Source organism: Vicugna pacos, chromosome X, assembly GCF_048564905.1.
Source record: "Vicugna pacos chromosome X, VicPac4, whole genome shotgun sequence".
Taxonomy (NCBI): domain Eukaryota; kingdom Metazoa; phylum Chordata; class Mammalia; order Artiodactyla; family Camelidae; genus Vicugna; species Vicugna pacos.
In genome coordinates this window covers 60041814-60113902 of record NC_133023.1, presented here as the reverse complement: position 1 = coordinate 60113902, position 72089 = coordinate 60041814, and the positions used below count along the sequence as shown (strand labels likewise).

General features: G+C 35.7%; 1 protein-coding gene and 1 non-coding gene across 2 annotated transcripts; both read right to left on the bottom strand.

Annotated features, from left to right (window-relative positions):
- Window positions 1–34262: 34262 nt before the first annotated feature.
- On the bottom strand, window positions 34263–35550 carry GPR174 (G protein-coupled receptor 174). Its single transcript, XM_072956661.1, has one exon. The coding sequence runs from the start codon at window positions 35522–35524 to the stop codon at window positions 34523–34525; it is 1002 nt and encodes a 333-aa protein (XP_072812762.1). The 5' UTR covers window positions 35525–35550; the 3' UTR covers window positions 34263–34522.
- A 232-nt stretch (window positions 35551–35782) lies between these two features.
- On the bottom strand, window positions 35783–63939 carry LOC102539230 (uncharacterized). The gene is made up of 3 exons (XR_012067603.1): window positions 63818–63939; window positions 51139–51235; window positions 35783–36071 (listed from the first exon to the last, which is right to left on the bottom strand). It is a non-coding gene; the product is annotated as an uncharacterized protein (transcript).
- Window positions 63940–72089: the final 8150 nt, after the last annotated feature.

Below are 72089 nucleotides of genomic sequence, written 5' to 3'. Positions count from 1 at the left end.
ATCCTAGTTCTCCCCTTCACTAGCATTTCTTCAATGATTAATGAATATTTACTTACAAGATTCCAGAAATAGTGATGCCTTCATATTATCACCTCTGATACTACATTCTGGTTACCCTAGACCATACAGAACTTGGATAACACGTTGTTTTGTTCTTGGCATGATATATTATCAGAGAGAAGTCTGAGATTGAATGATCTTCATATCATTTGATAATTAAGCTCTGGGAATCTCAAAGGAATTAGAAAATTTGTGGTGCTTTTCTTGGTTGCTTTTTAACATCATTTTAGCTTTTCTCTGTAGCATTTCCTCACAAGCATTGTTAGGTAACAGTTTCAAAGACCCTGAAATTAATCTACAATATCATAACTTTCTACAGTCTGTGAAGTGAGGCTTGAAGACTTCACCTTTTATTTTTTCTTTGTTTGTTTATAATATAATTTTGCACAAGCCAGAATTAGCTGGATGTGTGTGTGTGTGTGAGATTATGTTTCAGTGTTTAACTTAAATGGATCTTCAGTTACTCAAAACTCCTGAAAAGCTTCACCTATCATCCTCATGATTACTCACAGATCCTTACATAGTGTTTTGCTGTCAACACTCTAGACCTAGGCATCACTTGCCACTATTTCCTATGGTGAATGATGCCATCATTTCTTCACCAATCTTTTGCAGCTCACCAGCAGAGGGGGCCAGTAGCTGTATTCTATGGTTCTTCAGAAAGCCCAGGATCTATAGAGGGTTTTTTTGTTTGTCTGTTTTTGCTTAAAATATCTGTCATTGTGTCATGCTTATGGAGTGCTTCCTTAGAGGTCACTGCAATTATTGTCATTCATAGGGAGTTACCTAACATAAAACCTATCCACATATTCTTGAGCAGCTACAAAGACATGTTGGCAATTCTTCTGAGAATGGGATTGTTTTCCAGTCTCCAAGAAGATATTTTATTTCCTTCTGGAAAATATTTCTGGCCCAGGGAAAATAAACACCTTTCATTTTCAATGGAGATAGCATCTGGAATGTTGGGGTAGTAATGACTGAGTTAAGTCCACTCTCTCTCCCCCACTACACACATACACACACCTATGGGGAACTTTCTATGAAAAAAACTTATTTAAACTGCCAAAACTTTACTCATTTCTCAGAAAGTGTGGTCACTAATAATGTCTTGCCCTTGGATGCTGATTTTGATGTCTTTCTAACACACACACATGCTTGTTCACAGACAGGCACACTGTTTCAATAACAAAAAAGGACAAGTATTATTTAAATGATCTTACACCAGGGGAAACTAAAATCAAAACAAGTTTGGAAAATTGTTTAAGATCATACAGATCGTAGTTGAAGAAATAGAAATAGATCAATTAGGGTGAGAATAATTTCTATGTCAAGCCTCAACTCAATGTCTTATTTAACCTTAAAGTTTATAAATGGAAGCCCTTAGTGACTTAAGGCATAGATTGGGTGGGAGAATCAAGTGAATAGGAAAAGGAAAACAAACACAGAAAGAAAAAGAGGCATATGCATTAAAGGGTTATAAAACAATGGCCATGGCATCACAGCTCTCTCCCTGGCATTCAGATGCATATTTCACCTTGGTCATAGGCTAACCTACTAACAAAGATTTTTCGCAGACCTAAAATTCCTTATAGATGTATTTTTTTCCATAGCAAGAAACTTCTTCAGCATATTTTCTATCCCATAAAGTAAACAAAAATTAACCTCAGTTCAATCTCTTCAGTGATGGGGAACTTCTACTTTAATAAACAATCTGTCCTACTGTATAAGAACTGCTAGTAAGTTCTATATTATAAATGGAAATCCACCTCCACCTAACTTCTATTTATAGGGCCTATATATTTCTTCTATTATATTAAAGGATTAGCTTCCTCACTCTTACACTTAACAGTCATTTTTCTACATAAAGACAGCAAACATGCTTTTCCCTCCACTTCTCTAACATCAAAGTTTTCACTTCCCCAGGATATTCATCGTTAGTTTAATCATATATTCTTCATTATCCAAGTTTTCAGCCTCTCAATGAGACAGGGAGGAAGGGGGTAGAGCCCAGCCATTCAAGGAATGATAGAGTAATTAACATCAAAATAGTGGAAGATTCAACTTCCAGTAGGCCTTGAGGCTCAAGATGGAGGGAGATTTGACTTCTAGTAGACCTTGAGCTTCATTACACGCCCATTATAATATATTAGCATGGTGAATAACGTGCCCCCAGGCGACATGACAGTTCCAAGGCTAATCATAAAAAGTCAAAGAGTGGACAGTGGCCAACCTCCTGGGAATCCCAGCCCCTTCCTCAAGGTAGTTAAAATGGTCCTCCCACTTGTTAGCTTAATAAAGCTACTGAGCCCATAAAAACTGGCAACATGGCGCCTCATGGCCGCCCTTTTTGCTCCTTTGTCTTCAGACATGGCCAGCACTCTGTCTACGGAGTGTGTATCTGCTTTTACTCTAGCCTGAGCACCCAACCCCCACACCTCATGGCCTTTCTCTCGCCTTCTGAAACAGCCTACACTCTATGGAGTATGTCTCCCTCTAAATAAATCTGTCTTTACTCAACTGTGGTTCACTCTTGAATTCTTTCCTGCACAAAGCCAAGGACCCACACTTAATGAGGCACGTCCCAGGGACTCAGCCAAGGTCTAGGACACGGCCCTCCTCAGGCCCCACATACATTTTTCCAGTATCATTAATATGTTGGTCTCCTTCCTCTGGGTACTTGAATTTATTTAAGTCTGTCATAAAATTTGACATCCAAATCTCATCTTACTAGTGTAGATTTGAACAAGAATGGCACCATCCTAATTCTGAGAAATGTATATATCTTAATGTATTAAAGGATTTTGCTAGATTATAGATAACAACATTATACTGTGAGGTTTTCACACTTAAAGTTATGTCTTAAATAGGAATTGTTATCATGTCAGATCTTTTCATATTGTTGAACCTAAATGCTGTATTTATATTAGATACAATTTATACATTTTTTGTTTTATCTAGTGTTTTACAACATTTAAATAATTCTAAACCATTGATTCCTATTTTACAAATACTTCTAACAAGCATTGTCATTACAGAATATTAGAAACATTAGATTAGAATAGGGAAAGGAGTGTCAATACTAACACAGGATCAAAAAATTACAGCTAACAAAAAAAGAAGGGACAGAAATACTCTAAAAAAAAACACGAGAATTAAAGAAGCAGTGTTAGTTCAGAAACACTCAGTATAGAGGCAAACAGCTCTACATACCTTAAGAGAATTTCACTGTATATATATACTACCAGTAAAGGACCTGAACTATTAGAACACTCTTATGTTAACCATCTTCTATCTAATAAGGCAGACACATAACAATCTTTACAAATAGCCCTGCTGAAAATATTTTGATATTTGTAATGGATTTAATGGTGGTCCTTAAAAACAAATGTCTATACCCTAATTCCCAGAACCTATGAGTATTACTTCTTTTGGAAAATGAGGTATTGTACATGTAATTAAGTTAAGGATTTTGAGATGAAGATGTCATCCTGGATTATCTAGATGGACCCTAAATCCAACGATAAGTATCCTTAAAAGATAGAAGAGGGTAAGATATAGACACAGAGGAGAAGGCAAGATGAAGATAGAGGCAGAGATTGGAGTAATGTACAGAAATGCCAAGAATTGCTGGCAGCCACCAGAAGCTAGGAGAGAGGCAAGGAATAGATTCTCCCCAGATCCCTGGAAGAAAATGAGGCAGCCCTGCCAACACTGATTTTGAGCTTGTGAGCCCCATACTGTGAGAAAATAAATTTCTGTTGTTTTAAGCCATTCAGCTTATGGTAATTTGTACTTCAAGCATAGAAAACTAATACAGTGCTTTATGTGCTAGGTAATGATACTTCCTACTTCCAAGTTTATTTATATGGAAATTGTAAAAACTGTATAAATGAGGTATTTGTGGGTAAAAATAAAACAGTATAAAATAATATGAACTATAGAACCTGAACAATATAGTATAATTATTAATGTTTTAAGCCTTAAATTGTATTTACACAATATATACTAAAATATTTATTCACCCATTCACTTATCTATCCATCCTCCCATCCATTTATCCATCCATCGTATCCATTTGGCCTACCAGTAAACCAACATTTATCTAACAATTACTGAGTTCAACCTTAAGCTAACACCACAGCATGAGTTCAATCATCAGTGTTGTTAACCACAGGCACATTCAATAGATTGTGATAATCTCAAACACCCAGGTATTTGTAGTAATCCAGATATTGAGGATCATGAAGTTTAGTCATCTGAATTATGAACTAAAATGTTTTCATTTTATACAGATGTGTTGATATCTTGTAAATGTAACCATAATGTAAAATGGCCCAAAATGCAATTGAGAAGGAAGCAGATGTAATCATGTTTTAGGTATAGCATACAAGATAAGCATGTGTATTGAAATTCTCAACTATTATGAAGTCTGCAGGGAGTGGGAAGAAGCATACTTTATGCCTAATTGGTAGCAATTTCTTCTTTTAGTTTATGATGTTTTATATATGAAGTTTGCTTCACTAAAAATATGCTTTTTTAAAATCTGCAAACAAGTGTGATATTTGACAAAAACAAGATGAATGAATTGGAGAAGATGTGAACATTATCGCTACCTGAGTTCAGGATGACATTGGAAATAAAAGAGCTTGATTCATTATTCTATCAATGAAATACATGGCTAATCTTCCTCAAACACAAAACTAGCTCTCTTAGCTCTCTTCTAGAAGTAGTTGGCAGGTAACTGCCCATGAGGAAGATTTTATCAATCTAATGCAAAATGAGAAAATCAGGACAATGTGGCAAGTGCTTTATAAAATTAAAAGCATTTAATTTAAAGACTTATTCTTTCTTCTCTGTTTATGTTTATCCTAATTTTTGGTGTTAGTTGAAAATAACTTATTCTTATTTATTAACCTCAACTTGAAAAAATAAAATATGAGCAAGCCTATGTCAATATCCACTTTTTTGAATATACTAGTTTATGAAATAAAAAAGGAGTTACTGGTATAGAGAAAAAAATAAATGATGATTTTGGAATTAAAAACCTGGATGAGTGCCAGCTCTGCTACATGCTAGTAAAGTCACAACCTTAGCTCAGTTGCTTAGCTTCTCAGAGCCTTAATTTCATCATGTGAATGGAATAATCACTATTATGCTGACTACATAGAACTTTTTTCTTTTTTGAGGCTTATGTGAGAAAATATCTAAGAATATATTTTGTGAATTGTAAAGTGCTAAACAAAAGGGGATTCATTTCATGTAACAAAATTAATGAAGGAAACTCTTTGATGTAGTCAAGTGCTTTGATAAAGTTACAGGAAGATGTTCCTGTTTTCTGAATGCTAGATGAGCCTGTACTCTGAAAAGGCCACCCAACTGTTAATTCTTCCTGTAGCTGTCTTGGCCAGGAAATCTGTGGCTTATTATACCAACCAAAAATCAACCTAGTAGATAAGACCTTGTGTCAATAAGCAGTACCTACTGCAGAGCATCATAGGAATTTGTGTGGATGCTCAAATCCAACTAAAGCCAACATTCTCAAGGTCTAGTACATTGTCAGATATTTAGTAGATGTTCACAAAATATTTATGCAGTAAATGAATGTGAGGGAGAGCCAGAGTTCAGTGACTCTGATAAAAAATCAAATATTTTATAAGTAACACTACAGTTTACAATTTTACATTTACATTTTAGTGGTTTTTAGTATAGTGCCAAAGTTTTCAAAAATCACCACTATCTAATCCCAGAAATTTTTCATTACCACAAAAAGAAACTCCATATCAGTTAGCATTCATTCCCCATTTCCTCATATTCCCAGGCCCTAGAAACCACTAATGTGATTTTTGTCTCATTTGAGTGCCTATTCTGAATATTTTGTATAACTGGACTCATATAATATGAGGCATTTTAGTCTGACATTTTACTAGGCACACTTTTCTTGAAATTCATCTGTGCCATAGCATATATCTGTATTTCATTCCTTTTAATGGTCAAATAGTTATTCCATTGTATGTATATAACATTGAATTGTTTCTACTTTTTGACTATTATGAATAATGTGAAATGAAAATTCATGTACAAATATTTGTGTGGGCATATTTTTCAGTTCTCTTTGGTAGATATCTAAGTGTAGAATCCCTTGTTTGGATATATATATCCCTTGTTAACTCTATATGCAACTTTTTTGAGGAACTGTCAAATTATTTTCCAAAGTAGCTGTAGCATTTTACATTCCCACCAGCAATGCATGAAGGTTCTGATGTCTTCACTGCCTTTCAACACTTGCTATTATCTCTTTTTTTTTCTGTAGCCATTTTAGTGGGGGTAAAGTAGTATCTTACTGTGATGTTGATTTACACTTCCAAGTGACTGGTGATCCTGAGTATTTTTTCATATGCTTACTGACCCTTTGTATATGATCTTTGGAGAAATGTCTGCTCAAATAATTTTCCCATTTTAAGTGTGTTATTAAATGTTTTATTGTTGAGTTGTAAGAGTAAGAGTTATTTAAACATTTGGGATACAAATCCTTTCTCAGATATATGATTTGCAAATATTTTCCCCATTATTTGGACTGTACTTTTACTTTCTTGACACTGTCCTTCAAAGTAAAAATAGTTTTAATTTTGATGAAGTATAATTTATCTTTTTTTTTTTTGCTTCTTGTGTTTTGGCTATCATATTAAAGAAACTATTCCTTGAAGCTCAGAGAATGGATGCCTAGGGAGCAGGGCTATGGACAAAGAAGACTCTTTTCTTGAAAAAAATGAATTAAAAATATAAAACCAACAGTAAAATTCAGATGTAAAAATATAAGAGATACACAAGTTGGCTTAAGAGCCCACAATTTTCAGGGGATTGGTCAAGGTGATGGAGTAGAAAGACTCTGAGCTCACCTGCTTTCACAGGCACACCAAAATCACAACTATTTGCAAAACCACCATTGATGAAAAAGAAAGGAACTTACCAGAATAGATCTCATACAACTAAAGATGTAAAGAAGGAACCACACTGAGATTGGTGGAGGAGGGAGGAGAAGTCATGATATAGTCAAGTCCCATACCCCTGGATGTGTGACTCAGAAATTGGAGAATAAATAGGAGTGAGAAGTCTGAGACCCACATCAGGCTCCCCAGCCCACTGTTCCTGCATTGGGAAGATGGGCTTCTAGAGCATTTGGCTTTGAAGGGCAGTGGAGTTTATTTCAGGAGTCACAGATGCCTGGAGAAGTAGGAACTTCACTCTTAAAGGGCATACAAAATATCTCACAAACTCCAGGACCCAGGGTAGAAGTAGTAATTTGATAGAAGCCTGGCTCAGAGATATCTGATGATTTTGGAGAGTCTCCCAGAGAGGCAGAAGGCAACTGTAGCTCACCTTGGGGACATAGTCACTGGCAGCAACAATTTTTGGAAGCTCCTTCTACCACATAGACACTGGTGCTGGCAAGAACCATTTTAGAATCCTCCTTCTAGTTTATTAATCCAGGGGCCAAGACCCACCCTGTTCCAACAGCTGATAGGAACCAGTACTGGGATGCCTCAGGCCAAACAACTAAGTGGTCTTGGGCACAGCCCCACCCATCAGCAGAAAAGCTGCCTTAAGATCCCCTGAGCCCACTGAGGTCCTTGGACACAACTCTGCCCACTGGAAAGAAGGCATCAGACCCAGAATTCCCTGGACCCCAGCGCTGCACACCAGTGAGCCAACCCTAATCTCCAACACAGCCTCACCCACCACTCTTAAGGAAACCATGGCTCCATATCTTGCAGACCTGGCTCATACATTAGCAGACTAGATCATGCCCTGGGCCAAGACAGACCCTGGCTCTGCCAACTAGCTACCCAACACAAGCTTCCGGACACTCTGGAGACCACAGCCAACTGCGACAGGAACTGACCCCACCCACGAATGATCCAACACTAGCTCTGGGACCCAGGGTCCCCAAAGACAGATCCTGGGACCCAGCTTGGTCTGCTAGTAAGCAGGCATTAGCCCCAGGACATGGCTTCACCAGTCAGTGAGTGAGAACAATCCTAGGGTCTCATGGACCCTGACTCCACCCAAAAGTAAGTCAGCATTAGCCTGGGGCCTCCACACTCCTGAAGTTAGCCACTTCCCATCCAGCTGTCAGCAGCATCTATACAGGGCAGACCCTGGCAACCAACTGAACTGGGGTCCTACCAAGCCTACCAGACCACCCACCTAGCCCAGCACAACAGAAAGATCAACACAGCCCTCATAGTGGGCACACCTATAGTACATACTTCTGGTGATGAAAGGGAAGTGCACTGTTGGGATGCATAGGATATCTCCTATAAAAGGCCATTTCTTCAAGGTTGGGAAACATAATCAACCTACCAGGTACATAAATATGAAAACAGCAACTTAGGCAAAATGAGGCACAGAAGAACATGTTCCAAATGGAGGAATAAGGTAAAACCACAGACGAACTAAGTGAAGGAGAGATAGGCAGTTTACCTGAGAATGAGTTGGGACTAGTGATCATAAAGATGGTCAAAGAACTTGGGGGAAGAATGGATGCATAGAAAAAGAAGTTATAAAATTTTAACAAAGAATTAGAATATATAAAGAACAACCAAGTAGAGATAAAGATCTGTGAGCTGGAAGACAAAGTAATGGAAATCACGGATGCTGAACAGATAAAAGAAAAAAAAAGAATGAAAAGAAATGAGGACGGTTTAAGAGACTTCTGGGACAACAGCAAGCACATTAATATTCATATTATAGGCATCCCAGAAGGAGAAGAGATAAATAAAGGAGTTGAGAACATAAATGAAGACATTATAGCTGAAAACTTCCCTAATCTGGAACAAAACAGACGTCCAAGTCCAAGGTTTGCAGAGAGTCCCATATAGGATCAACCAAAAGAGAAACGTGCCAAGACACATAGCAATAAAAATGGCAAAATTTAAGATAAAGAGAGAATGTTAAAAGCAATAAAGAAAAAGCAACACATTACATAGAAGGGAACTCCCGTAAGGCTATCAGCTGACTTTTCAAGAGAAACTCTGTGTGGCAGAAGGGAGTGTAATGATGTATTTAAAGTGATGAAAGGGAAAAATCTACAATCAACAATACTATACCTGGCAAGGCTCTTGCTCAGATTTAATGGAAAGATCGAAAGATTTACAGACAAGCATAAGATAAGGGTTCAACACTACCACACCAACTTTAGAGGCAATGTCAAACTTTTCTAAGTGAAAAAAAGGCCAAAACTAGAAACATGAAAATTATGAAATGCAAATTTAATTGGTAAAAATTATACAGTAAGGGTAAAAAATTATCCATACACAGAGCTAGTAGGAAGGTTAAATGAGAAAAGTAGAAAATCATCTACAACCACAATAAGAAGTAAAGAGGGACACAAAATAATTATATGTAAAGTCTGACATTAAAAACAGTAATTGTGAGGGGGAGGAGAGTACAAATGCAGGGTTGTTAAAATATATTTGAAATTAAGAGATCAACAAACTAAACTATCATGATAAATATATCATGGTGACAACAAACCAAAACTTTATAAAAGATACAGACACAAAAGAAAGATGAATCCAAGCAAAGCACTAAACACAGTCATAAAATCACAAGACAAAACAACAAAAGAAGAGAGGGGGAAAATCTACAAAAACAACACCAAAACAATTAACAAAATGCAATTTATATACATATATAAATAATTAATTTAAATGTAAATAGATTAAATGCTCTAATCAAAAGACATAGAGTGGCTGAATGATTTATCAAATGGAAATTAAAAGAAAGCCAGAGTAGCAATATTTAGATAAAATAGACATTAAAATAAAGACTGTTACAGAGACAAATAAGGACATCACTTAGTGATCAAGGAATGAATCCAAGAGGAAGACATAAAATTGTAAATATATATGCACCTAACATAGGAGCACAAAACACATAAAACAAACCTTAAAAGACATAATGGGAAAAATTGAAAGTAACACTTTAACAATGCATTTACATCAATGGACTGATCTTCCAGACAGAAAACCAATAAGGAAACACTAACCTTAAATGACACATTAATTCAAATGGTCCCCCCTTCTTTTCCTCTCTCTCTCTCCCCCACTCTCTCTCTATCTATCTATATATAAAACATTCCATCCAAAAGCAGTAGAATACATATTTTTTCAAGAGCACATGGAACATTCTCCAAGATGGATAACATTCTAGGTTACAAAACAAACCTTGGAAAAGTTAAGAAAATTGAAATCATATGAAGCATCTTTTCTAATCACAACATTACGAGACTAGAAATCAATTACAAGAAAAAACTACACACACACACACACACACACACACACACACACACAAAACATATGGGAAACCACCTAAATGTCCATCAGCAGATGACTGGATAAAGAATCTGTGGTATATTTATACAATGGAATACTACTCAATCATAAAAAATAATAAAACAATGCCAATTGCAGCAATGCGGATGGACCTGGAGAATGTCATTCTAAGTGAAGTAAGTCAGAAAAAGAAAGAAAAATAACATATGATATCATTTATATGTGGAACCTAGAAAAAAAGGCAAATGAACTTATTTACAAAACAGAAAAACTCACAGACATAGAAAACAAACTTATTGTTACTGGAGGGGAGGAAGGCGGGAAAGGATAAATTGGGATTTCAAGATTTGCAGATACTAACATATATATATATATATATATATATATATATATATATATAATAGATAAAGAAGTTTATACTATACAGCACAGAGAACTATATTCAATATCTTGTAGTGATCTATAATGAAAAATAATATGAAAAGGAATATATGTATGTATATGCATGACTGAAATATTATGCTGTATACCAGAAATTGACAAAACATTGTAAATTGACTCTACTTATTTAAAAAAAATACATGTGGAAGCTAAACAATATGCTACTAAACTACCAATGGATCACTGAAGAAATCAAAAAGTACTTGGAGACAAATCAAAATGAAAGCACAATGATCCAGAATCTATTTGATGCAACAAAAGCATTTCTAAGATGGACATTTATAGTTATACAAGCTTACCTCAGGACACAAGAAAAATATCAAATAAGAACCCAACCTTACACCTAAAGGAGCTAGAAAAAGAAGAAACATAAGCCAAAGTTAATAAAAAAATCACAAAAATCAAAGCAGAAATAAATGAATCAGACTAAAAAAATAGTAGAAAAGATCAAAGACACTAACAGCTTGTTCTTTGAAAAAAAATTTTAATGATAAACATTTAGCCAGATTCATCAAGAAAAAAAAAGAGACAGTCCAAATTATTAAAATCAGAAATGAAAAAGAAGAGGTACTGTAGCCCCCCGACTGTGGGAACAAAGGAATGAGCCTTGGGCTGGAATAGTAAACACGTTATAAAAAGCTGCAGACTCAGAGATGAGAAGGCTGGTTAGCCAATGACGGGTAAGATCCCCAGAGGTGGGCAACCTAAGACAGGCACAGCTGCCCGAGTCCAAGAAGAATATTGTTAAGCAGCTGTTTCTCATACATTCTGCCCTGATAAGCTGTAAGGCTCGCTGGTGCCAACACGAACGTGATTTACCAAAACATAAAGGGTCTTCTGACCTTGAGCCAGACACTGCCTGTTAACCATTTCCCTTGTCGTTCTTCTTTGTTATATAAGGCTGTGTAACTTAATAAAGTTTCAGAGTAGCCATCAGCTCTCTCTGCACATGGTGTGTATGTGTACATGATATCACGACACCAACATTTGGTGACCCCAATGTAATATCAGTGTGGCAACTACATGTAAGTAAGGGGAAAAATTTACATCAGGGATTTTCAGACTATCAGGTGTGCTGCAAACTAACCATGGGACAGCAGCTGACAGTACAACAGAGGATTTACTTAAAGGCTATTTCAAAGTGGAGCACACTCCCAGGTGCCCCTCAAAAACAAATATAGGAAATCACTGTCAGCCAAAGTCCCATCCCACCACTTCTGACCTCATCTCAGCTTCTCCCGGGAGCACAAGTTTAGATACTATTGATAATGAGTTGATAAGTGACAGTAATAAAACCTATTTAATCTCTACTAAAGTTTGGGGACCTTTATCTTCTGGGTATTTTGGATTGCTAATAGGGAGATCATCTATGGGCTTAAAAGGCTTAACAGTTTTACCTGGTGTTATTGATAATGATTATACTGGAGAAATTAAAATTATTGTTCATGTCTCTTCTTATTGTATTATTCCTAAGCAATCTCAAATTGCTCAAATTATTTTAACATCTTATTTACCAGCTCAAAAATTTGCTAAAAATAATAGAGGAGATAAGGGCTTCGGACAGGACAGCAAGCTTTTTGGATACATTCATTAACTGATAACAGATCTATATTAACAGTTTCAATACAAGAAAAACAATTTACAGGGTTATTAGACACAGAAATGGATAAAACTATTATTTCTAGTTTTCATTGGTCTTCTGATTGGCAAAAACACAAATCTGATGTTATTATCGAGGAGTTTATAGACTAATTGCACCTAAAATAAGTTCTCACCCACTAAAGGTCCAAAGGCCTAAAAATAAAATGGCCTTTGTAACTCCTTTTATATTACTAATACCCTGCACTCTATTGGGCAAGGACCTTCTTGCTCAGTAAAACCTAACCTTAAAGATTGATCCTTTTTAATAGGAGCTACTGCTACTATCCCAAATATTATTCCCATTGCTCTAACATGGACCAAACAGCAACCTGTTTGGGTGGAGCAATGGCCCCTTCCTAAAGAGAAACTACAAGCATTACAAAAATTGGCTACAGGACAACTAAAGCTGGGTCATTTGAAACTTTCTACTAGTCCTTAAAACACAACTCTTTTTGTAATTGAAAAATCAGAAAAATGGAGGTTATTGCAAGATTTGCGTGCTATAAATGCTATAATGCAACTTATGGGACCCTTACAAAAGGGGCTACCCAATCTTTCACTTATTCCTGACTCTTGGTCCTTTATTGTTATTGACATAAAGGATTGTTTTTTCTCATTACCTTTACACAAAGCTGTTTTCATTATATGGATGACATTTTGCTACCTAATCTCCTTCTATTATTTCAAAAAACTGTTACATTTTTACAAACTAAGGGCCTTTTATTGCTCAAGATAAAGTACAAGAAATGCAACCTTGAAATTTCTTAGGATAACTATTAACACAAAAACTATTAGACCACACCATATAAAATTAAATATCAAGCCTTGTATAACATTAGTTCAATTGCAACAATTGCTAGGACATATTAACTGGATCAGACCTTTTTAAGGAATACCTACAGTCCAATTACACCATTTATTTCAATTGTTAAAAGGAGATTAAAAAACCTGCCTCATTACGTACATTAACCCATGGAGCTATCAACAAATTTAAAAAGGTTAATAAAGCTTTAAATTGTCAATTTTTACAACCTAAGTTACCTATTATTCTTATTGTTTTAAATACACCTCAAATACCTACAGGGGTACTTACACAAAAAAGAGACATTTTACTATTATGAGAGTGGGTTTATTTGTCTCACTCATTAACTCGGTCCTTGACCACTACTTATCATGTCTATGCTGATATCATAAATAAAGCTGGACATCACTATTTACAATTAATAAAACAAGATCCTCAAAAATACATTTACAATATTTTTTAAATATTAAAAATTTGCTACACAATAGATAATATTCCTATTTTATTGCTCATATGCGATCTCATAGTAATTTACCAGGATCATTGTCAAAAGGCAACAATTTTGTTGATAAAATAGCATCTAATTATGTTCAAACCCAACCTGCTATTAGTAAATTTAAAAAGGCTAAACAATTTCATGCCTTACACCACTGCAGTGTTCAGGCCTTAAGAGATATTTATGATATAACTAAAAGACAAGCAAAACAAATCATACAGGCATACTCACAATGTAATCAATTTACAATTGCTAAACCGAATTATAATTTAGAGGGCATTAATCCAAAAGGTATTCAAAATAATCAAATTTGGCAAACAGACACCATCTTGTTTCCCTTCTTCAGACATTTAAAACATATCATAGTTTCTGTGGACATTTTTTCTAATTTTATATATGTCACATTACATATTAAATGTAATGCCCACAATGTCATTTGACATTGATTATCTGCTTTCAGTGTTTTAGACAAACCCCACAAGATTAAAACTAACAATGGCCCTAAGTTTTCTGCAAAAATTATTTCACAGTTTTGTCAAAATTAAAAAATTGATCATACTACTGGTATTCCTTATAATTCCACTCGTCAAGCTATTGTTAAACAATGCCATCAAACACTAAAATCTTATTTGCATAAATTAAAAGGTGGGAACAATTATAGAATACAAAAAAGCCATAATATATTATATCATGCACTTTTTACACTTAATTTTTTAAATTGAGAACTAGATAGATTAACACCAGCTAGAAAGTTTATAAACCCACCTTTAGATGTAAAAGGAGTTAAGGTGTAAATAAAAAAAAATTAATGATATTTGGGAAGGGCCTTTTGATGTAAAATTTTGGGAGAGGGGGTCTTTATGTATTGATACAAGTGCTGGATTAAAGTGGGTACCCCAGAAGAATGTTAAGAAGTTCATTGAAAAGAACAGCTGAAGATGAGTAAAGTATGGTTCTGTACCCTTATACTTACTTCTTTCTTCTTTGCATGTTTGCATGCTGAGCTTAATCTATCTTATTGGGCTTATATTCTGAACCCTCCTTTATTCACACCTTTAACTTGGTAGCATGCAGATCCCCCTCTTGCCCCTAATGATTCTGAGTGAACAGATGAAACATGGATCCCACTGGTGACCAGTACTGGAAATTATCTGCACAGCAATGATTTTTTGATCCTGTACTCTTATAATCCTCCTATATGCATCCAATCTAATAACACAAGTAATTCTCCTTGCATACAATTATAAGCTCAATTGTATTTATATTACCAACCTAAAAAGGGAAACACTACAACAAACCTTACATTTATTACTGTCATATCCACATCCTCTAAAACATTTGTGAATGCCTCTCAAGTTCCTCCTATACCCATTTGCCAACCAAAACCGGACTGGAAGTATAAGTTCTACTCATTAAAATGGACTCCTTGTCAAATTCCTCAACCTAAGAAAAGCTCCATTTTTAACGTGACTCTACTAAATTGGGAACCTCACAGACATTTAAGCAGTAATAACATCACCATACAATTCAATCCGAATTCCACAGCGCCCATCACATGGAGTAAACACAGTCTATCTAGGCCTATTCTATAACTCTTGGATGGAAATACAATTTTTAGTCCTATGCATAAAACAATTTGGAGAGTAAGGTTGCCTTTTATTAACAGGGTTCTTTATCATGGCCACTATAACAACCATTCTGGTAAATATAAAACTAAAACAAAATGTTTCCAATTCTGTTATGATATGTATTACACATCCATGTATCTTGGTGTGGGGGCCTAACAGGCCTATATTACTGTTAATCTATTATATATGGTTAATTTACCCTCACCTTTTTAATACTCTGACTGTTTATCCAACGCTAATGTAACCTCTAAAAATGTGTCCTTTGTTATGGTATTAAAAAAAAAAAAGCTCATGTCTGGTTGCCTGTAGCACTTAACAAAACCTGGTCTAATGAACAGAGTTTATATGTACTTTTAGAGTGAGCAAATGCAAAATGGCTTATATTGGCTCAAACCAAAAAATTGGTTCTCAGGACTAAATCTTTCTCAATGTAAGGCTTTTTTGCCTCCTCAGCATTGCTATCCCATGCATGTTGCAGTGTATATATTGGTTGCATAAACAACAGCAGGCTCAAATCAAACATTGGCTATGATGGGGCTTCTAGCCTCTACACAACATGATTGTTTCATTGCTTTAAAACAAAATAAAAAACAGGGATATGTAGCCCCCTGACTGTAGGAACAAAGGAATGAGCCTTGGGCTGGAATAGTAAACACGTTATAAAAAGCTGCAGACTCAGAAGTGAGAATGCTGGTTAGCCAATGACGGGTAAGATCCCCAGAGGTGGGCAACCTAAGACAGGCACAGCTGCCCGAGTCCAAGAAGAATATTGTTAAGCAGCTGTTTCTCATACATTCTGCCCTGATAAGCTGTAAGGCTCGCTGGTGCCAACACGAACATGATTTACCAAAACATAAAGGGTCTTCTGACCTTGAGCCAGACACTGCCTGTTAACAATTTCCCTTGTTGTTCTTCTTTGCTATATAAGACTATGTAACTTAATAAAGCTACAGAGTAGCCATCATCTCTCTTTGCATATGGTGTGTATGTGTACATGATATCATGACACCAACAAGGTACAAGTGAAAACACAGAAGTACAAAGGATAATAAGAGATTACCCTTAATAACTAAATGCTAATAAAATGTATAAGCTAGAAGAAATTAAAAAGTTTCTAGAAATATTCAATCTCCAAAGAGTAAACCAGGAAGAAGTAGAAAGTATGAACAGACCAAATAACAGTATTGAAATTGAATCAGTAAAATCCAAAATGAAACAAACGAAAACATCCCAACAAACAGAAATCCAGGATTAAATGGCTTCACAGATGAATTCTGACAAATATTTAGAGAAGAGTTAATACCTATTCTTATCAAAATATTCCAAAAAGTTGCAGAGAAATAAATGCTTCCAAACTCATTCTATAAGGCCAGAATCGCCCTGATAACAAAACCAGAAGATATCACAAAAAAGTCCAATATTACCAATGGATATAGTTGTAAAAGTTCTCAGCAAAATATTATCAAACAATATCCAACAGTACATAAAAAGGATCATATACCATGATCACCTGAGATTCATCCCAGTGATGCAAGTGTGGTTCAATATTGGCAAATCTATTAATGTAAAAATCATATTAACAAATTGAAGAATAAAAACCACATGATTATTTAAATACATACAGAAAACTTTTTTGACAAACTTCAACATCCATTTTTTTATTAAAAAAAAACTTTCTAGAAATGGATATACAGAGAATATATCTCAACATAATGAAGGACATATATGACAAGCCCACAGCAAAAATTATATTCAGTGGTGAAAAGTCACTTTTCTTCTAAGTTCAGGGACAAGTATGCCCACTCTTACCACTTTTCAACATAGTATTAGAAGTCCTAGCCACAGCAATCAGACAAGAAAAAAAGAAATAAAAATAATCCAAATTGGAAGCAAAGAGTTGTAACTGCCACTGTTTGCAGATGATAGGATACATACAAAATTATATAGATGCCACCAAATAACTACTAAATTTCATTTATAATTTTGGTAAAATTGCAAGATACAATATTAATATGCAGAATTTTTTTGCATTTCTATACACTAACAACAAACTAATAGAAAGAAAAGTTAAGGAAACAATCCCATTTATATTTTCATAAAGAAGAATAAAATGCCCAGGAATAAATCTAAGGTGGTAAAAGACCTGTATTCAGAAAACTGTAAGACACTGATGAGAGAAATTGAAGATGACACAAACAAAAAGAAAATTATACCATGTTAATGGGTTGGATGAATTATTATTGTTAAAATGATCATATTACTCAAGACTCAATGCACTCTCTATCAAAATACCAGGGCATTTTTCACACAATTAGAACAAATAACTTTAATATTTGCAAGGAAACATAGAAGACCCCAAATAGCCAAGAAAATCTTGAGAAAGAAGAATGGAACTGAAGGAATCATGCTTCCTGATTTCAGACTATACTACGAAGCTACAGTAATCAAAGCAGTACGGTACTGACACAAAAAGAGACACATAGCTCAATGGAATAGGATAGAAATCCCAGAAATAAACCCAATGACTTATGGTTAATTAATCAGTGACAAATGAGAGAACATAAAATAGAGAAAAGACAGTCTTTTCAATAAATTGTGCTGGGAAAACTGGACAGCTACATGTAGAAGAATGAAATTAGAACATCCTCTAGCATCATGTTCTACAGTAAACTAAAAATGGATTCAAGACCTAAATGTGAAACCAGAAACTATAAAACTCCTAGAGTAAAGCATAGGCAGAATCCTGATGTAAAATGTAGCAATATATTTTTGGATCTGTCTCCTAAAACAAAGGAAATAAAAGAAAAAAATTTAATTGGGGCCTAATTAATCTTAAAAGGTTTTGCACAACAAAGGAAACCATTGACAAAATATAAAGACAACCAACTGAATGGGAGAAGATATTTATAAATGATATGGCTGATAAAGGATTAATATCCACAATATGTAAACAGCTCATATGACTCAACATCAAAAAAAAAAAACAATTAAAAATGGCAGAAGAACTAAGCAGACACTTTTCCCAAGAAGACACAGACGGCCATTAGGTACATTAAAAGGTGCTCTACTTCATTAAACATCAGAAAAATGCAAATTAAAACCACAATGAGCTATTACCTCACAGCTGTAAGAATGGATATCATAAAAAAGAACAAAAATAGCAAATTTGGCAAAGATGTGGAGAAAATGGAGCCATCATACACTGTTGGTGGGAATGTACACTGGTCTAACCACTGTGGGAAACAGTATGGAGATTTCTCAATAAACAAAAGAGTTATCATATGACCCAAAAATTCCACTTCTGTGTATACATCAGGAATAATCAAAAACATTAATTCAAAAAGATACATGCACCCCGATGTTTGTAGAAACATTATTTACAGTTGCCCAGTTATGGAAGCAACCCAAGTATCCATCAATAGATTAATGGATAAAGAAGATATGGCATATACACAGAATGGAATACTACTCAGTCATAAAAGTAATGAAATATTGTTCCAGCAACAATATGGATGGACTTGAAGGGTATTATGCTAAGTGAAATAAGTCAGACAAAGACAAATACTAAATATATCACTTATATGTGAAATATAATAAGACAAACTAGTCAATATATCCAAAAAGAAACATACTCACAGATATAGAGAGCAGTCTAATGATTAATAGCATGGTGTAGAAAGAGGCAAAGGGAAGCTAAGGATAAAGAATTAATAGTTACAAAATACTATGTATACAATTAGTAAGCTACAAGAATATACTGTACAACACAGGGAATATAGCCAGTATGTTATAATAACTACAAATGGAACATGACCTTTAAAAATTGTGAATCCTTATGCTATACCTGAAACTCATATAATATTTTACATCAACTTACCTCAATAAAACACACAAACTAAACACACAAACACACAAGCTGTTTCCTAATGCAGTATGAAAAATATTTACTTCTAAGTTTTATTAAAAGAACTTTATAAATTCAGGCTCTAACAAATAAGTGTTCAATTCATTTTAAATTAGGGCTTTAATTTTTCTATTGTAAGTTATATGTTTAACTATATTTTTCTGAATGCAATACACACTTGTCTCAGCACCATTTTTTGAAGAAAATGATATTTTCCTCTATTGAATTGTCTTCTCACATGTTAAAAAAATTAACTGACCACAGATGTGTAGGGTTCTATCCTCAATATCAATCCATTGTTTTATGTATCTATCTATCTTCATACCTGCATCATTCAGTCTTTATTACTATAGGTGTACATTAAATTTTGAAATCAGAAAATATAAGACTTTCACCTTGTTATGCTTTTTCAAGACTTTCAGATACTGTGGGAAACTAGCTTTTAAAAATTCATTTTAGGATAAATTTATTTTCTAAAAAACAAAAGGGAACTGGGATATTGATAAGAATTGTGCTGAATTTGTAGATTAATTTTGGGAGTACTGCCATCTTGACATTATTAAACTTTCCAATTCAAGATCATGGAATATGTTTCCACTTATTTAGGTATTATTTAATTTCTGTCAATATTTTTTAGATATTGGTTCACAAATCTTACAATTCTTTCACTAAATGTATCCCTGAATATTTCTTCTTTTTTAACATTTTTTATTGATTTATAATCATTTTACAAAGTTGTGTCAAATTCCAGTGTTAGCACAATTTTTCAGTCATTCATGGACATATACACATTCATTGTCACATGTTTTTCTCTGTGATTTATCATAAAATTTTGTGTATATTTCTCTGTGCTATACAGTGTAATCTTGTTTATCTATTCTACAATTTTGAAATCCCAGTCTAGCCCTTCCCACCCTCCACCCCCCTGGTAACCACAAGTCTGTATTCTCTGTCCATGAGTCAATTTCTGTCCTGTATTTATGCTTTGTTTTTGTTTGTTTGTTTTTGTTTCTGTGATTTAGATTCCACATATGAGCGATCTCATATGGTACATTTCTTTCTCTTTCTGGCTTACTTCACTTAGAATGACATTCTCTAGGAGCATCCATGTTGCTGCAAATGGCATTATGTTGTCGGTTTTTATGGCTGAGTAGTATTGCATTGTATAAATATACCACTTCTTCTTTATCCAGTCACCTGTTGATGGACATTTAGGCTGTTTCCATGTTTTGGCTATTGTTAATAGTGCTGCTATGAACATTGGGGTGCAGGTGTCATCCTGAAGTAGAATTCCTTCTGGATACAAGCCCAGGAGTGGGATTCCTGGGTCATATGGCAAGTCTATTCCTAGTCTTTTGAGGAATCTCCACACTGTTTTCCATAATGGCTGCACCAAGCTGCATTCCAACCAGCAGGGTAGGAGGGTTCCCCTTTCTCCACAGCCTCTCCAGCATTTGTCATTTTTGGATTTTTGAATGACGGCCATTCCGACTGGTGTGAGGTGATACCTCATTGTAGTTTTGATTTGCATTTCTCTGATAATTAGTGATATTGAGCATTTTTTCATGTGCTTTTTGATCATTTGTATGTCTTCCTTGGAGAATTGCTTGTTTAGGTCTTCTGCCCATTTTTGGATTGGGTTGTTGATTTTTTTCTTATTGAGTCGTATGAGCTGCTCATATATTCTGGAGATCAAGCCTTTGTTGGTTTCACTTGCAAAAATTTTCTCCCATTCCGTAGCTTGTCTTCTTGTTTTACTTCTGGTTTCCTTTGCTGTGCAGAAGCTTGTAAGTTTCATTAGGTCCCATTTGATTTTCTTGCTTTTATTTCTTCTAGGAGAAAATTTTTGAAATGTATGTCAGATAATGTTTTGCCTATGTTATCCTCTAGGAGGTTTATTGTATCTTGTCTTATGTTTAAGTCTTCAATCCATTTTGAGTTGATTTTTGTATATGGTGTAAGGGTGTGTTCTAGCTTCATTGTTTTACATGCTGCTGTCCAGTTTTCCCAACACCATTTGCTGAAGAGACTGTCTTTATTCCATTGTATATTCTTGCCTCCTTTGTTGAAGATGAGTTGACCAAAAGTTTGTGGGTTCATTTCTGGGCTCTCTATTCTGTTCCATTGGTCTATATGTCTGTTTTGGTACCAATACCATGCTGTCTTGATGACTGTAGCTCTATAGTATTGTCTGAAGTCTGGGAGAGTTATTCCTCCAGCCTCTTTCTTTCTCTTCAGTAATGCTTTAGCAATTCTAGGTCTTTAATGGTTCCATATAAATTTTGTTATGATTTGTTCTAGTTCTGTGAAATATGTCCTGGGTAATTGGATAGGGATTGCATTAAATCTGTAGATTGCTTTGGGCAGTGTGACCATTTTAACAATATTGATTCTTCCAATCCAAGAGCATGGAATATCTTTCCAATTTTTAAAGTCTTCTTTAATTTCCTTCATCAATGGTTTATAGTTTTCTGTGTATAATTCTTTCACCTCCTTGGTTAGATTTATTCCCAGATATTTTATTACTTTGGGTGCTGTTTTAAAGGGGATTGTTTCTTTACTTTCCTTTTCTGTTGATTTACCATTAGTGTAAAGAAATGCAACTGATTTCTGAACGTTAATTTTGTAACCTGCTACCTTGCTGAATTCTTCAATCAGCTCTAGTAGCTTTTGTGTGGACCTTTAAAGGGTTTTCTATATATAGTAACATGTCGTCAGCATATAATGAGACATTTACCTCTTCTTTTCCAATTTGGATCCCTTTTATTTCTTTCTCTTGCCTGATTGCTGTGGCTAGGCCTTCCAGGACTATGTTGAATAGGAGTGGTGACAGTAGACATCCATGCCTTGTCCCAGATTTTAGTGGGAAGCTTTTGAGTTTTTCACCATTGAGAACTATGCTGGCTGTAGGTTTGTCATATATAGCTTTTATTATGTTGAGATATATTCCCTCTATACCCACTTTGGTGAGAGTTTTTATCATAAATCGGTGTTGAATTGTATCGAATGCTTTTTCTGCATTGATGGAGATGATCATGTGGTTTTTCTCCTTTCTCTTGTTGATGTGATGTATTACATTGATTGATTTGCGTATGTTGAACCAGCCTTGTGTCCCTGGGATGAACCCCACTTGGCCATGATGTATAATCTTTTTTATGTGTTGTTGGATTCTATTTGCTAAAATTTTGGTGAGGATTTTGGCGTCTATGTTCATCAGTGATATTGGCCTATAATTCTCTTTTTTTGTAGTGTCTTTGCCTGGTTTTGGTATCAGGGTGATTGTGGCTTCATAGAATGAGTTTGGAGTATTCCCTCCTTTTCAATCATCTGGAAGAGGACTGGTATGAGTTCTTCTTTGTATGTTTGGTAGAATTCCCCAGTGAAGCCGTCCGGTCCTGGACTTTTATTTGTAGGGAGGTTTTTAATTGCTATTTCTATTTCCTTTCTAGTGATCGAATTGTTCAAGTGTTCAGTTTCTTCTTGATTCAGTTTTGGTGGACAGTATGTTTCCAGAAACTTGTCCATCTCCTCTAGGTTATCCAATTTGGTTCCATGTAGTTTTTCATAATATTCTCGTATGATATTCTGTATTTCTATTTTGTTTGTTGTAATTTCTCCATTTTCCTTTCTTATTTTGCTAATTTGTGCACTCTCTTTTTTCTTCTTTGTGAGTTTGGCCAGAGGTTTGTCCATTTTATTTACTTTTTCAAATAAACAGCTTTTGGTTTGGTTGATTTTTTCTATGGTCTTGTTAATCTCTATTGTATTTAATTCCTCTCTGATCTTTATTATTTCCTTCCTTCTGCTGCTTTTTGGGGCTTTTTGTTCTTCTTTTTCTAATTGATTCACGTGGTGGGTTAACTTGTTTATTTGAGATTGTTCTTCTTTTTTGAGGAAGGCCAGTATCGCTATAAACTTCCCTCTTAGCACTGCCTTTGCTGTGTCCCATAGGTTTTGAGTGGTTGTGCTTTCATTATCGTTTGTCTCAAGGTATTTTTTCATTTCAGCTTTGATTTCCTCATTGATCCATTGTTTTTTCAATAACATATTGTTTAATCTCCATGCTTTTCTTTTTTTCTCCTTTGTTTCTCTGTTGTTGATTTCCAGTTTCATGGCATTGTGGTCAGTAAAGATGCTTGAGATAATTTCTATCTTCTTAAATTTGTTGAGGTTTCTTTTGTGTCCAAGTACATGATCGATCCTGGAAAATATTCCATGTGCACTTGAAAAGAATGCATATTCTATTTTTGGGGGGTGTAATGCTCTGAAAATATCCACTAAATGTAGTTTTTCTATTGTAGTATTTAATTTCTCTTTTGCCTTGTTTATTTTCTGTCTGGAAGATCTGCCTAGTGATGTTAATGCAGTGTTAAATTCTCCAACTATGATTGTATTCCCATCAATATCGCCCTTTATCTCTGTTAGTAATTCTTCTATGTACTTAGGTCCTCCTATATTGGATGCAAATATATTAACGTGTGTAATATCTTCATCTTGTATCACTCCTTTAATCATTATAAAACGTCCCTCTTTATCTTTCTTTATGGCCCTTGTTGTAAGGTCTATTTTGTCTGAAATCAGTACTGCAACACCTGCTTTTTTGTCTTTTCCATTTGCATGGAATATCCTTTTCCATCCTTTCACTCTCAATCTATATGTGTCCTTCTCACTAAACTGGGTCTCTTGTATGCAGCATATTGAAGGTTCTTGCTTTACTATCCAGTCTACCACTCTATGTCTTCTGACTGGAGCATTTAGTCCATTAACATTTACAGTAATTAATGATAGATGTGTGTTCATTGCCATTTTGAACTTATCTTTGCAGTTAAATTGGTATATCCTCTTTGTTCCTTTCTTTCTTCCTTTTGTGGTTTGGTAATTTTCCTTTGTATTATCATGGATTTTATTTAATTTTTGTGACTCCCTTGTAAATTTTTGACTTGTGGTTACCCTTTTTTGTTAATCTATTAACCTATACCTGTTTTTATTAAACTGATAGTAACATGATCTCAAACCAATCCTACTGTTAAAAAAATTTAAAAAAGAAAGAAAAAAAATTCTCTATTTCCCTGCCTCCCTCTCCCACTCTGAGTGATTTGTATGTCTTCTTTTATAATTTCGTGTTTTCTTTATTTGTAATTCATGAGTTATCACCTTTCCAGTTGTGGGTTTCTCATTTCTGTAGCATCCTGCTGCTTTTCTATTTAGAATAGCCCTTCCAGTATTTCTTTTAGCATGGGTTTACTGTTGCTAAAATCCCGCAGCTTTTTTTTGTCTGTGAAATTCTTTATTTCTCCTTCTATCCTTAAGGATAGCCTTGCTGGATAAAGTATCCTAGGCTGCATCTTTTTTTCATTCAGGACTTTGAATATATCTTGCCACTCCCTTCTGGCCTGTAGTGTTTGTGTAGAGAAATCAGCTGAGAGCCTTATGGGGGTTCCCTTGTAATTCACTCTTTGCTTTTCTCTTGCTGCCTTTAGAATCATTTCTTTATCCTTGACTCTGGCCATCTTGATTATGATATGTCTTGGTGTGGGTCTATTTGGAGTCTTCCTGTTTGGGACCCTCTGAACTTCCTGTACTTGGATATCTGATTCCTTCTGTAAGTTTGGGAAGTTTTCAGTCATGATTTCTTCAAAAACCTTTTCAATCCCCTTTGATCCTTCTTCCCTTTCTGGGACCCCTATTATCCGAAGATTGGGACGCTTTATATTATCCCATAAGTCCCTTATGCTATTATCATTATTTTTTATTTGCTTATCTTGTAGTTTTTCTGAATGGATGCTTTCTATTGCCCTGTCTTCTAGATCACTAATTTGTTCCTCTGCATTAACTCTAAGTTCTCTAAGCATTATCTCTTTTAATTCCTTCAGCAATTTGATCACTCCTTTTTTGAAATCTTGATCTAGTAGGCTATCTATGTCTATTTCATTGAGCTTTCTTTCAGGGGATTCCTCTTGTTCTTTTAATTGGGAAAGGTTTCTCTGCTTCATCATCTTGCTCATACCTCTCTGGCACTGTGGTTTATGGAGTATCAGTTGTCTATTTTGTATCTTAAGGATTTTATCTATCTAATGCCTATTTAGGAATAGAACTTTGAAAAAAAGAAAAAAAATAAGAGAGAGAGAGAAAGATTTTTAAAAGAAGGGAGAAAGAGGGTTTGAAAACAGTGTATAATGAATAATAGAAGAGCGAGTTGAAGCAGAGTATTAATCGGGTTGAGACGTCCTTTTAAAATCTTTAAGAAAAAAAAAGAAAGAAAAAAAAGTGGTGGGGAGACGAATAGATGTATTTGAAGCCTGTGTCTAATCAATAACAGGACATCAAAACCCAAGAGAAATAGAAATGAATTAAGAAGTAAAAATTAAGAGAGTAATTGAAAATAGAACAGGTAAAAACAGATTTAAAAAAACAACAACAAAAAAACAAAAACAAAAAACAAAACAAAACAAAAAAAGGGTTGTCGGTGTTCTCCTGGAGTCTGTGTGCTTTTAATGTGAAGTCCTTCTGTCTTCGCCCTGTTTTGGAAGCTCAGCTTGTTTTCATAGGCCCTCTGTTGGTGCCCTCTTCTGTGCTGCTCCCAGCACCTGTTGGCAAGCAGATCGCGCCTCCTCCTAACACAGGGTCAGATGCAGCTCTCCTCTGCTGCAGGCGGGCGGGTCACTGCCCCTCCGGATGCTGCAGTCAGATGTTGCAGACTGGCCAGGCAGGAGGGCGGGTTGTGCCCCCTCCCAGCACCTCGGTCAGGGGCTGTGTTCCTGCCAGACAGGCGGGGAGCCGCTCTCCCTCTGCCTGTGTCGCCGGTATCTCCTCTGCTCTGTGAGGCTGCACGCTCCGCCCTGGCCGGGGTTCCGCCCTGCCGCGCTCCGCTGGTGGGCTAAGGGAAGATCGAGGAGCAGCCTAGTCCCTGCTCAGAGCCAAGACCCAGCTCCTTGTTTGTCTTTGTGGAGCAAGTTCTCTGAGGGGCCAGGATGGAAGGATCCTATCTGCCCCGGGCTGTAGGCCCGTCTCAGTCTGGCCCTTGAGGCTGCTTAGCCCTTCGGTGTGGATGCAGGTTTCACCTCTGCCCCCGCCTGGGTGCTAAGCGCCGGAGAATATGGCGGCTGTGCCTGGGCCCCGCCTCTCTTTCCCTGAAAAGTTTCCATGGGTTTTCAGAGATGGGGGTATGCACCCTTCCCCCGAGAGCACATCAACCTTGCTGTTTTATGGAGGGCCCAGGTTGTTCTGTCCTGTACACCCACAGCCACGGCGCCCAGCCCCTTGCAGTCCCCCGGAGCTGCCTCCGTGCAACCGACCCCTTCCTCTGCCCGGCTTGTGCAGCCTGGCCCTGCCCGCCGCTGCCGGCCCGCGTCTCAGGCTGGGTGTCGGGGGGACCCTCTGTGCCCGTTTAACTTAGTTCTGTCAGACAAGGGCTGCTCTGTACAGATCCGAGCCTCGGAGGCTCCCCCTCCGTCCTGCTGGCCTCTCAGTTGGAGAGGGGGGACCCAGCTGAGCGTCAGTCCTCCTTTACCACTCCCTCCCCGCGGGACCCATCCCGTGCTGCTTTGCCTATTGTTCTTTTTTTTTTCCTTTTCTCCTACCAGATTTTTGGTGTCTTTATCTTTTGAAGAGGGCAATGTTCTCTCGGAGTTCCGCAGGTGCTTTGGTTGGCTGAGTGGTTCTGTAGATGTGGGTCTTGGTGTATTTGTGGGAAAGGGTGACTTATGAGCGTCCTTCTACTCCACCATCTTGCCTCTTCTCCGGGATTGATTCTTTATTTCTTTTTTTTTCAGAAAACTCATTTTTAGTATATAGAAATACTACTGACTTTTGTATATTAATTTTGTATCCTGCAACTTTACTGAATTAGTTGATTGAATGTAATCTTTATTTTTTTCTTTGGTGGAGTGTACAGGACTTTCTATATATTGATATAATCTGCAAATAGAGACTATTTTACTTATTTCCTTCCAATTTTGATACCTGAGGACTCAGTAGGCAAACCTCCAAGGATGGCACTCCCAGAGACACGTGGATGGATTTTTTGCTGAATCCAATCCGTTGAAGGCCATTTGAAATTCTAATCTGCTCTTTCTCAATATGCTGCCTCCCTTCTCCTAGTTTCAGAGCTCCCACCTTAGTACTTGGTGCTAGTGGAGAGAAATTGGTTTCTCCAACAGCATTACACTTAGCTGAGGTAGGAGGACTCTCTCTTTTCCCCCATGAGTGATCACCTCCACTGGAAAATCAATTCAAATCAGTGCCTTTTGGGAGATGGGGCAGCCCTGGGAAATTTCTTTGCCATCTACACTGTGGCCAAACTCATATTTTTTCTTGTTTTCCTTTTGTTATCAAAAGTTGTCTTGCATTCTCCCTCTAGAAGGCTGTAGTTCTGCAAGTTCTTTCTTCTGGATGAATGCCAACTTCAGCACTCCTCAAATTCTTGCCTAACAGTAGCAAGTAGAGTCCAGTCATACTGGCTCTGCTAGTTCTGCAGCCCATATAATTGTCTGTATCCTACTGTCTGCACTGATGGAAAGATCCCTCTTGGATCACTTAGAGAAAAGTACAAAATCCAGAAGCTCCCACAGAGGTGCTCTTATTGGTGTATGGATGTCTAATTTGTTAATTTTAAAAGGGTATACAAAGGAAGAATGTCTTATGGTGTCATGTTGCTGATGTCATTCTCCCAACATATATGTTTTTCAGTGTCTACTATGTTGCAAATAGTGAGGTAGTCATTACAGACACAAAAGTGAAAAAAATCTTATGATCAAGTAGGGCAGCATACAATAAACAAATAAATAAAATAACTACAAACTATAAGAAGCCGTGAGGGAAAAATCAAGATAACTGTCTAGAGGGATGAGGAACTCTTTAGCTAGGGTGGTCAACTTTGAGAACTGAAGAACTTTGACAGAACAAGATAATTGTTGGAAGAACAGTCTAGGCAGAAGGAAACAAGTACTGCAGGACACTTTTTGAAGCAATTTTAATTCCTTGGACCAATCAAGTTTGAGAGCAAGCTTATGCTCTGCACCTGAGTTGACTCACTGATGGGAGATCAGAAGAGGGAATTGTTGTTTCCTCTCTGAGAACAAGGTAAAGAAAGTACAGGTGAGACACTGACAAATGCAATCACTTCCCTTATCCTCCTGCTTGATTCCCAATGCTGCAGGTTTTAGGTGCTCATACACTGCCAGAGCACCACCACCATAACTTTTTCTAGAGGCTGCCACTCTTTTTGCTGTAAGTATAGGTGCCATTGACTGATTAGGGAACCCCATGAGGGAAGATATTTTGCTGCTCCATTAGAGGGAAATGGTTTTACAAAATGGAATGAGTATACAAGAGACTGCTAGGGTTTTTGATTTGTATGGAATCCTTAGGGCAAAGTGACATCCCTAGTACTTCTGCTATCCATGGAATGGTAATGAATACAAGTTGTTACACAATATTTGTTTTCCTTTTTTCATAATAAAAGAATTTTTAGCTTAACGTGCAGCAACCTAGAATAATGACTATATAGTCTAGTTTTTTATGCACCCTGTCAGGGCCATGTAGCTGATTTCTAGCCAGTGGGTTGTAAGCAGAGAGGATCTTCACAATTTCGGGTCATCCCCTTAAAAGGAAAAGCATGTCTCCCTTTCCCAATTTCCCCAATCATACTAGCTGCCATGTAAATGTGATAGGAAACCTTGCACCATTCAAAGTAAGAAAACATCCCCAAAATGTTGGCGTTATAAGACAAGAGCCTGTATATCCAATATCTTGCAGAAAAGGCGGGATTTCAATATTGTAGAATAGATAAACAAGTTTATACTGTATAGCACAGGGAAATATACACAAGATCTTATGGTGCACAGAGGAAAAAAGTGACAATGAATATTATATATGTTCATGTATAACTGAAAAATTGTGCTCTACACAGGAATTTGACACAACATTGTAAAATGATTATAAATCAATAAAAAATGTTATATTGTTTAAAAAAAGGCACCAACTGGATATGACTTTAAAATGAAAGAGAAATACTTTTCTATCTAGTTCTAGCCACAGTTGTATTAGTCACAGCTAAAACCATAGCCTAACCAGTACAGCTTGTAAAAATAGATTCAAAGGATGAAAGTGTAAAAAGTCTGAGGGAAATTTTAGAGAAATCTAACTACTTAACTATAAGCAGTAGTCATAGAATTTACCTAAATATGACATAAGGGCTCAGAAAATTTCAGAGTATACATTTATATAGATGCATTCGAATACTGCTCTAGAAGTATTCTTTAGTGGGCCGTTTTAAACAAAATGTAGAAATTCAAGCTTTTAGCAGTGATATTTTTATACCTGAATGTGCTGGACTCCTTCCCATGGGAACCATAATAAATGTGAACCAAAGTATCCCTGAACTGAATTCAATATTATTCTTCATCACACTTCTGCAGTGGAAGGAAAGCTCAGCTAAGGAAAACAAGGTTAGGTTAATAGATGATTTTATCTGAGCTAGAACTTCCTCAGATTGATCAAAAAGAAAATTTTATGCTTGGAATTTAGTGTTTGACAACATTACTGAAAAACATCAAAAAATCAGTTTTTATTCCTTACCCCTTTTGATCATATATTGAATAATTCATTTAAATAACAGTATAACTTATTAAAATATTTAAATACAGAATTACATAATGTATGAAATGTACTTTTATATAATCTGGGGTAAGGCGAGTGGGTGTGGGTATACAGGAAAGAATATTGGCCAGGTGTTGATGCTTGTTGAAGCTGAATAATGGGTACATGAGAGTTTATTATACTAATTGCTCTTCATGTCTTCTTTTGAATATATTTGAATTTTTCCATAGTAAAACATACACACACATATACACACACACTCCTCATACGTGTATATGTGTGTGTGTGTGTGTGTGTGTGTGTGTGTATCTCCTTATATACATTTGAGTGAAAAAGTTAAACATACTTAGTGACATAGGGCAGTAATGTGACTTCACACCATTTTAAATCCAGTATCACAATGATTTACTTTATGCAGGCATGGTGAGGGGAGTTTATAGCAAGACCACTTCCTTCATACTTTCATTCCCTGAGCCCCAACTTTGGATCATTATTGCTTCAAACTGTTTTTGTTTATTTTATTTTTTCTTCTTCATAGATTGGCATTTTAAAAAGTGTAAATAATATTGGTCTTTGTATAAGTTGTGTATATTCAACATTATTTATAAAAGGCTGAAAAATATCTCTCCATTACAGGCCAGAATCAAACTTGAAGAACAAATATCCTAAGTTGGCCTCTCAGCTCTGCTTCTGAAGCTTGTGCAAAGAAGATAGTGGAGTTAAGGCAATAGGCCTAATGACAGCCCACCCCCTGACCCACCTGTCAAGGAGCAGTAGCTCTATCATTCCTTGAAGAGATTTGTGAAGACAAATATAAAGCCTTAAATAAGGGCTATGCCTACAGATGGATCAGCAGATGTGCAGTAAGGAGTTAAATGAAGGGAATTCTGTCAACAAGCAATAAAAGAAGAAATATGGTCTTGGAAAAATCAAATAAGTGGTTAAAGCTGAGGAAGTTCTGCTGAGGAAATGGTCTATGAAGTTCAAAAAAGTTACAACTCACTGCCTGCCCCCCAAATACATGTTATATCCTTTAATTACTGAAGAATAAATAAGTTGAAAGAGCCACATTTACTTAAGAATTAATCTCTCACTCCTTTACCCTCAAAATATGGTATAGTAAAAGCAGTGAAATTACTTCTGAAGTGGCTTTAGGAAGGCACAGAGGAGAGATGCACATTATTTGAGGACATTTGAAGTATGGAGTAGATCCTATATTTATATCTCATTATTTTCTTCAGGTCTACCAAAACATCAGAAATTTCTCCTTAGTAAGTATTTATCACTTCCTAGGAACATTATTCTTTTTCAGACAAAATGTGGAGTTCATAACAACTTGATTATCACAGAAGATACCTGGACCTCCAGAAAGCACTAGGAATATAGATGAGATGAGGAGGGAGTTGATAAAATGGAAGAAAGATAATCAGGATGAGAGGAGGGCCAGAGACAATCGTCCTGACTTCACTTTTGGTTTTGTAGATCTGTCTTGGGAGGAGCAGACAGGGACAGTGGAGGATTTTTTCCCCCTGACAATCTACAAGAAAAATCAGACTTTTGGTTCCTAACAATCCTTCAGACTAAAGAGAAAACATTCCCTCTGTCTCCTCATCTCCTTTTCTGCCCTCAGACTATAGCAAGTACAGGGCTTTAATTCATTCAGATAAATTTGTTTAACAAGTGAGGATGTGCAATAATCTTAGTAGGCTGTGGATAGGGATGGGGAAATGGTTTGCCTTTCCATTTAAGAATAGAATGCACCTTACCAGAGAGAAAGAGAGAGTAGGGCCTCATGGGACTTTTACCCATGTATGTGAGGACACTGATGAAGCACCTCAATTATATCAGTTTTCTGAAAAAATGACCATGTATACATTGACTTCTGGAGGCAGAAATTGTCTATGCAATTACAGAGACTATCTTTATTACTAAAATGCGTATTATAAATTACAGACATAAATACATTCCAAGTGCAACATTTTCACAGTGTCTGGGGAGGAAAAGCAAAAAAGATGACATAAAAGTGAAGTTGCACAACAGTTGCACTTACACACACTTTCAGACCAAGTTAATTTGATCTGTTGTTCCTAAGGCAGATGGCTCCTTTCTGTGGAATTACAGGTTAATAGAATTAGCTGCTTAACTAAGTGACAATGAAAAGTTATAAACAATTTGAATACAGCAACAATAACAGTAACAATAATGACAATATTAATCACGTGGAAATCACTCCATATTCAAAATATCTCTTGTTGGAATAATTATGTGTATATTTTGCAATCAGAACAGTTTGAGTTAAAGTTTACCCCTAAGGCCTAGAATTCAGATATCCCTGGGCAAATCAATCTTAAACTAATATTAGTCATTAGTACCTTAGTTTGAATAAATTCATCAGATTACTGACTACAAGAACCAGGGAATAGGACAGAAGACAAATCATGCTGATGGGGAGGAAGGGTTGATAAAGTAAAACACAGCACTGAATATAAATTTAGATGAGCAGGCCTGAAGAGGAGGGGGTAGTCCTAGCTAAGCAGCATAAGAACATTGGATACTTGTTCCCTCTGTTCTTCCTCAAATGATATAAATGAATTTCAAGGGCTTCTGGACTACCTAATAAATGGGTTCTCATCTCAGCAGTTCCTCTAAGAAGTTCAGTAATCTCCTGGAAGTATTTCCCCTCCTTTTTAAAAAAATAGATATGTTTAAAGTAAAATTAGTATGTTAATGAAATTAAATCACTGGTCTGCTGAAATGACCCTAAGAAGTGTAATTCATGCTAATCTAGAAAACAGTAAACATAAATAGGATAAAGTCCCCTTCACTACAAGTACCCTCAAAAGTATTACTTCTGATCGCAATACAACACTAAATTATATTCGAACACAGATCACTTTAGAGCAAACAGACCAGACACAGTTACAGCTACCCTTTTTAAAACACAATTTAACAGTCATTTAGAACTCATTTAACATCAAAATATGTACCTTACAATGAATAATTAAGAGATAAATACACACACTATTTCTAGCAGCAAGTCAGTCTTCTAATAGAGAATCATTTTAACAACAGTATAATCAAAAGCAACAGTTGTCTAGAGAAAACATTAGAAAATGTTCTGTTCATCTTAGATATTAAAATTCATTTTGATTTCACCAGTTCTTTTCCCCAGACATATTGGTATCATAACTGTGTGCCTAAAATAACTCTCTTCTTGCAAATATGATAGAGCTCTTTGTTTATTTTCACATTCCTTCCAGGTAAGAAGTAGCATGTGTTTTCATTATATAGAACACAGTTTAATTAGAGCATTTTAAAAAGTTAAAGCTTTTTGCTCTAGTTCAAAGTATTCTAATATTTAAGACCTCAGGATAAATTCCTACTCATATCCTAGATTTGTTTCTTGCATACTACTACTAAACAGGTAGTAGGCAAACCATTGTAAGGGGTGTCCAATGTGGCCAAAATTAATCTTCTGTACTTTTCTCAAAAGGGGAAAGAATTGATTTCCCTAGCTGCTGGGAGGGAGGCTGTGCCAGCCTTAGAATATGACTAGGGCAAAGCTGGGCCAGAAAAATTACTGAAGACTCGGGTCCACATGCCTGGCTGCCTCCAAACTCTACTCTGGCTTCTTAATGTAGCTTGACAGCTGCAGCCTAACTTAAAGTAAGAAATAACATCATCTTTTTGCTCTGGCCTAAGCTTAGTGCCCTACTTCTTTTATAGGCTCAGAAACTGCAGTAACCTGTCAGAGGTACCTCAATATCACTCTAGAAGCATGGTACACATTCACATTACTAGGCAGATCCATACATCTCCAGAGATGTTCTTTGGATATATTTTAAAAGAAACAGAACTATGATTATCACCTATTTACTTTCTCCTGAACCTATAGAGAAAATTTTTGTCACCTTGTATGGACTTTGACAAGTCCTGAGTAGATTCAATTTGGCATTTTATACAGTCAGAGAGAGTATGTGAACTTGTTTCTTTTCTTACTTTAAACATACCAGAGGCTTGAGTTCAGATTTTCATTCTATTGATAGATATGACAGATGATTTTTCATACTGACACCGAATTAAAGAAATAGCTATTTCAACCCAAGAGTGTAATCACACTCAGGAGATAAAAATGGTTCCTTGTTTATAACATTTTGTTTTCACAAAATAATACATTGTCTATCCTACCTGAAAACAACTAAAAATATGATATTGGGATATCAATTGTGATTACTAGTATAAATAAATAACTACATTGCCTCTAAATACAAAGAAACTCAGAGTCCATTGTAACAAAACTAAGTGTCTTAAGTTGACAGAAAAAAACTACTGACTCTAGTTGAGAGCATATGTGTATAGGATGTCACTGAAATTTTATAGTTTAAGTCTTAAAGACTTGGTGACAAATTACTACACGGACAATTCAACATCTATAATGGTGTAGTATAATGCTCTAAATAGGTTCTTTTATGAAGATATGAATTCCTCATATAGGTAAGATAAAGAATAATTGAAAAGCTGTGAGTGCTTCCCGTGATTACTTCCCAGTGACTTGGGGTATTGCAAATGTGTTCTGGTATACTTGCATTTCTTTCCACACCCAGTTTTTTTTTTAATTTAACATAATTCAGTTTTCAGGGCAGAAGTTGTATGGTTGCTCACAAATGATTTTGCATGGAGTTTTATGCTATCATGCAAATCTTGTCTTGAAAGCCGTCTTCTGAATTCATTAGTGGTGAAGTAGTATATGACTGGGTCAAGGCAAGAATTCAGACTAGCAAGACACAAGGCAACAGAATGAAATATTACAATCACCCTTCTGGCTAGGCAGCTTTTAATTTCATTGGACTTGACTAAGAAATCTAAAGGAAAACTGAAGTGGTAAGGTGCAAAGCAAATTAAGAAAACTCCCGCACAGGTTAGAATCATTTTCAAGGCTTTCTTTTTCTCTCCAAGGTCTTGGGCCACAGGATATTTATCTTGCAGTGATAAAACTGTCTTCCAGGTACAATACAGGACAATTAGAAGAGGTGTGACAAACCCAATCAACTCACCAACAGTCATCATGACAACAGACTGGGACAGATTAACATTCCTGGTAGGAAGATCCACAAAGCATTTGGTTCTATTGCCAGGGGTGTCATCACTGGTTCTGAGGAGAGGAAATAGCAGACAGGCAAGGCAGATGATCAGCCAGCCAGCAATGCTGATGTATAGGTCATATCTTTGTTTACAGTCATGGAAGCGAAAGGGGTACATGAGAAACCAAAATCGTCGCACACTGATGCAGACCAAGAAGTAGATGCTTGCATACATGTTGACATACTTTAGGTAGAAACAAAACATGCAGAGGCCAGGTCCAAATGGCCAATCATGATTCAAGTAGTAAAAGATCCTCAGTGGCAAGGAGAGAACTTGTAGTAAGTCAGCAATGGCTAGGTTTATCATAAATATCACAGCCCGTTTTGTTTCTTTCATATAGCCATAAAATACCCACAAGGCTAAAATGTTCCCTATGAGACCTGGCACAAGAATGACAGTATATGTCACTGCATAGATGAAGTATCGAAAGTCCCTATTTTCTCCAACTGACGCAGCACATGTATCATTAACAGACATGTTTCTAGAGAAACTATCTTTGCTAAATGGTGGTTCAAAACCTAAATTTACAGTCAACTGCTGCTCTTTCTAGAAGACTAATCATCGATGGGTTGGAGAGACTGAGTATAGAATAACTTTCTTTTTACTGCATTGGTCTCAGCCTCTATACATGATCTGGGGGCTTTTCAAAGAACAGTCTGCATGCTTACTTTGGATTTGTCTATAGTAACTACATGGAAGTCTAGTATGCAGGCACAATGACAAGCTGTTATAATTTTCCCTTCTTGTTTACTCAGTTAAAAGGCCTTCTGGGACAGCTGATCCTCTCCTATTTGGATCATGAATGTGCCATATAGCAGCTCTTCAAATTCCCATATGGTGATAGCCATCTCTTTACAGGTGTTTGACAAGCTGTTTTTCTTTTGCTGGCTCACATAGGAGAAAGGTTTGCTTTAGCACTCAGTGGGTCCACAATTCTTCAGAGATGATTAACTTGGATGGATCAGCTTTCTGGGCCTTTTTCAGTTATGAGTTGAAAACCAAAGGGTGGGAAACAAAGGTAGAGCTGCAAGTGAAAAAAAAAAAATAAGTCAATTATTATCTAGCACTTTGTGTGAAAAAAAAGGCATATATGTAAAAAAAATCTATTACCTTTAATGGAAAGTTCTGATGTGAGCGAGGGTGATAAGTCACAGTTTCCACAAGGCACTTTAGAATCACAGGAAAGTATAGCAAGAAAGAAACTGAGAGGTAATTTAGCCCCTTACTACTCAAAATGTGACCCATGAATCAGCGTTATTTGAGAGCTTGTTAGAAATGCAGAAGAATCTCAGGTCCCACCTGGGACCTGCTGTACCACAAGCTGAAGAAGAACCACAGGTGATTCTTATGCATATTAACATTTGAGAGGCTCTGATATGGACCAAACATCACTGATTGCCAGATTCACCTGGGAAAGTTTACAACACACAGCTTTCCTCTGATTTCCTGGTGTTTCCTCCAGAGATTCTGATTTAGTATCTAGGGTCTGAAATTTGTATTTTTACAATCTCCCCATATGATTAAGATATAGCCAACCTAACATTTGTCCTTGAACCATCATTTAGGGGCCACTGATTTTGTCTAAATCTTTCCCAGATGTCTGAAAATAAGTGGGCAACCAGCCTCTCTTTAAATACTTCCGTTTTTGTGGGTCATTTAGTCACCTCTCAATTTTCTAAGACAACAGACTATGGCACCAGTGCAGAAAATCAAAATCCCCAGAAAGTTGACTCAGTGAGGTCCCTGACCTTTGTTCTAAAACAAATTTTAGCTTAGGGACCTGGATAGTTGCCTCAAGCTGCTAAAATCCAGGAGGACTTAACAGATTTTAAAGATATGTGGGAAGAACAAAAATGAATTAGGAATTGTAAAACATCCTGCTTTGGATTATCAAATCCATGTGTTTTAAAGTGTGCTTGATTCAGCCCCTAAAGGAATTATTTTTATGTTGCCTCAATTGTCTGGTAAGTAAAATAACACAATTTGTTTAAAAATATGGTGTTCACTTTAAACATCCTGATGAATGATATGAACTGTGCATTCAGGTTGAAGAGGTTAAATACTTGAGATTTCTCAGATAAGGAAGTAGAGAGATGGTATTATAAAATGCAGCGAAGCACAACTGTAATAACATTAATAATGAAAGAGTGGTTAAACTTCGAAGTTGTTCAACTCCCAAACTGAAATACATCTTTGAAATATTTCACACGTAGTGATTTTTGATTATTTTGATTAGGTGACAGGCAAATTTGGGTGGCAAACCATAAAGTCAAAGCCCTTGATTTTCAACCTCCTTTCAACTATTTATATAAAAGTCATCACATGCTAATATCACTGATTAGAAATCAGAAGTTTACAAATATACATCCAGTTAACTTCTACTGAACATTCACCTGTCCTATCACAGCCAATGATTCTTAAATCTATGTCATCCTGATCTGTAGCTCTCTTTCCAACTGTGTATAAAATCTCTTAGATGTTTCATCCTCACCTCAACATTCAACATATGAAAGTGAAGTCATCTCTTTTATTTATTTAAAATATGTCATACCTTGTCAAATCATGTCATCTCTTTGATAAAAACCTCCTAACGTCTTTTCATCTTACTGAGAGGGAAAAATCAAAGTCCTTACAATGACCTATAGCATCCTATATGATTTAGCTCCTGGTTTCTCTTCTGAACTCACCTCCTAAGATTCTCCCCCTTGCACTCTGCTCCAGCAACTTTGCCATTCTTGCTGTTAGGTGAACAGATCAAGAACATTCCTGCTTCAAAGCATTTGAATTGGCAGTTCCTTGTGCCTGAAATGCTTTAGCCTGTTATTTATTTGTTTTACTATTTCACATTTTTCAGATCTTTACCCAAGTGTCACCTTTTCATGAGGCTTTCCCTGATCTTCCTATTTAAAACTGCAGCTGTCCTCCAACAATGCCATCTCCCTTTAGCATTTATTTTATCAATGGTCAGTCATAACTAACATACTCTTTGATTTTTACTTATTTAGTTTATTTTAATATATTTTTCCTACTAGAATGTAAAGTCCATGAGGACAAAGATTCTTTTGTATTTTGTTTACTTGCTGTATAACAAAACCAAGGACTGTGGAAGACACAAAGTAAGTACTCAGTATTTGTTGAATGAAAGAATTTCAGTTAAAAATCATTTGACTATAAATATCAACATATCTCATATAAAAATCATCACATCTCAAAACTTAAAACCAGATTCTGCTCCTGACTTCTTCATTGCTATTAAATTCACCAGTGTTTCCCCTGGTTGTCCCAAAGTCTTGGAAACATCGACTCTTTGTCCTTTATTTTCCACTTCCAAGAAAGTTCCTAAGGAGAAGATCGCATACTACGGGGGAAATAATGTAAGTTTAGGAGTTAGAACTACCTGGGTTTAAATTCTTGCTTTTGTAGTTAATAGCTGTGTGCCTATATGTATAGCACTAAATCTCTTTGATCCTTAAATTTCTCACTGATAAAATGAGAATAATCATAGCACCTAACTTATTGAGTCAGTGTGAGAATTAGTTGAGCTGCTGTGTGTAATTCATTTAGCATAATGTATGGTACACAATAAGTGCTCAATAAACACTAGTTATTATAACTCACATTATTATTAGTATTTTCTGCAACTGCATTATTTATCAGAAACATATTTTTTTAAGAAATTTGCATTGTTTCTACTCTAGATCAGGACCTTATTAATTTAACTCCCTATCCCTTATCTTTTCCTACTCCATTCTATATAATGCTGTCAGATTTTTTTTCCCTAAAATGATCTCTTTAAAAAGCATTCCTATTGCCCAACAAATCACAAAATACATAGTCTGGCAATCAATGGCTTCCTTAAATACCATGCCTTTAGAGCTTTATCTCCCACTGCTCTCCTAACATGCCCAGAATTCCAGCCAAACTGAGCTCCATACTATTCAAACCGACCCCCTCCCCCCATGAACAGCATTTGCTCATTCTGCTGCCTCAGCCTGAAATACCTTCTTTGCCTATCAGTCCTACCTATTTGTAAAGACATTTCTCAAATTTCCTGTTCTTCATGAAAACTTCTGTGGTTAACTCAACACTGTTATGTTTGTCCCTTTTTAAAATCCTCATTTATACCTCTCTTAAAGCACTTACTTCTGCTTTTTGGCTAGTAATTTGTATCTGTGTCTTATTTATGCATCTGTTCTCCTCTTCTCCCCACTTCACCACAATTAGGCTAGAAACTCCTTGAAGACAAGGGCTGAGTCTTATATACCTGTCTGCCCCCTGGAGCACCTAGAACTATGTTTGGAATTTGTTGAGTTCATCCAAGATTTATTCAGCAAATAATTATTCAGCATTTATCATTTGTCAGGCACCATGCTTGATACTGGAGGTATAGACAGTGGAAAAAGACACATAATCTTTCTCTTCTTAGACCTTATAGTCTAGAGAGGGAGAATTATAATTGATGCACAATATGAAAATGTGATCATAGGCAATGTACAGTGTACTCTATAAGCACGAAAGAGGGGAACTAACTAAGATATTAAGAACATATTTGATTACGTGAAGTGAACTTAAAGCCAAGACTACCCCGCTGAAGTTTGTATTTTTCCTATTGGTCACTCCTCATTGGCCACATTTTAATGCATTTTTATCTGTATAATCTAGAATGTAGCCTTGAAATGCTCCTGAATAGAACATCTCTCTTAAAATTCTTCTGGCTTCCTTCTGGAAAAGCTGATAATGCTTTCTTTTTGTTTAGATTACATTATTTTCCAGTAGGAAAAGTTGCTTGGGATGCTTGAAAAGGCTTTCAAACATGGAAAAAAAACCCTAGTTATCTGTGTTATAATGAATATAAATACTCCTGTATTTAAGAGTAATGGAGACAAAACAGGAATGGGACTTTTTTTTCAGACATTGCTACTATTTTGTTGACATTTCCCTTTGTCAGGAAAGAATTCATGTTATAATAGACACTGGAACATACTCCAATTTTAAATGAGATATTTATTTGAAACAACATGCCAGATTCCTTAAGCAAATTTTTTTTCTTACTTGGGGAACCTATTCTTTCTTAATTCTACTCACTTCCTTGGGAAGAGGAAAAAATAAGAGAAAAAATGAAATTGATGGCCTGAATTTAGCCTGATTTCCAGCAATCTACAGATCAGAAACTATTTCATATGGTGTTACTGTGGGAAGTTATTATTTTATTTATGAATATTCATCTGTTTATCTGAACCTGAAACTCACTAAATTTTACTCATTATATGGTTCAAGAGTGTTTTCCAGAAATATTATGTTGTTATATCTTTGTTTGCTTATTTCAGGGAAATCTGGTTTAAATGAATATCTGGGATAGATTTCTGTGTTTTTTACTGAGACTTCTCTTGAACAGATTGTTATTATCTATGGATATGTTAGACTTTCCCCCATCAAAATGTGTTTCTGTATATTAATAAAGGAAAATATATTATTAAAAATACTAAATCATTAAATGGACTAATTTATAATGGTGGTCTTTGGGACATATTAGTGGCATGTAGAAACTATATTTTGGGATGTGGAGCTCTGCCCATCAACAATCCAATTATAGGTCATTGGCAATTACTTGCTTAAAAACCAACTTTATTTTAGAATTCTGGTTAGGTACAAACTTTAGTAAGCCAAGAAAAAGCAGACTTAGTCATGCAAGTGACTGCAAATTATGTGGGGCAGAACAAGGAGTGTGGAGGCAATGGTACCTCTGATACATGAGCAATAACGAATATTGTATAGAAGAGACAGAATTTTTCCTAATTCTGATCAGCACACAGCAAATCTCAGGGCTTCTTTTTCTACTTTCGAAAATTTTCTAAGTCAAATAGCTTACAGTCTTGCCAGGAAACCTGTCCAGCCACTGTATCTAAATAAAGCACTGGCTATAGCACAGTAAACAAATACTTCAGAAAATCTCTGCCTGGTTAATTCTCCCAGGGAGAATGTTCCATCAGAAATTTTATTTTAAAGAAGGTTGTTCTGTCTAGATACCACATCCAGTCAGGCTCCCAACTTCTCTTATCTTTGATATCTGTAATTGTATGATACGCAAGCTTCATGAAGGGAGGAAATACCAATCTATGTACAGAAAGCAGTTACTGTGAGTTACTATTTTGCCAGGAAGTTTCACTTAGCTGAGTCCAAATGTCTCTGCTGAGATCTGAAGCCCATTTCCCTTTCAGCAGATAGTGCATCTTGTCCCTCTGCTCTGAGTAGTACACTTACAATTACTTGAAAAAAGCAAGAAGATAATCACTCAATCTCACATCAGCAGTGAATAATGCCCAGTCATGTTACCTTTCCTCAGATATCCTAGTTTGTGATCATTTCATATCCTGGAGACCAGGGAATGCCAAATGTTAATGGGAATGGATGACAGCAGAGGCTACTGAAATTGTACTGATAATTAACAATTACTTTAGCCACTATTCACTTTCTCGCTCCTCCCATCCATCAAAAAATAAATGTTAGTCAGTTTGTTCTTATGCAGCTTCCACCTCTCAGGGTATTGCTCTTATCCACATGATTTATAGGGGTCTATTTTTGTTCTTTCTGTTTTTCTTAAGCAGGTTTCTCAAAATGTGGTCTCAGGGCTAACATGGTATATATACTAACTTTCTATTTAAAATATAAGTTGCCATTTTACAAAGTTCCCTTTTATACATTACATTTAAAATATTTTCACTTTGTAGAAGTGAGGAGAAGATCACAAGTTATGTTACAGTGGGAAAACTGTACGTATTTCCTGTTCTCAGTGCCGACACGGCTGTGGGGATTTTCCTCAGCTCTTCTGAATATTCACCTTGTGTCTCAGACCAGGCATGAGCATTTGGATAAGAAGGGAAAATTTTTTAAGGAAAGTTATAAGCTTCCAAGCTTACATAAAATAAACTAAGGTCCAAGATAATCAGGTCCTTCTGGCCCCTTTCACTTTTTTGCAGTTCTTTTTCTTGCAATTTTCTCTTTGAGAGTGTGCCCTATCCACCGCTTCACAGGATTAATAGTCTGTGAAAGTGGAGGAGTAAACCAACCTTATGGGTTCTGGTGAAAAAAGCAAGGGTGAAGTGGAAAGTTAAACCAGTCTCCAGGGCCTCACTCCAGGGTTGGCCTTGATTTTGGCTGTAGGTGGCTACCTAATGTGTTGTAGTTTCATAAATTACCAAAAAGACCTTCTTTAAGAAAAAGGAAAGAAAAAAAATCCTTTCCCAGTTGTTGGCTGAGGCCCAAACTCCTTTTTCTTAAGGATAAGCCCTTTGCTCTACAGAGAGAGTTTAAGCTTGGAATTGCAGACTCCCAGCTTTAAAATGGAGCCCAGTAATTTAAACCTGGTAACTTTTCTTGGAGAATGTCAGTACCTCACACAAACTCAGAATTTTTAGGTCATGTGTAATAGATCTCAGAGCTTTTCCATCATTTGCCTTTTAGCTCAGTGTATCAGATCTTTCTGGTCTTGGTGTTTAGTGGTTTCCCCCCCTAGTTACTTGTGTTTTACTTATAATTTGGAGCCATTTTCTCCTCACTATATAATCCAAAGTGTATAGCATTATATTTTTAAAAAGGAACACGTATCATGGACGCCTCTCAGCAGACATGGGGGTCTGCAGAAACCTCATAAAGAATCCTGATGGAAAATTACTTAAAATTTAATTCTAAATACTAAAATGCAAGTGGCAAAAAGGAACTGTTTAGCCCTCAGTAATTACCCTAAAAAGTACCCATAGAGCCTTCAGTTATTACTCTGAAAAATGCCCAGGAAACATTTGATGACCCAAGATCAAGGTGATTAATCTAATTTAAAAAGGATCTCATTCTTGGATTTTAAATGGCAGGTAATAGATCCTGTCCTTAGATTAGGCTTTAAGGGTGGCATGGGAAAGGAGTACAAGACACTGAACGCTGCTATCCCAGATAATTAAATATAAGCTTCCTCTGGTGGCAGCTTTGTCTTTGCTAGGCCTGTCATTTTCTGGCTCTTGATAACATGTCTTTTCTGAACAGGATTCTGGTTGGTTACTTCTCAATCTTCTACCATGTTTTCTATGCTAAGAAAGTGGATCCTATAAATTAAGCAAGATTTAAAGGAGTTCACTTTGTCCCTCACTTCAAAAAATGTCTCAAAAGTACTTTGAGTCACTTCTGAAAGAGTAACCACATGCCAGGAACCATTAGTGTAGTCCTACATGTCTCCTTCTAGCATCTCAACCGTCCTGATTAGTAGATGCAAACAGTCTTCTGGAAACTCTTGGCTCTTAGAGGCATCTTTCTGGTTACTGACACTGAAGTGTCATGGAAAAAGAAGATGACTGGATTCCTTGACTAATCTTCCACCAGCGATGGTACCACTTTGACAGGTACACGCCTCCTGGTTTAGGTGGAAGCAGAGAAGGGGGCACATAACTGCTAATGCACCTCCTTTCCAGACTCTTCTTCTTTTTTAAGCCATCATATTTGAGAAAAGAGTTATAACTGTAAAGTATTAGACAGATAGGTGTCTGCTTTCCTGGACCTGTCTTGAAAAGGAGGGTTAAAGGGGTGAAGTGGGGAGAGTCCTAGACTAGCCTCAAAGATACATGTGCCCAATATACTGTATCCACAATCCAAGAACCTAGGCAATGACATTCTCACTTGGAGGTCACTCTAGCCCAAGTCTGGAATAAGGATGACCTAGGTATGAAACATCAAACAAATTATATTTTAGGTCCTCATCAAAACTGTTGTCACATTTGTCTGATATGGTATCTCTCTCTCTCCATCTCTCTCTCTTTCTCTTTCTCTTTCTCTCCCTATATATATATAGAAAGGAAGTGGTGAAAACTGAGTCAGATGTAACTCTTTCATATGACACTCTCTTCATCCCACAACAATCTTTTAGGGACTAGATTCACAAAGACCCAGAAATTTTACTCTTCTCTAGGACAGGGTTGAAGTGCCCTAAAGGATCACAAACCCCATCTGAAGTCAAGCCTGGGGCTATATCAGCCCCAGAAGCTTGATGCATGGGCAATATTTGACTGGAATTTTGCATAGTTATGTTCACTGCATAATGCTCTGTTTGTAAATAAAGTGATTTTTCAGTGAGTGGCATTATTTATAATATTTGGTTCATGTTTGATGACCTTATTTCACTGGAGTGAAAAATAATACAGTTCAAGATTGGGATTTAATGAAAGACAAACTAATGTTGTGTGATCTTGCCATTTGGCTTTAAAAGCAGATATTTATCATCCATTGTTTTCTTGGAGTCTGTAGTATGAGTTGAAAAGTATCTAAGAGACCCAGAAAATCCCTTCTTCCAAAGTCTTTTGCAGATGTTCTTGCAGAAGGACCCTGAGCTTCTATTATATGTTGACTCAAAGGATTAGAGAGGTATCATCTATCTAAGATGAAAAGGCAAGCAAATAATGAATATCCACCAGCAACTGCAAATTTTTTGTACCTTTACAACACAGTATCAGTAACACTCAGCACTGTTTCAGAAGGAGGAACAAGTATTCATATTTTATCTCTGTTTACAACATTTTGACATAAGCAATAACCCTACTTCCTTTTTATTATGTAAAATAGAATAACCTTCTTATTTCAGACTAACATATTTCTACAGATGTCTTTATCAGGTGTAGGTTGAAGTATATAATGCACTTGTGCAAAATCCTTCAAGTGTTCACACTGTGATGGCCTAAACATCTGATACTCAAAGCTCTATTTTCTCTCTTGAACCTGATCTCTTATTACACTCTTCCAAATGCCCTAGACTTCTACCATGCCAGGATGAACTTGAATGTACCTTTTAATGTCTCTCTTTTAATTTAGTCTTAATGTCTTTAAGTTCCATACCCCCATCCCCACTTTTCCCCTTTGATAGAAAAATCCTTGATAGAAAGGAGAATTTTGATAATATCATTTCTTCCTCTAAGACTTTCCGGAGCCACTCAAATTGGAATTAGCTCCCCTTCCTTTGCCTTCTCACAGCATAATGCTTGTACCTCTATTATAGTCTAATGTGTTTCATACTGTCTAATAGTATAGTTTGTTGTCTATATAACCACTAGATTGTAACCTCTTTGAGAGTAGGAACTCTGTCCTAATCATCTGTGTATCTCTCACAACACTTAGAATAGACCTGTATTAAATGTTCTTTGGCAGACCTTTAGTAAGTGCCTGTTAAATTTTAATACAAATGTCCCTGCATGTTTGCATAATTTTTTTCAATTATCCAGTTCTGTACAATTTTTGAAGCATGTCTCTTAAGGCTCTTCATGTTATAAAACCAAAAATATATTTAGTAATTTCTCATTGTTGTTTTAATCATTGATATTGGCCACTGCAAAGCATTTGGAGATTATACAAGCCACTTTTAAAAAAGAATTTACTTTTTATTTACTGAGACTTGCATCTTAATTTTTTCTTTATAAAATTATATTTACAATAGAAAAAACTTGCTCTTCCTCATTGGTCATCTGCCAATGGGTATAATAAGTGCTCTGGGTGCCATCCCATTGAACTGATTACAATTTGCTCCATGGTTTCCCCAAAACAATCAAAATGTGTTCACTTCAGTGTTTGAGAATCAAATTGAAGAAATTTCAGAAACAATCAAGAAGAAAACACCTCCTTCACAGCAGCTGTGGCACCCAAGCTCCATGCCCCTTTAAACATTTAAAAAATCATTCAGCTACAATTTTATCGTTTTTATCTGCAACCTCTGAGCTAAGGCAGAGTACACGACTCAAAATACACTCATTTCCTTTTCAAAAAATATCTTAACTGTTAAGAATATACATTTAAACAGCCATATTGTATTACAGTCAAAGGAAGTGCAACAAAAAGTAAGTCAGGTTTTAAAAGTATTACCTTCCCACCACACATACACATAAACACACACACATCAAAATGGAGTAGAGCACACTTCTTTGCAGTAATGTGATGCTATTTTTACTTTTTTTTCCCTTTATCACCACCTGCTGCCTTCTCATGGCAGGAAATGACAAGTCCCTCCCCCATCATAGTCATGAGACCCACCAAGTACTGAAAGTGTGTTGAACAGGCACTGGTTTCCAAAACCTGTAGTTGAGAAAAAGATTATATTTTTTCTTATGAAATTTACCTGCTGGCTCACTTACTTTTATTTCTGACATAAGCCAATTGCTTACCTTTTTATGTCACTACCTACTCAGAGAGTAATGCTGGACTTCTGGATACCTGTAGGCTGAGGGAATTAATTGGCCCAGGGTGAATTTAGAAGTAATTTAGACATATGGTTGCTATTTATTTATTTCTAATCCCTTTCCCTTAAATGCATTTTGTGAAAGGCTAAAGAGAGAAGGTACTTCTAAACCAAAACTAGTGACAGTAAATCAAAGTTTTTTTTCAGCAAATGGCATTATTTTGCAATATTTGGTTGGTTTTTGATGACTCTTTTTTCACTGGATTGAAAACTAAATGACTAGCCACTTCTTGAGATTCATTTAGATTGAATGCATTGTATTTTCTTTCTGTTTTCTTTGTAACATTTTAACAAGTAGGAAAGCAATGACATTTAGCTCTAAGACACGGCAGGAGACTTGAATTCAGATGCCCTCCACACCGTACTCACCAACTTAAATATACGTTAGGTACAAAGAGATTGGAGAAATAAGTCTTTGACAATTTGGAGGTCCAGTTGTTTCAGAGATTGATATCAGTGACAGACTAATTGCAAATATGTGAAGTATTTTTTTTAAGATGATCATCAAATGATATCATGCTTCTATCACTTTTCTGTGATTGGCCTCCAATCTATCTAACTGTTCATTGGTCATTTAGACAAAGCTTCACAGACAGGACAAGAGGAAGGTTAAAACAAAACAGCTAACTGTATTTCCAGGGTTATACAATACATCCTTGAGCCTATCTTATACCCAATAATTTGTACCTCTCACTCTCCCACCCTTATATCGCCCCTCCCCCACTGGTAACCACTATTTTGTTCTCTATACCTATGAGTCTGCTTCTTTTTTTGTTATATCCACTAGTTCATCGTATTTCTTAATTCCACGTATAAGTGACATCATACAGTATAATCCTAAGAGCAACTTTATCTAAAACTGGGACCTTTCTCTTTCCCTGCCCTTCTCAATATTGAGAACATCACTGATATCACTAACAATTCAAAGTTTTGACTTCAAAGTTTTAATCCCCTCCTTCCCTCTGCCCTGCATCTCCTCTCTGCCTCCTATTGATTGCTACTTTGTTCATCTGACCTTCCCTGCAACACTGTTCTTATCTACTTTGTTTCTGCCTTAGTTCTAGTTCTACTCATCTGACTTCCTTACTACTCTCACAATCTCTTCAACTGTGTCCTCAATATATCCTATATACCACACCAAGATATTTATCTCTAATAAATTTCTTTTGCCTGAGAAGATGAATGGTATTCTCCATTTGAATTTCTTCATCTGGGAAAAGTCACCCAAGAAATACAACACAACACTCACACAAACACACACACACTCAGACACATTACCTTTTTAGACTCTATCCATGAGTTGAAATATTTAGGACATGGGATTCCCCACAGTGATAATATTTTTAAAAAATTATCAGTAATCAAGCTTCCAAATTAGTTTTCCCTTCCTAAGCTGCCACTTTGAAAGGTTATATACTTATTCCAACTATATTCTATTGTTCAGGAAATTTTTGAAACTTTGCTTTAGAATTGTAGTCAGAGCCTGCCTCATATATTTTAGAATAAATCTCTGTGATGAAAAATATTTGCCTTTTAAGGATAGTTGAATTTTGGTAAATAGTCAAAAGCCATTCAGAATGAAGTCTGAGCAATGAAGTTAAGGATCAAGTTAAAAATGCCATTTTTGGCGAAAAGCAAGGTATGAAAAGGTTTGAGCATAGTGTGTTAAGACTCATTTTTCTTTATTAGCTCAAACCAGTCTGAAGGATAATTTCAAAGAAGAAGTTATAAGAATAAAACACAACATCACTAGAGTAAGCATACAGATTTGCAAAGTGACCATTTGATGTAACATTTATTCAAAAATATAGTGATGTATTTATTTAAATTAGTCATAGCAAAGGCAGCTTAGTGTAATAAAAATAATATCAGATTGAGAATGAGAAATCTTGAGTTCTTGTTCCACCTCTGTCATTGATTATCTTGTGTGACCTTGAGCAAGTCAATTTGTCTGGGCCTCCATTTCTTCTTTGAAATGTGCAGGTTAAACCAAATAACTTTTAATAACATTTCTAGCTCTAATTTTTTTTAATTTTACTTCTGGGTTTTAATTAGCACTGGCATTCCATGCCATATATATGTTTTCATTGCATGTATATATAATTATTGCAAAATATGCAAGTATTTTATAAGTAATGAGGAGTTGTGTGACTTTGGTTAAGTTACATAAACATTTTGATGTCTTAATTGCCTCATCTGTAAAATGAGATGATAATAGTGCCTACATCAATGAGTATTTAATGAGTTAATATTTCCAAGATTCTATAGCAATTGCTACACAAGTACATTAAAAAATGAACAAATTCTCAGCACTTTAAACAATGTAAAATAATTATATATATGCATAATGCTGTGGCCAAAGACTGAATGCTGGCTAGTGTCTCCAGGAGGAAATCACTTAAACAAATTACATAGGTGTCTTCACATACCTGTTAATATAAAGGTTTTATTGTTGTTTCTGTTGTTTAGCTTTTTGTTTGTTTGCTAGTAGTAGAATTTGACTATTTCTCTTTCTCTCTCAAGCCTGAGGTTGTATCTTGACTATGGACTTTCATGGTTATTAATAAATGAAAATATATTCAAATTTCCCTTAGTTGATTTGAATTTCATACCATAACTGAGATTCAGGCTCAACTAGCATTTAACATTTGTTAATACTTCCAACAGAAATATTGTACTTTAATTGAGCCAACAGATATTTATTTTACAAAAGACAACAGAAATATATAGTTAGTTATTTAGCCTACCCCACTTATCACTGATCATTAATTTATGCATGTTATAAACATAATATGTTTTGGACAGATGCCTAATTTTTTCTCCTTATCTCACTGAGCTCCCCAACTATACTCATAATGAGTACATTAGAAAAACATTCTTAAATGGTATCCAGAATAGGCTCTTTCCCCTTTTATGAGAAAGTGCAAGAAAGAAAGGATGGAGTGGCTTCAATTTAGCTTCCATATATCCATAATTCTTCTAGTCCATGAGTATGGAATATCTTTTCATTTATATGTGTCTTCCATTTTTTAATTAGTGTCTTGTGATTTTCAGTCTACAGGTCTTTCACTTCCTTCGTTAATTTTATTCCTAGGTATTTTATTATTTTTGATGCAATAGTAAATGGGATTGTTTTCTTAATTTCTCTTTCTGATAATTTGCTAATAGTATATAGAAACATCACAGATTTCTGTATATTGATTTTGTGTCCTGCGGCAAGAGTGAAATCTTCATCTTGTTCCTGATCTTAGAGGAAAAGCTTTCATGATTGAGTATGATGTTTCCTGTAGGTTTATCATATATGGCCTTTATTGTGTTGAGGTATCTGCCCTCTATATCTACTTTGTCAGGAGTGTTTATCATAAATGGATGTGAAATTTTGTCAAATGATTTTCATACATGTATTGAGCTGATCATATGATTTTTATCCTTCATTTTGTTAATGTAATATATTGCATTGATTGATGTGTATACGTTGTACCATCCCTGTATCTCTGGAATAAATCCTACTTAGTATATTGTTGGATTTGGCTTGCTAATATTTTGTCAAGGATTTTTGGCATCTAGGTTTATCAAGGATATTGTCCTGTAACCTAATTATTTTGTAGTATCCTTGTCTGGTTTTGGTATTAGGGTAATGTTAGCTTCATAAAACATGTTTGTAAGAATTTCCTCCTCTTTAATTTGTTGGAAAAGCTTAAGGATACATATTAAATATTAATTCCATGCTTTGTAGAATTTGTGAGTGAAGGCTAGTTAAGGCAAATTTGTTTGTAGGGAGATTTTTGAGTACTGTTTCAAACTCCTTACTAGTAATAAGTGTACTCAGATTTTCTATTTCTTCATGATTCAGTCTGGGGCAATTATAAATTTCTAGGAATTTACTATTTCCTTTCAGTTGTCCAATTTGTTGGCATATAATTGTTCTTAGTAGTCCCTTATCATACTTTGTTTTTCTGTGCTATCAGTTGAACTCTTTCATTCATGTTTTATTTGGGTCCTCTCTCTTTTTTTCTTGATTAGTCTATCTGAAGGTTTGTCATCGCTTCTCGGCCTTTTGGCTAAAATCAAGTGAAGGTTTGTCAATTTGGCTTATACTCATGATTTTTTAAATTGTGCTTAGGTTTTAGACATGTCCATTTCTGATTGTTAGATATCTGGGCTAGCATTTCAGTAATACATTTTTTCTAAGAATAGGCATCAAGACAAAAGAGCTAAAAAGCAAGCATACATCCCCCATCTCTAAAATCTACCTCTTCCAAATCTGTTCTGAACCTAAGACTCATTGACTTTTAAGCTTATCAATCAGTGAAAAGATGCTTGCCTAATATTCATGTGAGTCACCTACAACTACTCTAATCTTTCTTCTTAGCAAATGGCATCTCTTTCCTCAACACACACATATTACCCTCTATTTTATGACTAGGGTGGCCAATATGTGCTGAGTGTTTGTGTGTATGTATGTGTGTGTGTGTGTGTGTGTGTGTATATATATATATATATATATATATATATATATATATATATATATTATATATATAATTTAAACTGATTCTTCCTTTTGTCTCAGGGTCCAATATGACTCAATGGGGCACTATTAATAAAATCACATTCTACCAACTACTCCATAAACCACAGCCTTTCATATTATGTAAGATTATATTTATCAACTCTGAGAACTTGGTCATTACTTGGTAATATATCATATAGACTAGAAAATGTGGGATGGGTGACTAGTGAGGGCTCTCAGTACCTGTCTAGGGCCCACAGAGTGAAAGAGCACTCTTTTAGAGATGATGCCAAAAGAGAAATCAAGATAATATTTGAGTACCTGCTGTTTTCCCCAGTGTGGGTGAAATTCTTTAATCAGAATGATAAGATCTCCTGAAGGAGCCACAGGGAATCTGGCTGGTTTAATTCATTCATGCCTGAAAGAACATAAAAGAACAGTGATCAAGTGCAGCATGAATATTCTCACAGAGGGCTGCGAAATTTCAGCAAGTGGATGCTGAGACCCCAAAAATGTACTAACATGGACAAAGGAAAGCATGGAAAGAGTTACACTTAGTCCTTAGTGGTAGCATTGTAGAGTGAGTGGGAATCCCTTTACTACCATCCAACATCTCTTTTTGACTTAGCAGCTTTTGTAAAGGGTGAGAGAAGGTAGGGATGTTGGTGGCAGTGTTCACCATTCACTCCTTTGTCATAAGGAGCTCCTCCTTATGATGAGCTAGCCTAGAAAAATCCCAGTTTTTAGTCAAACTCACAACACAGTTGGAGCTTAGAAACTGACTTTTCTAAGTTGGGGATAATTTTTTGAGTTCTCATGACCACAGCGAATACACACGGAGGGAGACCCAGCTGGTGTTAAAAAGATAGATTAACTTTATGCAAAACTTCCTTACAGGTACTCTTGCAATACTTATAGATGGCTTTCTGTGTGGAGTGATTTAGAGTCATCAAAACCCACACCCTACACTTGCTCTTCTCTTCCAGTTTACCCAATGATCTCTTGCCCAAGCTTGCCACTTTGGTTGAAATATCCCACTATACCTTCAATCCTTTAAAGCACTTTGTCTCTAAGAATCTCCTATTAAAATGAAAATACTACAAGGAGGATTTTCACATTAACCCATTAACTGTAATCATTCATATAAGCTAGTTTTCACCCTAAAAAGTGAATAAGATGAAATAAATACAGAGAGACATTTTACTTGATAGAAGAAGGGAGGTAAAGAAACAGAGAGGCAGATAGTCTTAGATGGTATAATATAGTAGGATTACTTGAGAAGCCAGATTGTATCATAAGTGTTGGCAGAGAATACTCCTGGGGTGTATAGTTAAGATTATATAAGGTATTCTAAGTAAAAGCCAGTAAGATTGTGCTTGACACACAATAGATGGTAAATTCATGTTATTTGTCCTTTTCTTCTTGCCTCTAACTCATAGTAAATAGGGTGCTAGGCACACAGGAACTTCTCAATATATGCTTTAAAAGGATATGATGAAGAAAAATCAGTGGTGAGGATAAAATAGACTAAAATTCTTTCTAAATTACTTTGTCTTTAAAAGAGAGTAACAATGTGGAAGAAATAGACCTGAGAAAAGAATGAGTAACCCAAAGTCATTTCCAGATGTCCTAGAGTCCATAGAAATCTGTCATGGGGGCTAGGAAAGAAAACACAGAGAGGAAGTTACAAAGTTATGATTTCCACTGGTAGTTTGTTATGTGTGAAGGTAGAATTATAACTATCCAAGTACTACCTAAGTGGGGCAGATATGTGAAGACAAACTAGAGCAATAATCCATAAGGACAGAATTCAGTGACTGAGTATGGTCACAAATTAATCATAAACTCCACCAGACAAATCTAGCTGGCTAGAAGCAGATTCTATCAAGATGGTAAATATTTTCAGCAACTTTTTTTTTTAATTTTGTCATTTAATTTATTATTTTCATGGACAGGATTCAGACAAGATATCAACAAGTAGATTTTGGTTTGGGGGGGTCTCTTCTTCAATTTCTTCTTAAACAGTCATCTATCCTAAAACTATTCTGTTTTACTTGCTGGTCTTTTCACTTGCTGGCTTTTTGATTTCTCAAAACAGAGCACTTAAGCTGAGAGAAAGCAGTGTGTAGGGGAAAGATCAGTGGTCAGATATAGGATACCTGGCTTCTAGTTTTGGCCTTATCACTAGTTAGTGATAAAACCTTAGGAAAGTTCCTTCCAGCTCTGGTCCTCAGTCTTTCATCTGTAAAATGAAGAAGCTAGACTAAATTATCCTTAAGGTTCTGATGCTCTAAGTCTAGTAGAAATTTTGATTTGGCAGATAAGCCTGGTTCTAGATAAAAATTGGGAAAAAATATGAAGAAATTCTGTACTCTTCCTTTCCAGTACTTTATCACCTCAGGTCAAGCCGAGAGTCCTCACATCACAACCCTAACTGCTTGGACTCCATTTCTAATACAGGATCCATAGTCTTAGGCAGCCTTTCCTGATTGGCACAGACTTGTTCCTGTCATGGACTGCTCCTCATCAAAACATTTAAGCTTAAAAAAATAAGTAGATTTAAGTTAATGTATTAATGACAGAGAACAAGAAGATATTATCCAGGAACTTCACAGAAAGCATGCAGACATTTTCCCAGCAGAACTACCTTTAAATAATTCATGGGCACTATTGCAGATCCAAGCAATAAAGATCATGGTGCCATAGGAGAAGAAAAAGGGAGAGGTTTTAATTAGGTTTGACCCCTCATATCATACAAGGAAGCATGCTCAGCAGCCTACACATGAAGTAACTCAACAAGTTCAGATAGCAATATTTATTAAGCTCTTGGGGTAGCATACTTTTTTCATTGATAAGCCCACAGATGACATCATGATGATTCAATGAGGCTTATTATAATTTTTCAATTGATGGCAGAACTGATTGAGCATTTAAAATAAAATTTAGACTATTAATCTTTATTAAATCTCAAAGGCAGACAAACTTATTTACCAAACAGAAACAGACTCACAGACATAGAAAACAAACTTATGGTTACCAGGGGGGAAGTGGGTAGGAAGGGATAAATTGGGAGTTTGAGATTTGCAGATACTATATATATATATACTAATATATATAAAATAGATAAACAATAAGTTTATACCATATAGCACAGGGAACTATATTCAATATCTTGTAACCTATGGTGAAGAAGAATATGAGAATGAGTGTATGTAATTTCCTATGTGACTGAAGTATTGTACTGCACATCAGAAATTGACACAACATTGTAAACTGACTGTAGTTCAATAAAAATGTATTAAAAATTTAAAAAATGTATAGATCTATGGGATATTAATAGCCCTTACATGAAAAAGGCATTCTGTGGAAAGATAAATTTGGGAAACAGTTACTCAAAAAAACTCTATTAATAATCTATTAATCTCTATTGATTCTTTAGTCTTTGCAAACAGGTAACTGAGGGCTAGAGAATATAAAAGATTCATTCTGAGTTGCACAGCAAGTTAATAGCAGAGCCAAGACTAGAACGTAAGTTTTAATTCAAAAGACTTGTGTTCCTTTATCCACATCATATTTCCTCCCAACTACACATTCTCTAATACTTGTGTGAATATTTCTCTTCCCCTCATATAGTCCGACCATTTGCATGAAAGTTTTGTTATTGAGGCTGTCAATTTTTTAAATCGACATGAGTGTAAAAATCACCCGAAACAATTTTCCCTCATTTTCCTTTCTGTAACAGCTTGGAAACCAGTGTCCTTAACTATGTGCCAAAAAATCAACTTCTATTCCTGCCTCTTCCACATCTCTCTCCTTACCTACACCCCAAACACATACACACACGCACACACACACACAGAAAACACGTACACTCAGACATTGATTTCTGCTGGCATACAAGACTGGAAAAAATTGACCAAAATGAGGTAAATGATATTTTTTCTCTTTGGCCCTTTCCTGCTGCTACAATTTGCTAAATCATCAATCTAGGACAAAGGAGTGACTTGATGAGATGAGCAATAAATACCATGTTGTAAATGAAGTCACCATGCTAGATGTCAGAGACATGGCCTATCTCATTGAAACCTTGTATACTGCTAGCAGTGACACAATAGACAAAACAAGAGAGAAATGAGTAAAACCAATTGCTATATCCAGCAATTCAAATGCTAAGCTCTGTAGAAAGCTGCCATATGTTTAGGTACAAACCCACAATAGTTTTTAATGTGGGTAGGCCATTCCATAAGACACTTCTAAAAGCACTGTTTTCACTAATTTTTAAAACTCATACTTTTTCTCATTTACTCTGGGGCAAACCTTTTAACTATTATTCTCCTCATAAGCATTTCAAGCTGCAAGCTTGACCAAACATAATACTCTCATGTGCTGAAGGAATTTTGTCAGGTGAAAGACAGGTGCAACTTAATTTTCCCAGTGTGGTTTCAATCCAGTTGCACATGACACTTTGAAAATTGTACAGAAGAACTCTGACCAAAGGAATGCAAAGTACCTATTAGGCATTAACATGATGATCCATACCTCTAAGAAAGAGGTGCCCTCAGTCACACCTTTTTCACAGGTAGAGAAACTGAAAAATGAGAAAGCTCACTGCCTTGTTCAGGTTTATACCCCAAGCCAATCTGAAAGAAGCACAACTTGAAGCTCAAGGCTATAATTGGTGCCTGCTGAAGCTGTTCTAAATCAGAGACAGATGTCCCAAGTCATTTCCTTTATTTCTTCTTGGATAAGGAAACATAGACATGGGTGAGGGGGTATGTGGGTTGCAGAGAGCAGGAAGACATGGGGGAATAACCAACAATATCAGGAGAGAGACTATCTTAAAATCTTGTTCCTGTGTTTCTTTGGTTTGTTTGTTCGGTTAGTTTTTCACCCAGAGTTCTGTAATTAGATGGGTCAGATGTCTACAACATTAAGTTCCTAAATTTAAGCATGTGAGTTAGATTCCAGTTAATTATTTCTGTAATATAGCCATAGATTGGAACAGGCATCCTGTAACACCAAGGCCTTGGTTGTAAGGGAAAAATATGACCCACAAATATAAATACAGCTCTACTTTCTTTGATGATGGTGTGTAGCATCAATTTTATATATGAATGATCTCATGTTTTCCCCTTCAATTCTGATGCCATATAGCCAACAGAGAGTGAACTAGGTCAGCAAACAAGTATACATAAAAATAAGTTTATTTCCCCAGGCCTGTTTGGGAGAGTATCTATATACATTTTTGTTTGTGCCCTTTCTTTGTTTTTATTTTAACTTGCATTTAAAACCATATATTCTGTTCTATTCTCTGATATGGTCTTATATCTGGAATTCAGAATTTTTGCTCTAAACTTAACATAGCATAGATTAGGTTAGGGATTTTAAAAAGTGAATATTGTAAAAGCTCTAAAATGATTTCCCTTTTGCATCATATCCATTTAAATATGAGTAGGGATGGTAAATTTCCGTTTAAGGCAAAATATGTCATGAAGTCACATTCCTTCTTCTAAATCTCTTTTGTGTAGTCAGATTTAATATATGCTACTTTGTCCTCCCCAAGTAAATAAGCTCCATGAGGGCAGGGGCTTTATCTTATATGATTTCTATTAGTACCCATATTATATTGGAAAAGTAGCAATCATACCATAAAGATTGGTTAAATAGATTTCTGTTTCATGCCAGATTAAAAATTTATTTTAGATGGATTAAAGATGAAATAAAATGTAGAAGTACTAGAAAAGATGTAAGCATATATTTCTATAGTTTTTGGGTAAGGAAGATATCTTCTTAACAAATAAATCAAGGCCACCAGACACAGAGGGAAAGACTGACAGAACTGAGCACATAAAAACTTAAAACTATGTCCAAATTAAAAAAAATAAACAAAATAGAAAATATTTGCTATATGTTCCTTAATTTATAAAGTGTTCACACACTAATTTTGGAAAATACAAATTCACAAAATTATACAATTGCTTCAAAATTAATGAAAAGATGCTCAAATACAATTACATATATGCACTATAAAAACACAAAAATCATTACATTCGCATACCAGATTATCAAAGGTTAAAAATTGTGAGGTTGTAGGGAAATGGGAATTTTCATATTATAATGTTATGTCGAAATAAAATGGTACAACTTTTCCAGAAAAAAAAGATTGGTTAAAGAGAAGTAGTAATCATACCATAAAGAGTGGTTAAAGAGAATTAAAGTAATTCATCTATACTTTCTATGATCCCCATTTTTATCCATTTCTCTTCCCTATTTTATGTGTTTTACCCCTCATTTACTATTTCACAGACCCAAATCTAATAAAGGAACCATCTATTTTGAAGTTGGTACATCTTGACTCCTATTATAAAATCTCTTGATTCTCAAATAGAAAGAGACAAAATAGTGAAATGTGACTTTATTATATAGAGACAGCATAGCATAATGAAAATAGCCTTGGCAACTAACAGAATTGTGTTTGAAACTCAACCAAGACAGTTGAACAACTTTGGGTAACTTATTTAATTTCTTTAACATTGTTTTTTTTTTAATCTATAAAATGAGGGAAATAATAGAGTTAATGTCAAGATATGAGATTTTGCCAAATGCTGACTACACCATAAATGCACAATAATTAATCATTATTATTTTTGATAGTAGAGAACCCAAAACCAAAGTTAGAGCTAATAGCACATAGGCTTCAAAAACCTGGTAAACCCTAGACTCTAGGTAGCTTCTTAGATATTTAATAGCTTTTTCAGAAGTCATTACTAGAAAGATACTTGATTTTGAATAAGATATCAGTTCTTTGGGGAGAAAACAGCTCCAGGATGGCCTGAATCTGATGTTTACCCTTAGTCCATGGTGAGGAATTCAGTCCTGCTTTGAAGGGCCTTTGAGGAGGATTTGGGATCACTAAATATAAACCTACACCCATAAATCACATTGGAGAATTCTGATTATTTTCCCCTTCCTCTGAAAACTAGTCTGATCTCTCAGAATTGTGAGAATACAGCAAGGCCAACGGCTCAGAATTCTCTGTAAAGAAAATGAAGTCAACATGCTTAAGAGTGAGAGTGAAAAAATAAAAGCTAATTTATATGCCAAAATGATTTTTTTCAAACCTACAAATAATTCATGTCCACCAAAGGGCTATGTGAAATTAAAACTTTACTTTGAAAGCATACTTTTAGACATGAAAATCAAATCCATCCTTTTTTAATAAATGTGCTAAATGTTTATGGGAAAATATAAGAACTGATCATCACTACTTAGAAATATTTCCTGTTCTTTGGCCCAATATGACAAGGAAGCTAATGAATGAACACATACTAGATTAGACTTAAAATTTCCAAAGTGACATCATCAAGTCCTTAGAAGGGAATTTATTAGGGTGGTTCACCATCAGTTTTCATTTTGTAGTGTCCACAATGTTTCCAACAAGTTCTCAAATGTGTCACTAAATGAAAAGGCTGGAGAAAAGACTGTATCTCTACCCAGTGTATTAAAGCATCCTGCATATTGGAGATCCCATGATTTTTGAGTATGAGCCAACATGATTAACCATCATGCCCATATTCTCCAGATACTGTTTTAGCATAGGTTTTTATTCTGGTTATATATGTTTGGGCCAAGTCCCAGTGAGGGAGCAACGTATAACCCAGGGTAATCAACCTTAATATCTCTTCCCTATAGAATGATGTCACAGGGATTTTCAAATTTACTGATTCCTAGAGGCCAGGCAGCTTTAAATTTCCTGAGTGATTGTTCCCCTAGGAAAGACTCAAACAGACACACAGATGACATTTCTCAATGTTCAATTATTACAACTGTAACTTAGAATCAATATGGTTATTAACAAGTAATTCTGTGTTAAATATGATACAGGTCATACTGTGTGAATTCTGAGAAACAGCACTGTTGTCTGTGCAGATTGCAAAATGTCTTCACAGTGCTTTGCTTAATCAAATTTCGTGGTCCAAAATTGAGGAAAGTTTACTGTATCTTCCGTGACCAAAAGGACCTTTCAGATAGTGGCTGAGCAAAGCTGGATAGCCCAAAATCCAATGGATGATACCTACTCTGGATAACTCAGGCCCTAAACCTATTTCCTCTAATTAATTTGGATTGGTTATCTAGCCTGGCCATTTCATAGTCTGTCATATTCTAAACAGTGTTTTAGCTAGAAAGGTCATCACTGGGGTGAATTTATTATATCCACTGATGTGAAATTAACACAAATCATTTTTTTAGTCCTGATAAGCTTTTGGAGGTCATAGACTTTCAGAGGGAAAAGCATCATTGTATCAGATTCCTTGCTATGGACTGTGCCTGATTTTTGATAACAAAACCAGGTATTTCTATCATCAATGGCTCTTTCTTAGATTAATGCTAAGTCAAGCGACTGAACTTTCCTTTATTTCACTGTCTTAGTTTAATAAATATTAAAAATCAGTATCACCTAGTTTTAAGTCTAGCATCCTTAGAAAAAAGAGAAATTTGTTTGTACCTTCAGAGTTAAAAATAATAGAATGAGGGAGAAAAAAGATTAAACTATAACAACAACAACAACAACAACAACAACAACAACAACAACAACAACAACAACAACAACAGATCCTGTCCAAAACTGGACTCCAGAAGGTATAAGCAGGATGCTATTATTATTATGAGACTGTGGGAAGAAAATACCAAATAAATATATCTTTAGAATATTAAATTAGTAAAATATTTTGTTGTAAAAATCAATGAGGGGTGGGAAAATGTAGATTTAAAAATCCCCTCTGCAGGTCCCAACCATCCACACAAAATTAAAAAAAAAAAGAAAAAAAAGTAAATTTCTAAATTATTTCTACACTTACAAATTTAAACTAACCAGATTAAATTTTGACAAAACAGTAAGAGAACAACATTGTGTGTACTAAAGAAAAGTTTGTTTATTAGATCTTGGTTATACTCTTTCTTTATCTACATTAACTGAATTATTTGAATAATCTTTTAACTTTCCAATGTGAGAGGCATGTATAAACATAACTTCAAATCTTTGAGTACCTCTGACAGAATTTTTAATAGAAGTTATCTAACTTTGTCATATAATTGTGTTTAAAGATAACATCAGTCTTTTATTTTAGACTCCCTATAAGAATGTCTAGTGTATATCCTTGATTCACTAATATGCACAATATATGTCAAGTTGCCAAATGTGCATTAGTTTCAACAACTTCAATTTTCCAGGAAGAAGAGAGAGAAAGAGATTTTCAACTTTTTACAGTTAATTTAGAACAGAAAATTGTTCCTGTAGTTTGGAGCCACTGTCTCACTCTTTTATTCACTTCTATAATCAAGGTGGCTTAATTATACCCACTGATGTGACCTTAATGACAAATATCAAGAAAACATTTCTTTTTGCAGGTTTGGAATTTAAAGGATTAAAAAAACACATCTGATCAATACTAAATCAGTCTATATTCTACATGTCATTCATTTTCCAGCATACCATTTGGTCAGACAATTCAAAGTAGCCACCCAAGATAACAAATTTTTAGTTTTAAAAAACCAATTCATAAGTCACTCTGTGTTATTTAAAAAAGATTAAATACTCCAGCAGTAAGTCATCATCAGTACTGTTATCCTTATTAAATAACTTGTAAGATAATAAGTAATAAGAATTATTTTATCATATAAAAATAAGTCATTAGCTTTTAAGAAATATCTGGTAACATGTTATTAGCTTATGAGAAATACCTGAATCTCATCCGCTAAGTAAAGCTGAAAAGAATTTTAACTAAATAATTATAATTATGACAATATTAAAGCTTTTCTTCTGTTGCTGAGAATGTAGACAAAACCTTGCCATTATCTGCCATTAATAGTGTAACACTGAGCAAAAGCTCGTGGAAGAAACAAAAATATTGTCAAGAATTAAGGGAGAATTGAGGGGCTTTTAATTTGATGCCAAACATTTGCATATATATTTAGATACCTAGTGAGATAGTAATTATGCTGTCTGAGATACAACTGAGCCTGAATGTGTAGCCTTGGCTCATGCTCTGGATATAAGTCAAGCTTCTATGTGACCCACATATTGATCATGGCCAACGGTTTAAACTTTGGTTTCCTTACTAGGTAATCAGTGTTAGTGAACTTCTTGGCCCATACCCAAATCTCCAGAGTTTATACAGACTTGAATTTAGTTAATATCCTGCACTTCTGATTATTTCTCAAGAATTCTATTTGCATCTTGATTCCTGGTTGATGCTAATGCAACCATTCCTGCACATGAAAGTGATGCCTGTGAAGTACACTCTCCTTTCTGAATTGTCTTCCAATGACTATACCAAGAGAGCCCACTTTAATTTTCAAATCTAAGATATCACTCTTTTATATGATAAACATTAGTGATAGTCATGCCATTAACTACTGTAACCTCTTCAGGATTCACACACCGCTAATAATCATAGTATTTAGCATCCTCACGCTTTATCTAAGCCCCATATACATACTGTTTTTGTCAGGCAGATACCCTGTAATTTTGACCCACTTCTTAAATCTGGAATCCTTGACACCTCAGGACTTTCTGAATACTCTCTCTTATCTTATAGTGTGGCCAGACTTTTGCCCTGACACTAGATATATAGCAAATAAGCATCCAGTCCACAGCCAGGTCTCTGTTATTGTATTGTATTATGGCACTTAGTGTACACCAATTTATATTTGGGGATTTTTTTCTGTAGGCACAGTAGGAATAATTCTTTCCTATTCTTGAAAGGAAACCATTGTAAAGCACAGCAAATCAAGGTTTACTACGTTATCAGGACCCTTGGGAGAAGCCTGAATTGTGCCCTCGGTACTGAGAGGTTCTCAAGTGATTTCAAAATGGCATCTTTTAACATTTTGTAATGAATAATGCACGTGCCTCTTAATCTTCAAGCCTTCTTAGGAAATGAAGAAAAGTGAAGTAAGCACTGGACAAAGTGTCAAGAAGCCTGGATTCTAGTCTTTTCTCTGTCACAAACTCACAGAGGTATTTAACCTTTTCATTTCAACTCTATGAGCCTCAGTTTTTCCAAATGCAAACTGCCAATCTATATCACTTCCCAAAGCATAAGAGTCTCAGACGTTTGCCATTGCTCCTGTGAATGACAGGATTTGAATTTGTTTCTGATAATTTCTTATTTTCTGACTAGAGTTCTGGTGACTGATTTTTGGGATCTATGGCACAAGAGGAAGGCTTTGAGGAGTTAACTTTAATGGACAAGGAAAACAGTACTATCTGTGGTCCCACCTCTCGGGATTAAGTAAGAGTCAGTAGAAGGAGTTAAATTCCCCTTTTGGTTCTGAGCATCTCATTGATGCCAAAAGTATCTATGAGAGGAAGACAGAAAGCATGCTTCTTTCTTCTTTTCATTTCAGTTAATTAGTGCAAAGGTGGGTAATTGATTTCATTCATTCCTAAGGGTCCCTAGGTGTAAATTCAATGAGCTTTTTGGAAGAGTTAATGTCCCACTTGTGTTTATTCACCCTTACAATATTCTGTAAAGTATTATGCCAGCCCCAATATAATAGATACAATAGTTGGTTCCTGTTTCACAGAAATACTACTGCAACATATATCGAAATAGAATAGTACATGAGTTCACAAGTGCAAAGAACATGTTTTTAATTAAAAAAAATCATCCTCTAGCACAAGCTTCTTAGAGTATAGCACTTATGTATTCCAAACATTTGCTAGTGTGGCTGGTGGAATCTGCCTTGGCTGAAAAACTTGAATCCCATCTATAAGATTGGTGCTTTTGCCATCATACATGAGATTTACAGCAGCTAAAGCATTCAGAAAAATACACTCTTTACTAAATGACCCAAATCTCTGACAAATGTAGCTCTTCTAGTTGAATAAAATTATAACTTTTTTCTTCCCTGGAAAGATTACAGCAGCAGAATATGAAGTCCATGTACACCAATATTGACAGCAGACAAGGGAGCAGGAAAGTCATTTGAGATTTAATCTTGGGTCATGTTGCACCATGGAAATCCATCATTTCCTTTCTTTTAATCTCTGAGTGGAGTTTCTAACAGTTACATGCTATTGATAGCCTCGTCTAACATTAGCCTTCTAATGTTAGAAGGTAATTTCCTTAGTATTTTCTCTTTGAGCACAAAAGAAAAACAACATGTAAGTCAGAAAACAATTTCACTTACAGTTTGTCAAAATAAGTTGTTAATTATGAGTATCTAAAAATGTAAATTTAATTTAAAATTATTTTATCCATTGTTGATTTTTTAAATGTACTGATTATTGTAATAGATGCAGCTTATCTATGATGAACTGTGCCTGTTGTCTTTCTTATTTCCCCTCTCTCATGTTAAAAGCATGCTTTTTTTTTTCCTTTCTGGAGTGCTTTCTTTGAAAGCAGATTCTCTACAGCTAACATTAATTATAATTCCCTTTTAAAGTGAAAATATGTGACTTATACTAGTAGGAACACACATTCATGTTGGTAAGGGTCCTGAAACATTATAGCTCTCTTACTTTTTTAATCATAGCCCATTTTGAAAATAACACAAATGTAATCATTTTAATCTTTTGGCAGATAAAAATATTATCTCCAAAGAGTTGTAGCAAAGGGTAGATAAAAACCATCCTGCACTTTCATGTTAAGTAACTCTATTTAATACAGAGTTGGTTAAATTACAAATGGTTACAAGGCTATTTTATTCAATATAAGTTGAAACACATTATGAAAAACATCTCCGTGTCAAACTTACATTTCTCCAAGTTCAAAGTTGCCTCCCCCCACCCACTTTAGGCAGCCAACCGTATAATTATGTTTGTGCAAATACCAAGGAAATGACATACAAGGATGGTCCAGGTTTATTATATACATACCACCCTTAGATCTGACAGGTTACTCAGAACCTGGTATGAATAGGTCAATTTAAGATTTCAAGGGTGAAAGGCACAGACAATAGCCAATATGCATTAAAAAAAGAAACTGGAGCTTACCGTTTCAATTTCTTTCTGTTTTCCTCCAGAGATCTCCCAAGAATTTATGCGACAGCCATTCCAACAAGGACGCTACTGATCTGTGCATTAATTCTGGCTCCCTGTTCTGAGAACAACCAATCGAATCTCCCTTCACTATCTCCCCCTCCAAAAAAAAAAAAAGTAAAAAAAAGAAAGAAAGAACGGAGGGAAAAAAGGAGGGAGGAAAGAGTAAAAAGAAAATAAAATTAAAGAAAGTTAAAAGAAAAATGAAGAAAACAAAAGGAAAAAGAAAGATAAAATTCTCAGCATTACATAACCACTACCATGTTGGAAAATATGGTAGTGAAATGTCAGAGTGAAATATGTAAGCCACTTTGTGAACACTGAACATTTCCGTTTTCCAGGGGAAGCTTGAGCTAGCTCTCTCTCTCTCTCTTTCTGTCTCTCTTCCTCTGATTAATGATGCAAGGCTACCGCTATGGGCTGTATACACAGCCTGCAAAGCTCCACACTTAAAGAAATTCTCGTTTCTATTTATAGGACCACGGTGCATTGCCTTCCAATCCTGTGGTTGCACTCAGCTTTAAGTTTGTGATAATACACAGCCTATTTGTTCATGGAGTCCTTTGCTGAAGCTAGGTACCCTCTGGCTCCATGCATAGATAGTGGACCATTGCAGTCTTCACTATTATTCTTTCTCACAGACCCTCAGTTGTTGTGTTCAAGTACCAAAGTACACCCTATCTAAGGATACCCCTTAGTTAGATTTCAATAGGAGAGGTCAAGGTGGTGATGACATTTGTCCAGCATATTTGTGTATGTTTAAACCTCCAAACTCCTGACATTGAAATAAATACCATACTCCTTAAGAGGAATTTAGAAATACTTAACTCACCACTTCCTGTCCACCTATTCTCTATTCCTCTCAGAGTCCTTGTCACTAGGACGTGCAGGTAAGCACCTATTTTCTCTCAGTGTTTAGGGAGGACTGGGTGAAAAGAGACTGGTTTCTTGTAGTCCAGACTTATAGCCACAAACTCTTGAAAATGATGTTCCAAGAAGTCTTGGAGTCCCAGAGCACAGCACACATACTGTATTAGGCACCTAAGAGCCCACCACCACTGCTACCATCAGCACCACTGGAAGATAAATAAGAGGAAACTAAAGGCAATCCCCAAGACTTGAGTAGTATATTTAGATCAGAGTGAGGGAAATTTTCACATAGGCCATGAGACAAATAAGTATATTAGTACAGGTCCAGATTCACACCAGGACATACCTGTGTGATATATTATAGGGAGCACCTGTATTATAGGGAGCTCTCTGCTTCAAAATGCTTCCTTCACTAATGCCTGAAACACCAGTTCTTTGGAGGTAAGCATTCCCTTCTTTCTGAAGTCTTGGTTTTCAAATCCTAATGCTCTCCTAGAAATATATTTGCTTGAAAACCTTGGGGTGAATGAGTTCATTAGAACTGGAAAGATGGGAGTAGATGGTGGGAGCAGGTCATAAAGGAAAACTGATGAGATCCCAGGATGGGACAACTGAACTGCCAAAAGCAATCTTTAATGATTTTGTACTAGGATGGCTATGATAAGAACAAGCTGAGGAAAATATAAGGGGAAAAAGAGTAAATTCATCTAAATTTGCATTGTCATGCCAAAATATATTACCTTTGCTTTCTCTTTTTATTCTGTAATCCAAGGTCTGGCAGAATAAGGAGGGTAATGTTTTGTTTGTTTATTTAAAGAAAATTTTCCTACTTGCTTTTGGCTTGTCTAGAAGTTATCATGATGCTCTCTGCCTTCACACTCCATTCAGTAAACATTTATTAATTAACTGCTAAATGAAGACCAGTGGATCAAATACAGCTGAAGAGGGGAGAATGAGGGAAAAAATGTGGGAGGAGGGCTGATAGTAAAGAAAAGGGTGCCACCTCCCAGTAGCTTTATAAAATCTAGTTAATCAGATAAGGCATTATGCAATTGCCTGAAATATGAGGCAATATAAGTGTGTTAAGGGCCTAAGAATATCATATTTAGTATTGTAAGACTTCATAGCAGAAGTCAGGGATCCTGGAAGACTGGGTAAGGAATGGAATTTCAGGATGGAAGTCAGGCAAGTATTCCAGAAGAATTTGGGTTGGGCCTATTAAGAATGGCAGGATTTCAATAAGTAACAAACAGAAAGATATTTGGATTTCTGAAAACCTATAAATTTTGCTGCTTTGTGAAAGCTAAGCTTTTAGTATCCTCATTTCCCTCCTGTCTGCTTCCACCAAAGAAGCTTTGGGCGTAGGTATATCAGTCTCCTTGAGCTTCATGTATTTTGAAATAAAACATCCAGTGGTGAAATTTCCTGAGCTAGACCACACTTTTTCCTATTTAGGTCAAGGAACTTTAGGCTGATTAGAGTCAAAGGAATACCCCTATAGAAACATTGCTAAGTTTCACTTCAAACTGGCCAAATAATAATAGTATATCAGAGCTGAAGAGGATATGAGTGATGATTTAGTTTAATCTCTCATTTTAAAGATGAAGAAGATAAGAGAGAAGGAACACACTTCATGTCTCATAGTGAGTTAATAATAAAGGTGGAAGCAAAACCAGGGTTTCTTGACTTTTAAGACAATGTCCTCACTAATATCATTTCTATCTGGCCAGTGTCTAATAGCATCTATGAAATGGTTGATTTATTTGCAGTTAAGTCATCTGTGGCAAGGCTTAGTCTTATTTACTTACAGAAGAAAGATCAAATATCAAATAGAGTAAGAAAACTAAGTTCTATGGCTCTGCCTTTATATATAAAAGGGGTGGACATTTTGACTCACTTAGATCTACTTAAAAAGAAAAATGTCAAGCCCACTCAAATTAAGGATACAGATCAAGATAATTCTTTATGCTTTCTCCAAAGTGTAGTTCTGAAATATAAAATGTATTAAAGTAGAAAGAAAGGAAATATTTGAGCTCTTATCAATTTAAGGGGAAAATTTTCTTTTTAATAAATGTTTCATTATCATCTGTTTACCTCATGATTCTAAAATTACTATGTTTCAACTTAACTTCTTTGCTGTGTTTTACATAAAATATTACATGGTTTAATATAGGTTATTATTAATATAATTTTCTAAAGATATTTATACTATCTGACCTACACTTTTAAACACCAGGGGTTCTCCCTTTTTAAGAACTTTCTATAGCTTAAACTTTCATTGGCTGTGATTTAATCATGGCTAGAATTTCTTTAGCATTCTATAATCTGCAAAGTACATTGTGCCTTTTTAAGTAACTGTACAGAATTAACACAGCATCATTCATAAAACATCAGAGTGCTACAATTAACAGATTAAAATACATTAATAAAAATAGGTTACCTGCATTATTTTCTTTGAAGAGTTACCAGTTGAAGTTCTAATTATACTTATTCCTACTTTAAGTAAAGCATTTTTTGATGTGGAAGGGGAGAGTATTTCATGGTCTGAGAGTTGACAATGCTTCAGGCACTGTGCTACCTGTTTTACATTCATTATATTATTTACTAATCAAAACAGCCCTATGTTTTAGGGTCTATTTTTTCCCATTTTATAATTGAAAAAAACAGGCTCTGAGATGTTAAGTAATTTTCCCCAAGTTACACAGCTTTGATAGTTAAGAAATGCTGAGGATTGATTTGGAGTTTTGAAATTAAGATTTCACAAACACAAATCATTGTTGATTCTCAGGCTGTAGTGGTACCTATTAGTAAAGAATAATATTTTAACCAAATTCTATTCATCATATAAATATACATACAAAAAAAGTATAAATATAGATTCAGGAGATGCTCAGGGTCAAAAGAAAAGTTCTCATAGTCCTAGGATTATGGGGTTATGTCATAAGGGGGATTCCATACTTAGGGAACTCCCTCATAGTCTTAAATGGACTGCAATATATCTCTCAGTCCCAAACTTTCAAGCAGTCCCAGGGTAGATCATCTACTCAACTCTTTCTTTCTTTGCCAAAGTTTTCATTTATATCTGATGCCTATATGTTTTATTTTTCCTTAGGATAGTCTCTGACTTGATCATTGAAGCAGATGGGAAAACAATTCATTTTGTAGAAATTTACTGAATCCAGCAAGAAAGTGGAGGGGAATTGGTGGTAAGTTTTTTTCTATCCCAGACAAATCTCCCAGTGGTCAAACACAAAAACCAGTTTATTCCAGGTCACACTCATTTACAAACTCAATGTAGCAAAGTTTAATTTGTTCATTGAATTTTCATTCTTTAGAAAGTAAAGGAAAAGATAAATGGTCCAGAAGACAGTGTTAAAAATAAGGAATAGTAGTGTTATCGTGTTTTAGGACATGTTTACGGCCTGAAGGGAGCCTACTTTATTATTTTGAAAGTGTCCAAGAACATTATACTAAAAGTCACAGTGTAAGTGCAAAAGAACACTGGTCTTCCCAATCAAAAATAGCACTCAAAAGGGAATAGAGCAAAGGATCTGCATGCTCAGACCAGAATCTAAGGCAGGAATGGTTTTATTGTTACTTATTTTAAGTCCTTATAATTAGCAATAAGTAGTTAATGAGGGTATTAACTATACTAGAACTTTGGTAATAAGGGATTCAACCAGAGCCCATAAAGGTCACTTTTTCAGCCTGTATTCAGATATACATGTGTGGACAATGCCCTACAGAGAAAGAAACACCCTTACTCAAATGCAGACTAGAAGGTCACTTATCTCACACGATATAATATGCAGTCCAAGTGTTATAACCCCCAAAAGCCCACTCACATACCTGCCACCAAGTCTGAAAAGTCAGTATTTCAGAAATGTTTTTTTTTTTTGTTCTTCCCCTTCAGTGCCCTCTTTGCAAAAGCGAACTCTGTTGAGAAGGGTAATATGTATAGCTTCAAATTCCTTACTTAGTGTAACTTTATCAGGTAAATCTACTCTCAGTAGCGACCCTGGCAATTTCGGGACAATTAACAGGAAAGGAATGCTGAAGAGGAATGAGAAGGGTGTGGGGAAGTATCCATATAATTTTGCCTTGGGCCAAACATGCTGACCACATAAAAGACTCACAAAGTACTGAAAATAAAATAATTCTTAGACATCTTTCTGTGCATGAGTTTTACTGGTGAACCATGCATGGACTTCAGAAATTACTGGAATCTCTAAAAGCATTTATAAAAACTTCTATGTGCAATCATACATGTACTTTTTTTTTGAGAAAGTCCATATTTTAATCTGATTCTTAAAAGGGACTGTGACCACTTCAGACTATCTGCTCTGAGGAAGTGCAGCCTGGCAAGAAGAGCGTAGTGAGTGAAGGTTTTCAGATAGTAATTCCCCAAATGGTTACAAACTACTGATCTGTCCAACTTTCTCATTTTCCAGGTGAAGAAACTGAAGCCCAGAGAGTTACAGATTTTGTCCAATATAGTATAATCAGAGTGAGTTCAGTGAAAATTATTTTGAGTCTAATGAGAAATGATCTCTCTTAACCTCTTTCTATTTTCCTTGATGTTTGTTTTGTGAGGGTCACCATGGGTGGAAAAGAGGGTGCTCAGTGTGTTAGATACAGGTTTATGATAGTATTTTCATATCTGAGTAATGGAGTGGTGGCAAAAAGGGAAAGGAAATGTTGAATAAAATACAGATTCTTCAGCCCAGAGAATCTTTGAAATTGTATAAAACTTTTTGACTGAGTATGTGTGTGTGTGCATGTGTGCATGTGATTCTGTGTGTATATTTTATTTGGAAAATGTTCCACAGCTTTCATAAGCTTCTTAAGAGTCCATGATCCCCCAAAATTCTAAAAATTACTGACCTCACTCTTTTTTCAGTGAAGGAAACTAAGCACCAGAAAGGGAAAGGGATTTATGCATGCTCTGATAGCTAAGAACTAGAAAAGCCAAGACTCAAACCCAATCTCTCAACTTTGGTTCAATATTTTTAACACTATCCCAAGCAATCTCTTTTTCTACCACCTTCTCTTTCTAAATAAGATGCATTTTTGTCTTTCTCCTATTTCATACTTGTGGGAAAGACCTGCTGTAGACTCAATACAGAAAGAACCTTTTAAATGAGTGCAAGGAAGCCTTCTCTGCCCTAAATCATTCACTTAATGTACTTTCAAGTAGATCTAGCTACTGTGGTTGGGGTAAGTTTAAGCTACATAGGTTAGATTTTTAGTTACAGACACTCTAAAATTGACTGTACTTAATTTAGACAGAAAGAAATTTATTGAAGATTATTAGATAAATTATTAGATCTCCAGGAGTGACAAAGATTAGGCTTAGATATCACATAGCCAGCAAAAGAAGTCAAGTTAGAAGGAGTTGGAATGACTATTGGGTGACCCAACATAGACTATCATCTTCCATGGGAGGTAAGACTGGTCAACTATTTTATACTGCAGTATGCGAAACGGGCTAGGATTGGTGGGAAAATAAGAAGGTCATTGAAGAAATAACTTAAAATCAAAACTAATATGTTGTGACCCCTTAGGACACTCCTAAACCATCTAACTTCATAGTGAATTGCTGTGATACAAAACTCTTGGGAATTTTAGTTTAAGCCAAATAGGATTGAGAAGAAAAATATTCAAAAAGGTAAAATATCCTAAAGCTATGTCTTCAATCCTTAAATTGGAGTGCCTGTTTTAGGAGTTGTCCATGTCTCTGTATATTCCACAGAGAATTGATAATATCAGGATTTTGAAGGAACTAAGGAGCGGACCCTGCCAGCTCAGGAATGCCTGGTTCTGGTTCAAGAGCACAGTGAGGAAAAAGCAAATTAACAACAGAGTAAATGGAATGGGATTGATAATTGGATGATGGGTATAGAGAGAATACAAAGAAGCTGATAGCTGAGGGAAGAACAGTAGATTGAAGGTGGTGGTGATGAAGACTCATGTTTCAGTATGAGAAGTTCATAGGCAACATTCTCTGTGTCTGTGCTAAACTCTGCAAGGTGATAGTAGTCTTGGGGGATCTACTTGGGAGAGGGCAGCTGAAGGTCACAGTATGCTGACTTTCATTCCCAGTCTGTCTTACAGCAACAGAGGCTGATAGATTATGAATATGCTTTTCTTTTCTAGAATATACGGAGAAGTCTTTTATAGGTGTATTCTCCATGGGCTCCATATACTATTACTGGTATATAGTAGGAAATCAAGAATGATCAGCAGGGAGCAATTTTCCCTTGGCTTAGGTAGCTGGACCATTACTCCCTTCTAACCTCAAGGGTTTGCTATGCTCCTTTTGACTGGGGAATAGAAAATTAGTTTGAAGGAATCTATCAGACCAGAATATCCATATCCAAATGGGCTATGCATATTTCTTCTTAATAAGGCTGTGCAGATTTCATGTATGACACTTCTATCTCCAATCTAGAATGTGCCTACATATTTTGAGCCCATTTTCCCAGCTGTTTTACTTTAGAGATTATACTCAGCAACAAATAAAGTCTTTAATGTTGACCTGCTTTCTAATTTGTGTTAGATCAAATGGACTTGAAAGAATTTATCAGCAATTGCCTTTTAAAATTTGCTTGTCATCATTTATTAAATGAAGATCACATCCCCAGCTCATCATAAGCACCAACTGAACTGTTAACAAGAATAGCATCAACTCCATTGTTTGTTAGCTCAGCAAGATGCAAATGATATAGTAGTGATAAGATGCTCCTATCACCACTATGTAGGCAGTGCCTAAGACCCTGGCCCCCCATCCTAAAAGGCCATGCTCCCTCCCAAATAATTAATCAAATACCCAATAATATAAGTTCCAAGGCACCTTCCCCATTTGAAGCCTCCCCTGTGTCTCATTACTATCTCTTTTCCTCTGTCCTCTACATGCCTTGGTTAAAGGAAAGCATAGACATTTCAACTCTCAGGGATTATCGTCACATTAACCAAATCATCCTCTGCCCTACCCAAGATGTTTTAGTCAAGATACTTTCATATGCAAGTGACTGAAACCCAATTTAAACTGGATTTTTAAAAAAATGTGTTAGCCCATGTACCTGAAATTTCCAGATCTTCAAGGGTTGCTGTACCTAGGTTCTCAGATAATCAAAGAAGAAATATGTTTTTGTCATATCTTGTCTCATTTTTCTGGCTTGGGTTCATTCTAGTTAGGCTTTCCACAAGTGATAATAAGCTGTACTCACAATAGTCCTGAAAGATAAGTAGACCAGGTATTATACTCATCTTATACATGAGGAAAATGGAACACAGATTAAAGACCTGAGAGAACTGTTCAAGATCACATAGCTAATTAGGCAGGTGACTATGTCAG

What these genes read in the sequence shown, in the direction of transcription:
- GPR174 (XM_072956661.1), bottom strand. Translation starts at nt 35,524, where the DNA reads ATGTCTGTTAATGATACATGTGCTGCGTCAGTTGGAGAAAATAGGGAC.